Below are 72,089 nucleotides of genomic sequence, written 5' to 3'. Positions count from 1 at the left end.
CCGTGTGGCATGAGAACAATTTATTTCTAATAAATCGAATATGAATTTCTGTGGTATTTGGGCTTGCATGAGGGATTGTTTAGAATGATTATGACATGATGAATGAATTTTTATGTTTGACTCGTGTGTGGGAATGTATTGATATGTTGGATACATGTGTGGTAATGCATTGATGGGTCTATGTGAACTAACTGGTTTGGTTATTCGTATGCATCTTAATATAACGTTGGCATGAGGATGTTGTTATATTACCTAGATGTAAATCATGATATGACGTTGGTAGGTTGAGGAGCTTGTCATTTTGTCATTTATATGGGGTAGGACATTGGCAGGTCGAGGAGCTTATTCTACTTATGTGTGACGGGTAGGTCATGGGGATTGGATACTAGTGAATAGTGGTGCCTGTGTGGGCCACGTGTTACGGAAGCTGGAGTGGTGCCTATGTGGGCCACGTTATATCCTATGTGGATAATGGCGCCTGCGTGGGTCATGTTATGTACCCTGTGTGGGTAGTGGTGCCTATGTGGGCCACGTGTAGATAAGAAGTACGTAGGTGCCTGTATGGGTCATGTATTGACATGTACGTAGTTGCTCTGTGTGGGCCACGTACTGAGGACATTGGATGATGAAGTATAAGTTTCATGATTCCTGTGTGGATGTGTTGTGCGCATGTAAATTTTATTATAGCATAATAATAATAATGATATAGCATATTGTGAATGCATGTGTGTGCATACGGCGAGGTAAACATACTACCGAGGGCTTGCTGAGAAAGGCGAGTGCTCTATTAGGTAGTTTCTTGGTATCAGTGCAAAGGGATGCTATTTGTATGAGCGGATAGGCATCCCGATCCTCGCAAACCTTCGCCTTTAAAACAATAAAGATATGTATACTGACGGCGAGATAATTCTCCACCTGAGGGCTTACTAAGTAAGGTGAGTGCTCTGACAAGTATCTTTTAGGTACGAGAGCAGAGGGAAGCTACTTGTATGGGCGGGTAATCTTCCCTATCCTTAGGGACTTTCGCCTCAATAAAAATTATGTACTTGTGCATATGGGATGGGTGTATAATATTAGATGTCGGGGATGTTATTAATGGTGCATTTTTTTTTAGTTGTTATTGATATTATGTGAGAAGCAGTTTATTTTGATATGTAAATATTAAAACTTATTTGTCACACACTGTTATAATTTATTCCACCCTTACTGAGAAGTGTCTCACCCTAGTGGATTAACAACTTTTCAGGTTCTTCTGTAGATCGAGTTTGATGGCCTAGGCTGGGACTGTTTTTGCTGGGTTTTTTTTGGGGTATTGTGAGATACTGATATATGTATAGGTATATTTTTACGAGATTATGTTTTAAATGCTAGTTGTGGATATGGATATCTGGATTATGTAGTGTTCATTTTTGGGTTGTTATATAGAACTCTGGTATTTATTTGAGGTTATTTGTTTATGTTTCGCTACGTGCATGTTGGTTATGGTATCAGATATAGGTGATTGGAACACGTGGCACTCGGGCCCAACTTGGCGGGTTCAGATCGTCATATAAACACGTTACCTACACCTTTAGTAGTATCTGTCTTAACTGGGGCAAGTGTGTAAACACGTGCTGGCCCGCCGCGTGGCATCAAATTATTTCCTCAATTCTGATCTGGAGCTGGTGCGTTGCTCGATGATCCCTAGTTTTGACCTAGCGGCTTATAACAATCCCGAGCTATATGGCCATACTTGCCACACCAGTAACACATAGGACCCCTACCCCGGCATTCTCCTCAATGCCTCCGATTACACCTCGCACAATATGAGGGTGTTAAACTACCCCGATGACCTTGATCACTCCTAACTGGCCTCTGACCCCCAGTATCTCTATCTCTCTTTTATGGACCCTGTCTAACATTAGCATGGGAGCTAGGAGACATGGGTCTCTTTCTCTGCTCTGACATCCCTACACCTCCTTGTAGGCTCAACTCTACAATAGTGGATTTATTCACCAGTTTTGAAAAGTACTGTATCTATAAACATGCCATATGCTCGAGGATTTTTTTTTCAAGCCCCTCTTAAACCACCTCGCTTTTTGATATTCATCAGGAACCATGAAAGGAGCGAAGCGAGAAAGCTACACAAACCTAGCAGCGTACCATTTTCCCGGTGAGATGCCCCTGTGTCAAGTTGAAGAATTCCTCCCCCTTCGCATTCCTTATGGTGGTGGGAAAATACTAGTCGTAGAAGACCTCCTTGAAATGCTTCCATGTCATAACAGTAGGTACTGCCCACTGCTCTTCCAACAACTTCACTGCCAACCATCACCACTTGGCCTCCCCAATCAGTTTGAAAGTGGTAAAGAGAACCTTCTGTTTCTCGGTGCAATCCAGCACTATCAGTATCTTCTCCATCTCCTGCACCCAATTCTCAGCTATGATTTGGTCAGAACCTCCCGCAAAAGAAGAGGGTTTTAGGTGAGTGAATTGATTGATTGAACATCCTTAGTTCACAGGTGGGCAGCTTGATCCCTCAGGGTCTCACCTTATCTCTTCCCTGACCTGCCGAGCTATACCTCGTAGCAGTCTGGAGGTTTCAATCTCATCTCCGCTAGAAGCCCCTAACTCGTTCTCCCCTCTAGCATCCACGCCTTTACCTCTAGGATCCATCTAGAAGATATGACAGAGGAAAGTTTAAAATCTCCACATATTAAAATAACCGACATAGTTATAAAACAAGAAACCAGATTAATATTCAAATCCTCAATTAAACATCCAACACCCAATTAACCTTAATCATTTTAACCTTTAAGTTCCAATTCCAAGTTTCAGTCTCCCTGCTTGGAAACATCACCATCGATGGATTTACCATGGTTTTCTGAAACAGTCGACTGATTCAAAAAATTACAAAAGTCCGTCAAGGGATTTCTACTTCCAAGCTACGAAACAAAACTTACAACTTCCTATCAGTATCTGCTAGCTTTGGTGTAATCCCAAGAGTGAGGTGAATTGGAGATTTAAAATTTATGCCTAAGTTTATCTAATCCAACAATCAGCATTACACAACCTAGGGGCAGTCTAAGCAATTTCAAATGCAAACAGATATTTAACCAATAAGCATAAACATACAGGTGCAGAAAATAAAGTGCCGAAAATAAACTGACACCAGATATGTTATCGGGGTTCGGCCAATACCACCTATGTCCCCGCCCTGTCTCACCAGCACACGGTTTCCACTATGACTCACTTAATGGGTGGAGCGGCACCGTTTACAACCAGGTCACTTAGCGGGACTAACCTTAACCCATACCTTACTAGGATGGTACACCTAGGTTTCCTAACCGGGTTTAAGCCAATCTGGGACTATTCCATAGGGCTAGTCTCCCTTTTTAGGCCCACGCCTGGAATACAACAGATATGAAATAAAGATTTTGCATACACGAAAATATGCTTCTCAACAAGCGAATATGTGTTACAATACAGTCTAGATAATATGCAAACGCGAATGATAGTAAATATGCTCAGTGCTTAATATTGTGCTAAACACTCAATCTAGTGTAAATTAACAGTTAAGATCTAGAGTGTATATCTAAGCAACCTTTGAAACAAACAATTAATGTAAATCAATCAACACAAGTTTCAAAGTGTTATAATAATAATATTCAAAGTATCTCAAACAAGATTTTCTCAAAGAATAATAGCTCAGGAGATATTTTAAAATATGTACAAGCTTGTGTAAAAAATATTTTGCAAATCAAAAACACAAGCTTGATGAGTCTTGCAATCAAGATGCAAAGACTCACTAGCTAGAAGGGTATTCCGACTCAAAGATTTATTATTAAAATCAGGGGGAAAACCCTAGCTAATAACTCTCAATGAAAGTATTAATCAAAGCACAACAAGGAGAGTTTTAGCAAAATGAATCACTGAATAACACTCTTGGGAACTTGATCTCCCAAGGGAATGGCAAAACAAAGAGTGTATGGGCTTAATATATGAAAAATAGGCACTTAAGTTTTAAGAGAATTTTTGGCTAATCTTATTTCCTAATCTATCTTAATCTTTGCAAATGAGGGCCTATAGATAGACTTGGTCTAAATTATGTTGTTGGGGACTCAATGGGTATTATTAAAAAGATTTTGAAAGAGTTTAATATTTTAATCCAATTTAACCCCTAATTACCAAGGTAAAAATAAAACCAACCGGAGAGTTTCGGGTGCCCGAACAGACACAGCAAGAAAAGGTGTTTTTTAATTTCGGGTGCCTGACTTAAAGTTCGGTTTGCTGAATATGGCAATTCCTAAAAAAGACCGCAACTTGGGTGCCTGGTCTAAAGTTTGTTCTGCCAAACTCATAAGTTCAGTCGCCCGAGGCTACTTTGAACGTGAGGTTCAAGCGCTTGAGATGGTGGGAAAGTACCTAACACAGGTTCGGTCACCCGTGGAAGATATGTTCCTTTTTTGTTCGGTTTGCCGAACTCAGGTCAACACTTTGACCTGTACATGGTTTGGTCAACCGAGGCAGTTTGAACTGCCAGGTTTGGTCGCTTGAAAGCCTTCTAATTTTTACCTAAGCTCATTTTCTTTGCGCTAAAATTTCCCTGATAATATGAGAACAATGTTAGGGCTTTGTGCACTTAACTGTAGGAACGTAAGGTCCATCTAAGGTCATTTTGAGCATATCATCCTACTATGCATGATGCAGATTATTACAAACCATATTTTGGTATAGTCCATAATTAAATTACAACCCAAATAGAAGAATATAATAAAACAATTACAAATACAACACGACATTCTTCAATCTTTCGTGCGATTAATATATGCCATCATGATATAGCACTTTGTTCAATTTCATGCGTAAAGTGAACCTGCATGCAAGCTCATGACAAACATGAATACGAAGTGTATTTGTCATTATCAAAATCAGGATATGACCAACTAGATCAACAATCTCCCCCTTTTTGATGATGACAAATACTTTATGCAAAAGTGGGTACAGCTAAGAAAGGCCCCTTGACTATATGCATAAAGAAAATTAAAGCTCAATTATTTATTAATGTACCTTAATGTACCCAGTTTTACCTCTTCTCCCCCTTTTGGCAACAGTAAAAAGGACTAAGAAATATAGCATGAAGGCAACAATCATTTAGAAACTAAAGATAAGTTGGGAAGATTTTTGAAAAATTCAGCTGCATGTCGTTTGGAAATAGAGTATTTCCCAAAATAAATTTGTACCTAAGTGACCTGTTTTGAGTTTAACAATCAATATATAACAATTTTTATCCAACAACTCAAATAGTTTAGTATAGATAAAGTCAAAGAACTAATATGATCATGCAGCACAAGGACTTAAGAATACCAACTGATACCAATTGTTAAAAAACAATATTACCAATTGTTAGATGTTACCAATTGTTGAAATTTATATATTCCCGCAAGATATAAAGTAAATACATTTGATTTTCTCAGAGCCGTATATTTCAAAGTAAGGTGGCTCCCCCTTAGATTGTGCATTCTTCTTTAAACTTATAACTTGAACAAAATACACAGTTGTTTTAAAACTTGTAAATATACTGCATTACAAAAGATTAACTTTTAGAATTAGGCAAAATATGTGATTTTCTTAAAAGAAACCCCCTTTTATGAATCTGATACCAATTATTAGAATTGGGGATACAATTTGCCAAAAGATAATGAATTTCAGTTCAGCAAAAAAAGTGAAGTGAACTAGAATAAATCATATTCAAGATAATCACGATGCACAAGAATGATGTTCTAGAGACACAACTTAAGTTCAAAAATATTTAGTTTTTTACAAAAGCATAGGGTGTCTGTAGTGATTTTGAGAAAAATTCGACAGCATTTCACCTAAAAATATGACTTTTCCATAAATACCTATCAATTATAAACCATTTAATTATATGCACACACTTCAAATGATTCAAATAAAATTTAGCTAAGTGCAAGAATTCTGAAATCCAAAGACAAGTTTGACATGCACATCCATTAACATCTTTGGAAAAAGATTGAATATTTTTGGGAGAATGTCAACAAAAATTCGGCAACATGCCATTTGTAAACAGGACATTCCCCAAATCAACATGCACAAAAATTTCTCAAGCAGACATTATATCATATAGTTTAGAGCATGTGAGAATCTATCAATTCTACCAGCAGGCAATACACAACATCTGCATCCGCCATGCAGGAGGCATCAATCAAGGAAACATATACTTATATATAAGCATGCAAGCCAACAAACCATCAGAAATATATATATATATATATGTAAAAGTATATGAACAAAAGACAATCACCACATAATAGCAAGTATAGATATCTGTATGTGAGTGTATGGTGAGAGTGTATAGCCGAAAAACAAAATAACAAGCTGTTTAAGTTATTACAGACCCTAAAATGAAAAAAGTATGTATGTAAAGGATAAGATAGATCAAATGAAAACAGCAACTGATCACCGAGGCCCTGTAACAACCCAGGGAAAAAATTTAAAAAAAATTAATAAAGTAAAATTATTAATCAATTAATTAGTTATACATTATTAAATTAATGTATTAAATAAACAAGTAAAAAAAAATAGTATAAAAAAAAGTTAAGAACAATTATTAATTTATTAAATATTATTAAAATAAATAAATAAATAAATAAGAATAGTAAAAAAATGAAATAAAGATATATGTATGTGTATATATATATATATATATATATATATATATATAAGATTTAATAATATAATAATAATATATTATTTATATATAGGAAGAAAAACTAAACCTTCCTCAAGAAGGCGTCCATTTCTCACCCTCTCTCTCTCCTAGCGTCCACCTCCGTTCTTCTCTCTCTCTCCTCTCATTTCTCAACAAATATTTGGCTAATTAGGAAACGAAAGATACCGTTGAATTTCTAGCTCCACCACTAACACTTCTACTGGAGTAGATTTGTCGTGAGAGCGGCATAGGCACCATTCCTGGGGTAAGGTAATTTTTTTCTAATTCCTTAATTTCTCCTTAGATATTCAGTCAAATCGACGATCAAGCACCACCATGTGGTCCTAGTCGCGATTGTCGTCATTTTGACATAAGTAAATTTCCAATTGGGGTTTTCTAGGCCCTACTCCAAATCGAGAGTGGGATTTGAGAAATTTGGCAAATTGGTTATATTTGAGGGTATAAATATTTATTTGGTATTTAAGGGCCTAGAAAATATTAAAATAGTATTTTATTTAGGATTAATTTAATGAAATTAGGATTTTTGATTTAGGGTCTAGGTAAGTGACGCAGGTATTTTTCGTAGTTCAAGAAACCAGGTAAGGGGAAATTATATATTAAATCAGATTTTATGAAATTAAAGGTAATAAATTATGTTATATTATATGTATGTTTTGGTGTGAATTATAAAGTGCCAACCATGTAAAACTATGTTTTCTGAGCCTAAGATTGCTTATGTAGCTATGTATATGTGAAAGTAAATAAATGAAAGTAAAAAGTGATTTTTGAGGAATTGTGTAAGAAATGAAATGTATTTTCAGTATATAAATGTTAAATGTGGGTTGACCTATTTTACAAGAATATGTATGAATTTTTACTATTAAATTGTATGGCATGGGATTCTATGCAATTATATGTTAAATGAATGAGATGCAGGCTAAGTAAGTAAAATATTGAGAATAAAATATGTTACGGACTATGTCGCTTGTGTATGCTAAATGCAAGCATGTAAAAGTAAGACAGCTGAAATACAACCATGTTAGCAGATCTAGCACATTTCTACGTAAACTAACTGATGACAGCTGAAAGGAGTTGTAGACTAACTGATGATGGCTAAAGATCAACTGTAGTACGAGGGAAATGAAATGAAAATGTTATGCAATGACAATGAAATGACAAATGTGAACGATGTAATGTAGAAGATCACGTAAAGTGAAATGCAATGCAATGTTTAAGCTATGAACATTAACATTAATGTATGATTTATTAATGACAAAGAGAATAATGTAATATGATATCAAAAGTACCTATGTACGTAGAACATGTTATGATTGAGCGAGGCGTACTCTTCGCCTGAGGGTTTGCTGAGAAAGGCAAGTGCACTAGTAGTTTCAGATGTGGCAGTAGCTGCATAACATACTAGGGTAGAGGGAACCTACTTATATGGGCGGGTAGATTTCCTTATCCTTAGGGCCTTTTCCAGTAAGCTATTGTTGAATTGTGTGAGTACGAGATAAATCTAATACTTGAGGGCTTATTAAGAAATGTGAGTGCCCTGGTATGCTTTAGTTGTGACCTTAGGGTTGCCAAGTATCAAAGCAGAGGGGTGCTACTTGTACGGGCGGGTAATCACCTCTATCCTTGGGTAATCTCGTGGGTTAAACCTTTGCATGTGATTGGTAGGTTCAGAAAATGATTTCAGTATTATATTAATGGTTTGCAAATGATATTAAAATGATATTTATATACCTCATATTAGTCACACGCTGTTTTAATATATTGTTTCTTCCCTTACTGAGATGTGTCTCACCCGAATATAAATGTATCTTTTTCAGGATTTCCTCGAAATCGAGCTTAGAGAGCTCGAGGTTTTATAGCATTTTTGGGAGATATAATAAAAAGGGCATAAACATTTGAATGATGTTTTTGGGAATGTGAATATTTTTTGTTTTATGTTTTAAGTCTTCTAGATTTTATGAATGGTTGTGAAACATACTGATGTTGTGAATACTGAAAGTATAAGTTATGTTTTTGGAGATATGTATATATTTGAATACAAGTGAATGATTAATTTATTATGGTGTGTAAACAGATTTAGAAAACTCTAGTATTATATTTGTTGGAAGATTATAATTATGTTTTCCGCTGCGTACATGATATTAGAATGTAGATTATCAAGTAAATAAATGGATCAGTAGCACTCCGGGCCCACTTAGGGAGTCGAGGCGTTACAGGCCCACCTCTATGTCTCCCCATCATCTCCGCTCATCTCCATTTGCTCCTGGCCATCGTCCTTGTCATTCATCTCTCTAATACGCTCACCGAGGATATGTAAGTTCGCCTTAACATCAGACTATAACTCAACCAACTCAGCATATAAAGCATCATGTTTGGCCTAGGAGGAGTAAACCTGCTCCCTTATCTCACTCTATATGGAGGTTTTAAACTCCTCTAAAGATGCAGTGAGACCTGTGATGGCCGCCATGATCTCAGCATTCGATGGCATATGAGGCTGCTCCTATGGAACCTCCAGAGGCTTTGCACCTCTCTCAAGAATAGTAGGTACCCACATGTTGCCTATGAGCTCGTACCCCATCAGCTTTAATGTAGTGGAGGAGAAAGTGTCGGAGGGCTTGATCTTCTTAATCATTGTGTACGAAGTCTTGGTGACTCTCTCTCTAACGAACATCCTAGAAAAGATGCCTCCGTATGGCAATATGATCCTCTTCCCTATAGCCTTCATGAACATCCACCTAAGGATCAGTTGAGGCAGGTCTAAATTCTTCCTCCTGAATAGACACCACATCACAAAACAGTCTAGGTATGAGACGTGGTCCCTAGTCCGGACTTTGCCTCCAAAGTCAATGACCTATAACTGGGTGTGTGATTCAGATCAACAGTCGAATGTGACATGACTAAATTTACAAATGTACTCACCGTGAAGTCCTGCTCATTTATCCAAGTCGAGGTGGAGTTAGGACAGATGGATTCTTCTCTCTGGATGTCAAACGTCTCAGCCAGGTATGCATCATCAAAGAGGATGTCTGTCTCAAACACCAGGGAGTAATATCCCTGATTGTCCTAGCCGATGTTGGCATAGAATAGCTGGACTAGAACAGGGTAGATCCCCCTAGGTTGGAAGTTGATAATTTCATACCATCCCTGGTATCTGAACATATCCAAAACATTATTAAACTGTGTCTGCATAAACTCAACGTCCAGAATCTTACCAAGAATGGGCTCCTTAAGCCAGAACACTTTTTCATACTTAATCCTCCTTTCTGGCGAATTGAACCATCGCTTAAGCGCAACGCCAGATTCAACGCATCTCTACTCCATAGAAATGATTCGAAGAAGTTTTTCTAAAAGGCACTAGGCTAGGAATGAAAATGGAGTGGTTGGAAGAGAGGAAAAATCAGAGGAGCTCTCAAGAATGGCGTAAAAATGAGATTGTTCGCACGGGTTAATATATATATACAGTGCGGTTTGGGTGCTTGAATAGGGATTCGATTGCCTGTACTGTAATTATTACCCCAGACGCTGAGTCTATTCGGCTGATCGAACAAAGGTTCGGTTGGCTGAATTTCAAACGTTATTTCAGTTTTCCAATACTCGGTAGCCTAAACTGAATTTGTTCACAACAATTCTACTAGATGAACCACTTGATTTGGTTACTCGAAAATAAGTTTGGTTACCCAAACCATGTTTGGTTGCCCGAACGATTTTGAACTGAAAAGTTCAGCAGCCCGAGTGAGGTCAACACACTGGTCAAACATCAAGTTCAGTTGCCTGAATTGGCAAGGCTAAATTGGGTTCAGCAAACTGAACTTGATCAACAATTTTTATTTTGACCTTTTCTCATATAGTATGACCCCCTATAATTTGGATATAAGACCTATGGTTTATGGAGTCTTCCTATTTTATCCTATTGGCACTTGGACCATCTTCAGGTCAAGAAGAGCTGGGTTTGGATTTTTCTTTTACTCTCCACACTTACTTCATTTTGACCTCTTTCCTTTTAAACGCACATTCAAACTTAGTGTGCCCCTTCTTCTTGCACAATGCACAATTGGTATGGGTATAAGGATCGGAGGAGGTACAAGCATAATTATCGGACTTTCTCACAAAGTACCCCATCTACAGAATTTTCTTCCATTTCTAATTCCATTGTATCCTATACTTCCCTATCTAAGGTCATCTTCTATGATCCTAACAACTTATTAAAGCTGTCTTTTCCTCTAGTGAACATATGTACGATCTTAGCTTGGTTTTCTACTTTCTTTTCTAACTCTTGCATTTTTGAGTTCTTAAGACCTTTGCAAACATCTTGTAATTTAATAAGCTCTTTAGTCATATTGTTTGCTTTGCATTCAAGTTCTGCAATGAGAAGATCTTCATTATTTTCAATTGATGTTTGAGATCTTACTGCATTCAACTCTTTTTCTAACTTTTCATTCTTGTTTACTAACTACTTGATTTTTAAATCATTTTCCCTTTTAATAAGAACTTTTGATTCACATTCTTTCTCACATGCCTCAAACTTGTTTTTCAAAGCAGTATATCTTTTATTAGCTTTAACAAGTGACTTATGAATTCTAACATATTCAATTTGCAATTCTTCATAAGTAGGCATGCTCTCACTATCAGAACTATCACATGAATCATTATCAAGATTATCTAATAGCGTAAGAGGAGACGGGTTTACCTCATCGTCAGTTAGAACTATGAAGCACGGTTTACCTCCTTCAAGATCCGTAGAGCTTGAATCACAAGGAGTGAGAGTCATTTCCTACGTAGTTGCTCCATATCTCTTTTCAAGATCCTCCCATATCTCCTTAGCACTGTTACATGCAATAATCTCACAAAGAATATTAGAATCTAAAGCATGTAGCAAGGTGTTCAGAGCATCAAAATTTAAGTGCATTAAGTTCCTATTGTAACGACCCGACCCTTTACACGAACCAGCACCGTTAACCCAAATACAAAATACCTGTACCTGTTCCAGATACTTAGACATCTCGCCCTAAACAGGGACATACGGGTGTAAACCATGCAATATTTCAATATAAATATTGCGGAAAAACATAAACATTCATTGAGATTTCTACTAGACTTATACCAGAGTTTACTAATACATCCACAATTACATAAATCCAGACATGTAATAAATCCTGTTATTACAACCCTCCAAAAAGGAACTTCATCAAAGTTTAATACAGGATTCAAATGCTTATGTAAGCTAAACCAAAAATAATCTCCCCAGTCTCTTTAGCTACTAGGACCGATGTACTGATAAACCTGAAAACAAAGGTTGTATAATAGGGCGAGACACCTCTCAGTAAGGAAGAAAGTGTTACAACAGTGTGTGATTGCATATATGCACATTTTCATACAAACTCATACGTTTGAAACATTTGTTTACAATACTGTAACATATAACATTTATCTGCACATCAAGTATTTAAATCATGCATATAATTATTAGAACACCCCCATCTTGGTATGACAAATTTGCCTATTTACCTCGTGGCACAGGTTGTGCACTAATTGCCTCTGACAGTGTCCTATTCGTGCAGACAAAGCCGAGCATCTTTTATAGTTCGACCGCCCCCTGGTTTATTTTTACCAGCAGCTTACTAACTCTTCGCAGGTCGACCATCTAACGTACCCATACTAATTTCTCATGTATGGTTGCACTGTATTGCCAGCATCGGTACCTAGCCCTAAGAGTTTATTTCAACCCTCGAACTGGAGTATTTTTCAACCCCTTTTACTGAAGTTTCTTTCAACTTATTTCGGTCACAAGTTGTGGTTCCAGTATCATATATACAATTTATAGCAAAATATAGTAACCTGTGCAATTCCAGTATTTTCACAAATTCAAAAAATCCCATCGGGTTCAAACCGGTGCCTATCCACTCAGTTTACCCCTTTTTGTTTACTGATGCAGCTTAGTGTATCACCGGCCTCTATTTTTTACATACTCAGTATAACAAATTGGAACTCCGTTCCTGTAATCTATATCAATAGTATAAAAAATTCATACGTTTTCCATTTCAACATACTCAGTATAGCAAATTGGAACTCCGTTCCCATAATCTATATCAATAGTACAGAAAATTCATACATTTCCATTTCAACATATATCACACAAGTTTAATCCAAAGATCCGCTAAATGATAAAAATCCAATAAACATCATTTAAATGTAATAGTAAAGGATTCAAGCATCTCCTACTACCATATAAATGTAAATAAGTGATTTTCGTAAGATTTGGAGACAATACGCCAAAATCCTCATTTTTACCAAAAACCGAAAAATCGTAAAACCAGCATTTCTACTCGGTAGAATTTAGCAAATAAGCAGTTAAATTATACATATAAGTATAAACTAACCTTTTAGTGATTTAGTTTTTTAAAAAATGTTGTTGTAATCAAATTCCCCTTACCTTAAACTCGAAGCGAAACTTCGTATGAAAATGATCTAAACTGACAACCCGGGATCTTCAAAACGTAAAAACCACAGAATATAATCATACTATATTTTCTACTACTATCCAAATATTCAATCAAAATTGAAATCAGATCCTTACCCCGATTTTTTGGGAAAACCCGAAAATCCTCAAAATAATGATCTGATCCGCTAAAGTTGTAGAACTTCCTCCTCTGATCCCCGCAAGATCTTTTGTTTTTAAAAACGAGTGTCCGATAGCAAAGAATCTTAGAGAGAGAGAGAGAGAGAGAGTTTCCGCTAGTTTAGAGAGAGAAAGAGCTTTGGGAAGAAACTTAACTTCTAAGCAACCAATTTGGATATTTATAGGGCCTTTGACCAAGTCCAACTCGTCGATGAGGCGGCATCTTCGTTGACGAATTTGCCACACAGCTCGTCGACTAAGCCATCCCTTCGTCTCTGAGCCCAAGTTCCGGATATTTCTCTAAATCGCTCAGTATTTGTTCATCAACGAGGCTCTAAAATTCGTTGACGAGGCTATAAAGGATTTCATCGACAAACATGACTCCTTCGTCGACGAGCCCCACTTATTACGGTTTGGGTCTCTACAATGTCCTCTCTTTATAAGAATTTTGTACTCGAAATTTACTAACCATTGCTCAACATAAACTTTTCTTATATTTCTGCTTTACAAAGAGTCGACTGTCACCTACAAAGTGACTTTGGCCCAATTTCATTATATACCCTCACATATGGTGGAGGAATACCGTGGTTACACAAAAGATACATCAGAAGATTACATCTATAAACAAAACTCTCCCAAAAATCATACCATTTAATCTATATCATCTACCCTACTAAATACCTAAGTAATATCAAATAACTGCGGATACTTCTAGCGTATTTCAGATTCTAATTCCCATGAAGCTTCTTCCACTGCACGGTTACGCCATAATACCTTCACGAGAGGTATTTCCTTAGTCCGTAACTGCTACACTTTTTGATCCAATATCTGCACTGGTACTTCTTCATATGATAAGGCATCGTTGATCTCTAGAGGTTCGTAACTCAGTACGTGTGATGGATCTGGTATATACTTCCTCAGTACAGACACGTGAAATACATCATGGACTCAGGATAATGTTGGAGGTAGAGTCACTCGATAAGCAACCGAACCTATCATTTCAAGGATCTCAAAAGGCCCAATATACCGAGGACTTAGCTTCCCCTTCTTCCCGAACCTCATCACCCTTTTCATCGGAGCGATTCTCAAGAATACCATATCTCTTACCTGGAATTCCAACTTTTGTTGACAAGTATCAGCATAACTTTTCTGTCGACTCTTAGTTGCTTTGATTTTTTCCCTGATCAATCTAACCTTTGCAGAGGTCTGTTGAATTAATTTTGGACTCAGTATCTGCCGCTCACCTACTTGATCCTAGTATGATGGAGATCGACACCGACAACCATACAAGGCCTCGTAAGGTGCCATCTCTATGCTCGCCTGGTAACTGTTATTATATGCAAATTCAACAAGCGGTAGATATCGTATCCAATTATCACCAAAATCTAGTACACAAGCCCGCAACATATCCTTTAACGTCTGAATAGTCCTCTCTGATTGTCCATCTGTCTGCTGGTGAAAAGACGTACTGAATGTCAGTAGTGATCCTAAGACATCCTGCAAACTCTTCCAGAAACGAGATGTAAAACATGGATCCCGATCTGAAACAATAGAAATAGGGACACTGTGGAGTCATACCACCTCATGCACATAAAGTTCTGCCAACCTATTCAGAGAGTAACCGACTCTGATTGGAATGAAATGTGTAGTCTTCGTCAGCTGATCCACTATAACCCATATGACATTCTGCCCATGCACCATTGCAGGTAAACCAGTCATAAAATCCATCGAGACATGTTCCCACTTCCACTTAGGGACGTCGAGTGGCTGAAGTGGTCCTGCCGGCTTCTGGTGTTCTACTTTGATCCGCTGACATGTCAGGCACTGTTCTACAAAACGGGCAATCTCTCTTTTTATGTTGGACCACCAGAAAGATTCCCTCAAATCCTGGTACATTTTCGTACTACCAGGATGCACAGTGTAAAGTGAACGATGTGCCTCCACTAGAATGACCTGTTTAATCACGTCATCATTCGGTACACAAACCTTGCCGTGAAATCTTAATATCCCATCACCGGAGACACTGAAATCCGGCTTCAACCCCTTCTGAATTCCTTCCGTGAAGTTCTGAATTCCTTCCGTGACTTCAACCAACTCGGGATCCTCCTTCTGTGCCATATAGATCCTCTTTTGCAAGGTTGGTTGTACTACCAAGCTAGCAAGAACAACCTGATGGTTTCCTTCTACTACCTCCAAACTTAACCTCTCAAGGTCCATACATATCTGATGTTGAACCTCCATTGCTAAGACTAATGCATTAACAGACTTCCGACTCAGAGCATCGGCTACCATATTAGCCTTTCCTGGATGATAGCTAATAATATAGTCGTAGTCTTTAATCAACTCAAGCCATCTATGCTGTCTCATGTTAAGCTCCTTATGGGTGAAAAAGTATTTAAGACTTTTATGGTTAGTAAAAATCTCACACCTTTCATCGTACAAGTAGTGCCTCCAAATTTTCAGTGCAAACACTACCATTGCTAACTCCATATCATGTGTCGGGTAGTTCTTCTCGTATTCTTTGAGTTGACGAGAAGCGTAAGCAACTACTTTGCCTTACTGCATTAGAACACAACCAAGACCCTTTTTCGAAGCATCACTATAAATAATGAAGCCACCATTATTAGATGGAAGAGTCAGAACTGGAGCAGTGACCAGTCGTCGTTTCAGCTCTTGGAAACTCAGCTCACACTTATCCGTCTAATCATACCTCACGTTCTTCTGCGTGAGTTTCGTCAAAGGGCCTACTAAACTAGAGAACCCTTCTACAAACCGACGGTAGTAACCTGCAAGACCCAGAAAACTTTTGACCTCCTGAACATTCTTTGGTCTCGCCCAGTCCACCACTGCTTCAATCTTACTCGGGTCAACTGATATACCTTCTTTAGACACTACGTCCCTTATAAATGTAATTTGTTCCAGCTATAACTCACACTTCTTCATTTTAGCATACAACCTCTTATCTCTAAGCATTTGCAATACAAGCCTCAAATGAACTTCATGCTCTGCAGCACTCTTAGAATACACTAGGATATCATCGATAAATACCACGACGAACTCGTCTAGATATTCATGGAAGACCCTGTTCATCAAATCCATAAAGGCTATAGGTGCATTAGTCAAACTAAAGGGCATAACCATAAATTCAAAATGGTCATACCGGGTTCGAAATGCAGTTTTCGAGATGTCCTCCACTTTCACCTTTAATTGGTGATACCCAAACCATAGGTTAATCTTAGAGAAGACCTGCGTGTCCTAAAGTTGGTCAAACAAATCATCGATTCTGGGTAGCGGATATTTATTCTTTACCGTTACTTTGTTAAGTTCTCTATAGTTGATACACATTCTCATCGACTCATCCTTCTTCTTCACAAATAACACCAGTGCTCCCCAAGGAGAAACATTAGGTCGAATGTAGCCCTTGTTTAACAACTCCTAAAACTGTTTTTCAACTCTCTCAATTCGGCTGGAGTCATACGATATGGAGCTTTCGTTATAGGCATCGTACTTGGAGTTAACTCAATAGCAAATTCCACTTCACGGTTTGGAGGTAAACTTGGCAAGTCCTCCAGAAATACGTCAAGGAACTCGCGCACTATAGCAATCATCTCCAATTCCCGTTCCTCTACTGGCATGTCATGCACAAATGCTAGATACCCTTGGCACCCTTTAAAGAGTAGCCTTCTAACTTACATAGCAGAAAGGATCTGTGGTGTATAACGCACACACGATCTAAGGAACTGAAATTCCTGCTTTCTTAGTGGTCTGAACAACACCTCCCTCCTGTGGCAATCGATACTAGCATAACTGGCTGACAACCAGTCCATCCCAAAGATTATATCAAAGCCAACCATGTCATACACCACAAGGTCAACTGGTAGCATCCTTCCCTGAATTTCAACGGGAAAGTCACGGACTATACTGCTACACTCGACCGTAGACCCGAATGGTGTAGCTACTACCAATTTATAATCTAACAATTGCACTTATAATCCACACAATTTAATGAATCCACGGGAAATAAAAGAATGCGTTGCCTCGGAATCAAATAATAGTATAGCTTTATGATAAAACATGTAAATGATACTTGTGACAACATCGCCAGCATTCTCAGCGTCACTAGGAGTCAGAGAGTACACCCTGGCCTGGGCCGTACCCCTCTACTAACCTCCACGCTGTGCCTGAGTATTACCTTTATATGGCTGCAGTGAGGTTTCACTATTCCTTTGCATCTGACAATCTCTTATCTGATGTCCTTGACTACAACACTGCATACAGGCTCCCGTAGACAACCAACACTGCCCATGGCGTATCTTACCACATAAAAAGCAACGTTGAACACGTGCAGTATTTTAGGACGTACCACCACTGTTCTTCTTCTTCCACTTACCCTATCCTACCCCAAACGAAGAATTAGGAGATGCTAGCCTCTTCTTCGTGACCTGAACCTCTGTGTCCTCCATTAAACACTCTTCTGCTACCGTGGCTTTATCAACCAACGTAGTAAATTCCTGCAACTGCAAGATCGCTGTCTGCTTATGGATCTCGCTCCTTAGACCCCTCTTAAACTTCCAGGCCTTCTTCGCTTCATCCGGTATCACGAATGGAGCAAATAGAGACAACTCCTGGAATTTGGCAGCGTACAGTTGCACTGTCAGCGACTCCTGCGTCAGATTCATAAATTCCTCCATCTTCGTGTTCCTGACCGTGGCTGGAAAATACCATTCAAAGAATAGCTCTTTAAACCGAGCCCACGTCAACGCTATTGGTATCAGTCGGTGCTCTTCCATCTGTTTTATAGACACCCACCATCTCTCAGCCTCCCTTGCCAACTTGAATGTGGCGAAGGTGACTTTCTGCCTCTTAGTGCAGTTCAACACATCTAGGATCTTCTCGATCTCCTAGATCCAATTCTCTACAAGAACTGGATTTGTACTGCCCACAAAAGCCGAGGGCTTCAACCTAGTGAACTGCTCAATAGAGCAACCCAACTCAGTCGTAGGACGATCCTGCCCCTTATTCGTCCGCACTACCTTAGCCATAAGCTGCTGTGCGAAGTCATGCAACACACTAGTGGAATCATTACCAGCCTCGGGGCTAGCACCCTCACTACTATTGCCTCCCATGTTGGCAGTAATATCCCTGGATTCCATCCTGAAAACAATTACGAGAATACATTAGAAAAGTAATAGCCTAACCATCACTACTACTATCATAATATAAGCTCAATTCTCCAAGTTCATATCCATAATATTGACGTACCCCATAAATTTGAAATCCTAATCCTAACACAAGTTCCACCCTTCCACTCGAAAACGAAACCGTCAATGGATTGCCGTGATTTTCTTTAACCTTATGATTGATCCAAAAAAACACAGAAGCCAATCAATGGATTTACATCTCCGAGCATGCAAAGAAAAACTCAAGGACTTATCCATGTCCTATACTCTGGTATATTATAGACTATCACAACTAGAAACTCCTAAGTTCTACACATATCCCTAACCAGGCAGCTTGAATCAAATCATACTTCCGACTGGCTAAGGCTCTGATACCAACTGTAACGACCCGACCCTTTACACGAACCAGCACCGTTAACCCAAATACAAAATACCTGTACCTGTTCCAGATACATAGACATCCCACCCTAAACAGGGACATACGGGTGTAAACCATGCAATATTTCAATGTAAATGTCGCGGAAAAACATAAACATTCATTGAGATTTCTACTAGACTTATACCAGAGCTTACTAACACATCCACAATTACATAAATCCTATTATTACAACCCTCCAAAAAGGAACTTCATCAAAGTTTAATACAGGATTCAAATGCTGACGTAAGCTAAACCAAAAATAATCTCCCCAGTCTCTTTAGCTACTAAGTCTAACGTACTGATGGACCTAAAAACAAATGTTGTATAATAGGGCAAGACACCTCTCAGTAAGGAAGAAAGTGTTACAACAGTGTCTGACTGCATATATGCACATTTTCATACAAACTCATACATTTGAAATATTTGTTTATAATACTGTAACATATAACATTTATTTGCACATCAAATATGTGTCCGTTCGTCAATTTAGCCACATATTAACAGCAAAATTGAGAAAATGGAAGAAAATTACACTTCCCCAGGAGCAAAGTCTAAGCTGTTCTCATGAAAAATCTGCTCCAGTAGAAATGTCGACAGTGGAACTAGGATTCCAATGGCACCTTCCGTTTTCCGATTCGTCGCAAACTCGCCGAATAATTGAGAGAGAGAGAAAAGGAGATAGAGGTGGCCGCGCTGCACAAGAAAATAAGTTTCGGGGGGGTGGGGGGGCGTCTCCTACTTCTGTTCTTCTTCTTCTTCTTCTTCTTCTTTCTTTCTTCTTCTCCTTATCTCTTTGTCAAATACTTAACTTTACATTAATATATATATATATATATATATATATATATATCTTATTTTAATTATTATTATTTTTAAATCCAATACAATAATATTTAATTTAACAACCAGTTATTTAATTATTTAATTTATCTTAATTTAATTTAATTTCTTTAATTTATATTTTTTTTAATTTTTTTTTATTTTTCCCACGTCATTCCTTTTATTTATTATTTTATTTATATTTTTTTTTCAAATTATTTTAATCCTTTTAAATTTTCAGGTCTTTACATTCTCCCCTCTTTAAAAAAAATTTCGTCCTCGAAATTTGTTACCCAATTTTTCATTCCATAATTCTACGATTCACTTTATCCCACACCATAATCTCAACAACACAATTATATACTTTAAATCCAATACACATCCAAGTTCTCCATATAAGGATCCATCTCATGGCTGAGAAACATCACCGTCGATGGATTTATCGTGGTTTTCTAAAACTTTCGAATGAATCAAAAAATCATTGAAGTTCGCCAAGGGATTTCTGCCTCCAAGCTATAAGACAAAATCCTATACTTCCCTACACCATACCTACTTCTCAACACCTAATCTAACCTATCCATCTAGCATCCTTATCCTAATTGTTTCATATACTCGGGTATAAATCATCTCTAACCTAATACTCTAACATTTCCATATCCAGGCGATGTGAAATTAATCACACTTCTGGCTGGACATTTCTCTTATACCAAAATTGTAATGCCCCGAACCCTTAAACCCAGGTCCGGCGCGTTATACCTGATCATATCCTGATAAATCATATTTCATAACATACGCAGTAGAAAACATAATCATAATCTTCATATAACAATGTACCAGAGTTTACTAATTCTAACTATAATCCATAATAAATCATCCAACACCTGTATTTCCATAAATCTAAATAACTCCCAAAATAATTCAGTATTTTCACAATCATTCCTTATTTAATAACCTTAAAACATAAAGACATAAAACATAAATATTCTACATCCCAAAATTAACATAGAAATATACCATTTTCTTTTTCTATTTCCCCAATAATGTTGTAGAACCTCGAGCTCTCTAAGTTCGATCTCGATGAAATCCTGAAAAAAAAAAAAAAGATACATTCATATTCGGGTGAGACCCATGTCAGTAAGGGAAGAAACCATATATTAAAACAGTGTGTGGCCAACATGAGTTTATATATGACATATTATTTACCATTTGAAAATCCTTAACATAATTTTTGAAATCATTCCCTGATCCTAATCAAACACATGCAAATGTTTAACCCACGAGATTACCCAAGGATAGGGGTGATTACTCGCTCATACAAGTAGCACCCCTCTGCTATGATATATAGGCAACCCAAAGTTCGCAACTAAAGCATACCAGGACACTCACCTTACTCAGTAAGCCCTCAAGTGATAAATTAATCTCGTACTCATACTGTTCAACAATAGCTTACCGGCAAAGGCCCTAAGGATAGGGAAATCTACCCGCCCATACAAGTAGGTTCCCTATGCCCTAGTACGTTATGCGGCTACTGCCACATTTGTAACTACTAGTGCATTCGCCTTACTTAGCAAGCCCTTAGGCGAAGAGTATGCCTCACCCAATCGTAACATGTTCTACGTACATACATACTTCTATTATCATAATACATCATTCTGTTCTGTCATTATACATTCATGCACATTCATTCCTATTCATAACTTAACTTTGCATTTCGTTTCACTTTAAGTGACTCTTTCCCATTTACATCATTTACCTTTATCATTTCATCGTCATTTCATTACTTCGTACTATAGCTCGTCTTTAGCCATCATCAGTTAGTCTACGTAGAAACATGCTAGATCTGCTAATACAGCTCCTTTTAGTTGTCATCAGTTAGTCTACACAGAAGTGTGCTAGATCTGCTAACATGGCTGTCTTTCAGCTATCATACATTTACATGGTTGCATTTAACATATACAGGCAACATTATCCATATCATATTTTATTTTCATTACTTTACTTACTTAGCTTGCATCTTATACATTTAACATATATTTGCATAGAATCTCATGCCACACAATTTAGTAATAAAATTCATACACTGCCTGTAAAATAAGCCAACTAACATTTAATGTTTATATACTGAAAATACCTTTCATTTCTTACTTAATTATCCTGAAATATTTCCCACTTTCATCAGTTCATTTTCTCATACACATATCTAATAAACAACCCTAAACTCGAAGGAAATATAATTTAAACAGTTGGCATTTTACCCATATCGAAACATATACACGTACATATAACAAAATTTATTTTTCCATTAAATTCATAAAAATTATGATTTAATAAATATTTTTCCTCTTACCTGGTTTCTTGAACTACACCAACAGGGACTTCGAAAAATACCTACAGCGCTCACCCAGGCCTTGAAATTAAATTCCTAATTCCAATAAATTATTCCTAAATAAAATATTATTTAAATATTTCCTAGGGCCATAATTCCTAAATAAATCATAATACCCTTAAATTTAGCCAAGTTGCCAAAATTCCCAAATCACACTCTCGCTTTGAAGTAGAGCCTAGGAAACCCCAATTGAAAAATTATCTACGCCAAAATGACGACGATGACAACTAGGACCCCGTGGTGGTGTCCGTTCATCTATTTAACCACATATTAACGGCAAAATTGAGAAAATGAGAAAAAATTACCTTTCTCCAAGAGCAGTGCTTAAGCTGTTCCTATGAAAAATCTGCTCCAGTAGAAATGTTGGCAGCGGAACCAGGATTCCAACAGCACCTTCCGTTTCCGGATCCATCGCAAACTCGCCGAGTAATTGAGAGAGAGAGAGAGAGGGAGACGGAGGTGGCCGCGCTGCGCAAGAAATAAGTTTCAGGGGAGGGCGTCTCCTGCTTCTGTTCTTCTTCTTCTTTCTTTCTTCTTTCTTTCTTCTTATTCTTTCTTCTTTCTTCTTCTCCTTATCTCTTTGTCAGATACTTAACTTTACATTAATATATATATATATTATATTACTTTAACTTATATATATATATATGTTATTTTAATTATTATTATTTTTAAATCCAATACAATAATATTTAATTTAACAACTAGTTATTTAATTATTTAATTTAACTTAATTTAATTTAATTTCTTTAATTTTTATTATTTTTTATTTTTTTTCTTTTTCCCACGTCATTCCTTTTATTTATTTATTTATTATTTTATTTATATTTTTTTCCAAATTATTTAATCCTTTTAAATTTTCGGGTCTTTACAGATGCCCTATACACATACACATACAAACCCATACTCATCAGATACGCAGCAGAATGCGGTCTTTTATACATATACAATATCATATCAGAGTCTATATAAGTTAGGATGTACATTCCCATAATACAAAACATACCCCAGGTGTCTACAAAACCATCCCGACAACCCGGATACCAAAACTCGTACCTAATAGGTAATAGCAGTAGCTAACAACGCCCCTAGTTCCAGACGCTAGGATGCTAATTACGGCTACCCAAAGGACCTGGAAAAATATTATACATACATTCAGGGTGAGACACCTCTTAGTAAGGAAGAAAACAGGTTATTTCAGTGTGTGGCATACCAGTGTTATTTTTCATAATATATAACACTATAGAATACGATACAGTTCCAAAACATTTTCATACATACAGTTCCAGTGTTTTCACAAATGCATTATAGTACATACGATACCCAAAACATACGGTCAGTGTCGTCACACTAATACGCAACTACGCTATGAAACCCGAAGCTTCAAGCGATTACATTGATAATACGATGTAGCTCACACAAGTACGCAACTATGATATGAACTCAAGTTTCACAGTGATTACACTGCCAACACACAACTACTCCATGAACTCAAAACTTCACAACGATTACATTGCCATACAGGGTGGCTCACACCCTTCGGTGACCAGCTGGTTGACATGGTGATATTTCACACCCTCAGATATAAAGTTGGACACTCTCACCCACGATTTTGACATCGGTACATGGCGCATTGTATGGTAATTAGCCGCCACATAGCTGTTTCGACGTATGATAATTAGCCACCACTAGCCGATTTCACAAAACCTAGAATCATTTTGGAGTTCACACTCCTATACATATTAGCGTACAGTAATTAGACGCCACTAGCTGTTTTACAAATACCTATAACATTTATATACAACCATACATACCACACTTATTTGGTTTACGACAAATCATATCATTTTCAAATTCAAGTATACAATTTATGCAAATATGTATAACAATCATCTCAATAATACAATTTCAGCATAACCAATGGTTTCCTAAACAAAGTAGAGATGATATATGAAATCCCCATTTTTCCCAAAAAACTGTAATCCAAAAATCCTGTATTTTTACCCCATAGATCTTCCCAAACAAGTTACCAAAGCATACATATGATTATAGCCTACAAGCTTACCGATCCTAATTTCGAAAATAAACTAATATAAACTGAATCCCCTTACCTTAACCCGAATTCTAACTACGAACTCTACAGTTCCCAAACTATGAACCGAGACTCCAAAACCTACAAACCACAGTACAATACATGCTTATAATTCGTACTACTACACATATTCTAAAACAGAAACGAAAATCGAGCCTTACCTCGATTTTAGCCTGAAACCCAAAAACGCTCAAAATGAGATTCCAATCCTCTAAAAACGTAGAGAATCCTTCCTTGATCCCCGTAGTAATGTTGGCTTTATGAATCAGGCGACGAATGGTGAAGAAAACTAGAGAGAGAGAGAGAGAGAGGATATTTAAGATTACTTAGCTTAGAAGTAATGGAACTGATATTTATAGCCCTTGACTTGGGTGGATTCGTTGATGAATTGGCATCCTCGTCGATGAGTCCACCATTAGCTTCATCGATGAGACAGTGGCCTCATCGACGAGCCGGATATTTCCAATTCCTTCGAGCCTCTCGGCATTCTCTCGTTGACGAGCCTCTGAATTTCATCGATGAGGAGCCGTCAACCTTCGTCGACGAATGATGGACTCGTCGACAAAGTCTACCCAATTACCTTTTTAGCCTTCTTTCAATATTAACCCACATACTACGGTTCTAGTTCTTACAACCTCCCCTCCTTACAAAAAATTTTGTCCTCGAAATTTGCAATCTCTTATTACGAACACATTTATACTACTACATACCTACACACTTTGAGGTGAAACGGAGGCCATTTATGTGCAGCCCCTCATGATACATACACACACTCTAGAGAATACGAAGACCATTTATACACAGCCCCATTACAATACATACATACATACTCTAGAGAATATGACAGCCATTTATACACAACCCCGTTACAATACATACATACATACTCTAGAGAATACAACGACCATTTATATGCAACCCTGTTACAATACATACATACATACATACTCTATAGAATATAGTGACCATTTATACGAAGCCCCATTACAATACATACATACATACTCTAGAGAATATAGCGGCCATTTATATGTAGCCCCGTTACAATACATACATACATACTCTAGAGAATACGACGACCATTTATACGTAGCCCCATCATGATACATACATACATATTTTCCCTCTCTTATGGCAGAGGAATACCATGGTTACATACATACACGGTATCGGGAGCTTACAATACTACAAGACTCTCCCAAAGACTAACCACACAATACAATACGATAACAGATTATTACATACATACGTACATACATATTCATACCACCCTGCTATCCAACTACTACTCAAAACAATTGCGGATACTTCCGGCATATCTTCGTTTCCAGTTCCCAAGAAGCTTCCTCAACCTTGTGGTTTCGCCATAATACCTTCACTAACAGTATATCCTTAGTACAAAGCTTCTGAACTTTACGGTCCAAAACCTGAACAGGTATTTCCTCATACGCTAGGGTATCCTCAATTTTCAACTCATCATAACTGATAACATGAGATGAATCCAACACATACCTTCTCAACATAGATACATGAAACACATTGTGGACCCTCGAGAGTGCTGGGGGTAGTGCAACTCTGTAGGCTACCGGACCCACTTGCTCAATAACCTCGAATGGTTCAGTATACCTCGGGCTTAACTTGCCCTTCATTCCAAATCTCATTACTCCATTCATCGGAGCGATTCTAAGGAATAATTTACCCTCTACCTCGAACTCCAACTCATGGCGGCGGACATCCGCGTAACTCTTCTGCCAACTCTGAGCCGATCTAATCCTCTCCCGGATCAAACCTACCTTCTTAGACGCTTGCTGCATGAGTTCAAGTCCTAAAACCTGACATTCACCGACCTTATCCCAATACAAAGGAGATCGACACCTCCGACCATACAAAGCCTTGAACGGTGCCATCCCTATACTAGCCTGGAAGCTGTTGTTATAGGCAAACTCCACTAGTGGCAGAAACTGAATCCAACTACCACCGAAGTCCAATACACAAGCCCGTAACATATCCTCCAAGATTTGTAACGTCCTCTCCAATTGTCCATCAGTCTGGGGGTGGAACGTTGTACTGAAAGTAAGTTTCATCCCTAGTGCGTCCTGTAAGCTCTTCCAAAAGCGAGAAGTAAACCTCGAATCCTAATCTGAAACAATGGACACCGGCACTCCATGCCTTCGCACTATCTCATGCACATACAGGTCCGCTAGAAGAACCGGGCAAAAAATCTAGAGAGAAGGCAGAAGAACTGAGCTGGAGAGAGAAATTGTAAGGAAAATATGATTTTCCTTGCAGAAAATGGGTTTTTTTGGCTTTATATAGAGTGTTTGTCCACGTAGCCTTGTCGACGAGCCATGTCTCCTTGTTGACAAGTCCAATAAATAGTCTCGTCGACGAACGTCTACTCCTCGTTGATGAAATTTAGACCTTGAAAACGGCCCTTTCGGCAACTCCTCGTCGACGAGACGAATGTCTTTGTTGACGATCCCAAGAAGCCTGTTCGTTGACGAACGCGCTGCGCTCGTTGAAAAGACCCTGCAGGAATCCTTTAGAATTTCTTTTTCTCTTATTATTTAATTACCAAAATTCTTCCGGTCTCTACATCACTGGTGAGGTGTGAATTAGTTGCTGTGGGGGTAGTATAAGGGGTAGGGGTAGACCTAAAATAACTTGGGAGGAGATAATGAGTAAGAATTTAATATTCCTGAATCTGTCAAAAGAAATGGTCAATGATCGCATAAATTGGTAAAAAATGATTCATGTAACTGACCCTACCAATTGAGACTTAAGGTTTAGTTTTGTTGTTGCTGTTGTTGATTACAAATTAGTATTATATTTTAATAAAATTTATTCCTTATAAAACAAATGGACAAAAAGGAAAAATTTCGTAATCATAACAAGATCAACAATTTCCCTTAATGTCCGAAGGTGGTTATAAAGAAAGCATATACTTAGTTGTAATTAGAAAATCATTGTTATTAAAAATGGAACTACAAATAATTTATAAGGATATTATCTATATTATAAAATTTATCACAATAATATTATTAAGAAAACTATTTTGTGCATTTAGAAATAGCATAGCATATAGATATAAAATTTTAATTTAAAATTATAAGAAATGAGGAGGCTTTTAATGCTTTGCATTTAATGACTGATTCACTCTATTTAACCTCCTGTTTGGAAACAAGTAAAAGAAGAGCAGGTTACAAATAAGCTCGTCCCATTCCGATTCCAATCACGTCTTTTTCTCGAACTGTGTGCGCGTCCCCTACTCCTCTGCGCCCGCGGCATTTCTTAGTGGAGGCAGCCGCATCTGTGAAGGATGGCGAACCCGCTTTACGGCTACAACCCTAGCTACGGAGGACCAGGAGCGGCAAATCTCTCTACCTTATACTCTTCTAGGTCTATCACTGATCCCTATTTGCCAGACTCCCTGCTCTCCTCTTCCCGCTACCTCACAGCCTCCGATCGCCTCTCCTCTGATCCCTCCGCCTACTCTTCAGCCGACCGAGCATCTTTGTTTCTCAGCCAGAAGGACTCTCTGAGGTTCTCTTCCGCCGGCGAAATCGCCGGAGCAGGAGTTGGTTCTGCCGGCGGTATTTTGGCTGCCGCGGCCGCCAGAATCTCTGCTGCAGCTGCGGCAGCGCCCGCGGCCGCCAGTTTGGTTTCTCGGGCAGCCTGGTCTACTGCCGACGCTGGGGCTGCTGTCGACCCGGTTGTTGCTAGCTTGAAACGCTCCAACGAAGGTTTGCGTTCTCTATTCTTTACATTTTTTTGTTATAATCTTCTAATTTTTTTTTGATTTATTTAATATTTTCTAGCTTTCTTGTAAATTAGGTCTGCGATATCTGCGGTCTAACATTCTTGTGTGTAATGTTTATTTCCTTTAACATTTTCTTTTTATAGGTCTTGTCGTCTTTCTGACATTTTTCTTTACTGTTAATGTTGCATGAAGTTAAAATATTATGCTATTAATAATCTACTTACAGGTAAAAATATAGTGCCACGCTCAGGAAAAATCTTTGATACCATATTGCTAGTCCTTACTCAAGTATAACACATTATTTCAATATGTTGGAATTTAAGCGTTATCTTCACAGCATTTGAGTTTCTTGTAGCATATCAGAATGGTGTTTTTTGGTAGTTCATTGAAGAATGAGACTTGTCATGTTTCATTGTTAACTATTTAGTTAACAGCCTTAACTTCATCAAAGACACATTTTATTGCGAAAACAAAGTTTCAACCTTAGATGCTTCTGGTGTGTGTGTGTGTGTGTGTGCACGTGTATGTTTTTTTAAAATCTTTCTATGCAATTGATTTGAGTTAAAGATGCTGCCCATTTTCTTTTGCTCTCTATTATTTGGCAGGTTAAGACCCCTTCCAAAGTCCAGGCTCTTAATGGACCATTGCCTTATACAAAGTGTAACCAAGTCTAACTGAATCAACGAATAGTTGGAGCTAGCAATTGATTCTAACAAACAACTTCTGTTCATTTATTCTTGAACTAAAAGAGATTTTCCTTCATTAGAGGCTATTAAGTGCAAACAAAAGGTGCAAAGTCTATAGCCCTTTAGAATTAATATTTATGTCTTGTTATAGTATGGAAGGACTAATAGGGTGACATCTCCAAATTTTTGTGCCCTTTGCAATTGGGATGGATGGACTAATGTTGATATTTTTCTGCATTGGGCTCTTCATATGGTGTATTCGGAGTAAGTTGTTTGTAGTTGACAGGGAGTAGTGTCTTTGCCCTATTTCCTGTAGGGGTTCTTTTTCCAAAAGTTTTGGGGTTTTGGTTGTGGTAGCTAAGGGAAGATTCTTTGGGAGTTGGATGCTTTTGCTATATTATTTTCTATTTGGTTGGACCATAATGCCGACCCCACTTAGTGGGACTTAAGGCTGGATTTTGTTGTTGTTGGTTGTACCATAATGCTAGAATCTTTAAAATCTAGCAACTTTGCAAAATTATATCTTGGAGCACAATTAGGTTCTTCCTTTGTGTTGGTGCTTTGCTAGTTGTATTGTCAAAGGATTGCATTTGTTTGATTTGCAAAAGTGGTGAGCTTTACTGTACTAATGTGTTTTTGCTTTATTTGCATCTTTACAAAATTATATTACTCTTTTCATTTCTATTTTTTTTCCTTAATAAAGTTAATTGTCCATAAAAAAGGAAGTTAAAACACAATGCAGTGTAGACATTGTGGTATGCAAGATTAGACCGCAGTTGCTGCCCGCCCAGGAACAATAATCCAGGTTGCATGGACCAATTCGAGGGTCGATGGCACCTTGGATTGATGGGGGTCAAGATTTAACTCTCTGAAAGTGGGCCTGATTTGTGAACTATTTTCAAATGAAAGTCATACGAAATTAGAAATTTCAAAACAAATAGTGGGAAAAATTGCAAGCATTTGTTGAATTTTGAGTTCGAGCTTTCTGGAAAACTGAATGGTAGAATAGTTAGAGATGATAGACATGAAATTGCTGCTGCAAAACTGCTTTGTGAAGTTTATAACAGTGAGAGAAGAGGGCTTCCTATTGCTGGTGAGACACTAGCTTCTTGTAATGGTCAATTGATTTGAATAGGTAAGAGCTGTTTGAGTGACCAAGGAATTTACCCCCACGTACCTCCTTATTTAAAAACTAACACAGTTCACTATAAAAGAAATAAATTATTTTAATAATTAAATTGTTGTTTATTTATAATTTATATAATTTAGTTGAGCAGGAATTGTATGGATTTTTTCTATATTCCATATTATACCCTAAGTAATTATTCGAAACTTATTGCGATTCAACATAGCTTACTGGCTAATCAACCAAAATAAGTGGGTCAAGTGTACTGCAACTTGAATTTGCGTTAGACTAAGGCTACCTCCTTAGAACAGCGTACCTTTTAGGTAGAGTACTTCATTCTTGTACTTGTACTGCGACTCAAAACGTGCTTTGTTCTGGACAACTTTGGGCTAAACACACATTTGATTGAATAATTATTGGCTAGTGATTATCTTCTATATAACATGGATTTGACTGAAACAATCACCAATCAAAATTTCTCATAAGAATGGGGCCGTTTTTGTATTCACATGGGTAAGTGAGAGGAGAGGATGTTTTGAGAAAAACCACAAACAAGAGTTGAGGCTAAAGAGAAACAAATTTTGTGTATGGTTTGTTAAAAATGGCCAATGGAGGGCCATGTTTGTGTAAGAATAATTTTTAATCATATGAAGAAATGCATGGTGTGAATGGGGGGATGGTGTAACTTGAGGTGCTTAAAGTTGGACTAAATAATGACAGGGTTTGCTATGATGGTTGTTTTCGCACCAGGAGAATTTTGGTCATTGCATATATACATATGCTTTAGAAGTAAACATTTTAAGTAATTAGAGATTTTTTTTCCCATTTAAAGAAACTAGGTTTAAGGGTGTTGTTATTGAAACATGAGCTTTCCTTGGTTTATGCAATGGATGGCCTGCTGTAGTTTTGATCAAGTGAAATGGTGAGCTCTTTGTAGAAAAGTTGGTCATGCTTCCAAAAATCTAGCCTTAAGTAACCTAGGTAATTAGGTGCTGCGAAAAATCTTTGTAGATTTGATTTTGACAATTTAAAATTGTCAGTCAATGCAGTTAAAGACATTCAATACAAAACTTAGTATTTCTAGTTCAGTGGTCATCATTTCGTGAATACCCTAGCTTCCATTGGTTTTATTGGATTTTTTTGCATGTAATCTTTGTTTTCGTTATTGAGTCTTTTCTTCGCTTATCAAAAGGGGGAAAAATTGACGATGATGCTTAAAATATTTTAACTTTATGACAGAGTTCATATATCAATACTCCAAACACTAGTTTCAAATATTAATGAATTTATTATTGGTACATTTGCCATTTCAAAAATGTGAAATGCTTTATTTATTTGTGTGGTAAACAACATCAATGACAAACTAAGCATCAAGTTGCACTAGGTGGGGCTGGCCACATGTTTTTTCTCACCAAATTACACGATCTTAGGCACTCTTTTCCAACAATTTAAGGGCCGTTAAGCCTTTACTCTCTCATTTCAAATTATTTTAGGTCTATCCCTAGCCGATCTACTACCATTAACAATAGTTGTCTCACTCCTGCTCACTCCTCATTGTTGCCCTATTTGGTGTTGCAGGTGCCCAAACTGCCCCTCTTGTATCTCATCTTCTACAATAAATATGTTAATTTCTTAATTTTTTCTTTTAAAGTTGAATCACTCATCCACCTTAGCATTCTTGTTTTGATAACCTTTATTTTTTGGATACATTGTTTCTTAATCATCCAACATTCTGGTCAATATAGCATAGTTGGTAGTCGTCCTATAAATTTTCTATTAATGTTAAGGGTATTCTACAATCACGCAACAGGCCATAGTTGTCAAAGTGAGATTTGAGTCGTGAATTGAAATTCCAATTTTGTGACGAATTGAGAATTGAGTCAAATTTTAAGATTTGGAACAAATTTCCAAAATCAATTTCCAAAAGACATGCATATGTTGATATATGAACAACAAGCAAAATAGTAAAATACATGTAACTTTTGAATGTTAAAAAAAATGATATTTCATTTGTATGCTTTCCCTAATCAAATGAAAAGTAAGGTAATGAACCAAGATACATTAATTAAAAAAAATGAGCCTCGTGTTGTTTAAGGGAAGGAATGAAGAAAAAATAATGAAAAACTAAACTTTATCAACAATTCTAAAAATTTTTTTTCTTGCTTATTCTTTCTTGAGTTAAAAAGGAAAATAAAAATATACTTTTAAAAAATGATAATAATTGAACAAATTACTAAAAAAAAGAAATCTTAACAACATGAAGATACCTGAGTAGCACCTTAGCCAAATGAGTGTTTTGCTCCTCTTCATTGCCAAAACACTAAACTCCTCCTTGAGTGAAGAATGATCTTGTAAAAGCAACATAAGACCTAAAGTTCTATTGTCTCCTTGTTTTTTGCACAAAATTGACATTGACATGGAAGGTAATCATGTAAAAATAGAAGTGGTTTTTGGGGTTTTAACTAGTTAGGATATGATAGGTCTAGGATCATGTGACTCAATGGATTTTGTTAGATTCATGTGGCGAATATTGATAGCTTTGGAAACTATTTAGTTGTTTTTAGATTTGCTAGTAAGATTTGAATTGATTTGGTGTGTAATTGATACGATTTGTATGAATCAAATTGCACATCGTAAGATTCTAACTATGAACATGCGCGAGGCACTTGTCCATTTTACTTACGTGCTTTAATTATCTAGTACATCTTCGATTCCTCCTTCAACTTGCATAATTGATCCAAGATATTGAAAAATCTACTAGTTAAGTTCTTGACCAATTTAATTTTTCTTTAATATTCCAATATTCCGTTTACCATGACTAAAATTACATTTCATCTATTATGTTTTTTTCCTCTCATCCTACAACTTTTAGTTCTATAGCTTCTCTCTATAATTCTAATTTAGATTCTATTCAACCCCTAGTTTCATCAATTAAGACAATATCATCGGACAACATACACCATGGAATCTCATTTTGGATGCTCCTCCTCTGGGTTCAAATTAGATTGTTGTACACCATGTGTTGGAAATTCCTTCGAGTCTCCACTTGTGTTCTTGAACACTTGTCATAACTTAATCATGCATATCCTTAATGACATTGGTATATTTGAGTACATACTCCTTTTTTTCCCCTCTTCTTGTAGAATCCGCCATAGAACTTCCTAAGTATCCTATCATAGGCTTTCTATAAGTTAAGAAAAACCATGTGCAAGTTCCACTTCTTTTCCCTAAATGTTTTTATTAATCTTCTTGAAAGATGTATAGCTTTTGTAGTCGATTTCCTAGGCATAAAACCAAATTGATTTTCAAATATCCTCATTTCTAACCTAAGTCCTTGTCCAATTACTTTTTCTCATTGTTTCATTGTATCTCATAAGTTTAATTCCATAGTAGTTATTAAATTTTTGAATATTTCCTTTATTTTTCTATATAGGTATTAAGGTGCCTTTCCTCCATTTGTCTGACATTTTCTTAGTTCTTTTAGTTTTGTTAAAAAATTTAGTTAACCAAATGATTCCGTATCACCTAGACATTTCCGAACTTCAATTGGATGTCATTGGGTCCTATGCTTTTTTCATTTTTTTCTTCTCCATTCTTTGTAATTTCTCTCTTTTTTTTAATGAACTTTTCCTATCCAAAATTTCCTTGTTTTTCATTTTCTTAATGCAAACTTAACTTTGTTAACTCTAATTTGTGAATAAATCCCAAATTTTTTTAGCCTTTTTTTGATTTGTCTTTGAAGCATAGGCCTTCTACTTGATCTTCTTTAAATAGCTTATTGAAGTAACTTGATCATTTTTTCTTGTCTCCTTTAATCAAGACAGTATCAGCCTCATCTTTTATAATTCCTTACTTTTTCTTTCTTTGACTCTCTAAAGTTTAAATATGTGTCCTTTCTCTCATTTTGTATCTAGGTTGGTGTATAAATTATTATATTTTCTGTTTAGCTTTACTAACGGTTTTTTTTTGGCATTTTTCTGGCTTCTTTGCACTTTTCAAAGCTTTCCATGCTTCTATATTTTTCCATGTTTTAAACCAAATTCCTTATGTCTTCACAGCTTTTTGGACATCTTGATCCACCACCAACGCTCTTTATTAGCTGAGAATCTTTTAATTCACCCAAAAATCCTTTTGCTATCTTTTTAATAATGCTAGCTATCCCACTCCAAAGATTGTTTGCGTCTATGTGATCCCCTATTGTCCAATCATATATTTACCAATCTATCTTTAAATTTTATTATATTTTTCCCTTTAAGTTCCACTGCCTAGTTATCTTGCATCTGTTTATATTACCCTTTTTCTCATTATATTAACAGAACTAGATGCTACAATGAAGGGAGAACACGATGTCCTCCCAAGAATAGTGAGATATACAACCCAAAAATTTCAAATGCAGCTAAAATTTCAAAATGAATTACAAAAGCACTGCCTGCCAATCTCCAACAAGATTGGGCAGTGGCAAACCCCTAAAAAACTCAAAAGAGTGGACCCAAATAGAGCTTGAAAAGACTGCTCTATCCCACAACAAAATTGGGGAGATTATGTGATCATTGAAGGTTCTCGCATTTTTTTTGACCCATAATGTCCATATAATAGGAAGCACCACACTATGCCTTAGCACTTCTCCCTTCTCATTCTTACCAAAACCTCAGTAACTCATGAGCAAAAAATTGCCCATAGTTTAGGGAGGCACCCAGGCTTCACTAGAGCAAGAAAAAGGGGCACTCAAAGGTGGTTAGGAACCTTACAATTTAGGAATGTGAGCATTCATTTCATTGGGTTCACAGCACATCGCACACATATTAGTCTTGATAGTCATGCAATGCTTTCTAATCTGAAGAAAATCGTGTGTTAATCCTGTGTCACTATTGAGATAAAGGTTGGAATCTTAAATGGAACTCTAGCCTTCTAAACAATGTGGCTCTAAGGAAGCAAATTGGATGTGGGAGATTTGAGAAGGTGAAGAAGAAAGGATTTGGTGGAAAAATTTAAGATTTGGCTCCAAGGTCATTGTATAGATTAATGTTTTATGTTACCCTTTCTCTTCCATTTTTTAATACATATAACTAGCACTAGGAGTCTATGTTGTGTTGTTAAACTTTCACTTCAGATAACTTACAATCATTACATGATAAACAATCTACCCTTCTAGTTAAAAAAAATCAATTTGTCTTCTATTTTGTACACTCTTGAAGGTTATTAAGTGTTCTCCCCTCTTTTTAAAGCATGTGTAATAAGATCACATGGTGAAGTCTAGGGTCATGTCACCTCATTTTTGTCTCCTTTTCCATCTTTCTGTATATCTTTAAATACCTTTATTATCCTTTCCAATATGTCCATTCAAATCAGCTCCTTTGAATATTTTCCCAATCCTTTACGTCCCTTGTGTAATATTATTGATATCTTTTTAAAATTGTCTTTTAAGGTTTTTGCTTGGCCTATTTGAGGAGAATAAGCACTAATGACATTTATTACCTCTTGTCCTAAAACCATTTTTATTTTTATGACACTTTTAACATTTTACGACACTATTTTTAATGTTTGTCTACAATGATTCCTACCCATTCTTATGTTATTCTTTTTGTACCAAAGTTGAAATCTCGTTTTTTTTTTTTCAATTTCTCTAGCTTTTCCCTCTACTTAGTTTCTTTAAGGCATATTATGTTAAATTTTCTTCTAATCATTGTGTTAGCTATCTCCAAGCTTACGAGTAAGTGTCCTTATATTCTAAGCTGCTAATCTAACCCTAGTCTCCAAAACTAACTTCTTTACCTTCCCACATCCAGAATAATGCAAGAATTTTTGTATATTTGACACCATGCCTGGGCGCTGACATAGTGCATCACTTTGGGGTGATGACCTAGTCTACCCTTGCCCATTTTTCGCTACATCTGGATGGTATAAGTGCAATGTGTTGCGCCGGATGCCCAAATGGATTCTTATTGTAGATATATGACTAGTTTTATGCTTGTTGTTAGCTACCTTAGGCAATCCTCCTCCTTTATCTTGGCTTGTGATTTGTGTGAAAAGAACTAGGACATTGTGTGCAGCATAGGCTAAGTTATATTTATTTTGTGATGTATATCAAATTTTTTTTTAGTAAATTCTTTAAACTTAATTTGCTCATATTATTACATAACTAATTTATTTTACTTATTTTTGGCATGTGTTTCATTTGCGTATCTATTTTCATTTGCCCACTAGAAGTATTTAAGAGTTGAAAGATTAAAGCTGTAATGTACTTTTGTAAACTTATTAACCATTTTAGTTTCATTTGCCTTCTATTAATTATACTTTTTTAATACAATATTATTATTAAGTCATACTTTTATAGTAACACAAATGTTTGCCTTGGTTTTCTTGTTTATACTTCTGTCTACAATCTACTATAGCGCTCTACCATCAGACTGTTTTGGGTGCTCATAGCATGATTGGGCAAAGTGAAGCTTGGTTTTCTAACAACTCTTTAGCCAAGCGCCCTAGATTCGAGAGTGCAAGCAATTTGCCTATTTATCCACAGAGGCCGGGAGAGAAGGATTGTGCCCATTATATGCTCACAAGAACCTGTAAATTTGGAGATAGCTGCAAGTTTGACCATCCTATTTGGGTTCCTGAGGGTGGGATCCCAGATTGGAAAGAGGTGACCGTTCATTGCTATACTTATTCTTATGATATTGTATGGGGTTATACATAAAAATATTCTTATGTTATGCAGTAGCTTTTAAATTCTATATTAGAATACCTGTATTTCGATTATAAGCAATTCAATCTTGTGATATAAGCACAGCCTCAAGGATTTACAACTGTTAAACGAATGTGTAAATGATTTTTCTATGAAATCAACTGTGCTTATTATTATAATTTTCCCTGTATGTAGAATAAAATCCGGTGAACTGATAATTTCTATACTAATTTTTTCATTTTTAAAAATATAGTTTGGTTTACATACCTTTTGTTTATCTAATTAAAATTTGGTTGTAGGGGATGGGCAGCCTGCTAAATTATTATGTTTTGTTGTTCAAAGTGTCTTTTGGGTGCAGCTACGCGTGGTAAATGTTCAGTGATTTGGCTGTCTTATTTTCTCGTGGCTGCCCTATATCCTAGTATCAAAGTTAGCCATGGTTATTTTAGTATAAATGCTAATATTTTGAATGGAATTTGTTATAGTTGTTAATCTTGAAATTCCTGTTTAAGTACTATAAAATTGTTCTTTTCTATAGGTAGCTTCAAAGTGAGCGTATCCAGCTTTGGTTCATTAGTGCTGGCTCATTCCAATGTGCTTTCTTGAATTATATTTTTGTTGCTGGAAATAAAAAGTGGGGTGTGTTTAGGGCTGCACATTTGGTTAGGGAAGGGGATGATGTTAATTATATATGACATGAAGTTGTCTGTCTCATCAAATATGATCCAGTACGTGCAAAATGATACCTCTTGATGATATGTATTACATCATGTATATGTTTTATGATATATGCGGACAATATATTTGATAGGTTTTATCAAATAAATAATTTATTAACCTTATTATTTTTTTTCTTTTGAAGAATCTGTTGGGAGGTCCATTGGGCATGTTCTGTAGTTTGTACATGGCGTAGTCTATACTTATTTCCATGCCCCTAACCATTTTTGAAGGATTTAATGTGATACCTCCAACACGAAAGTCCCATGTTGAGCTGTTGAGAGGGGGGGGGGGGGAGAGGTCCTTAACAGGATGCCTTATTTTTTCCCCTCCAATTAAGAAACCACCATTGTAAGGTTCGGAAAATAATTGAAGATTAAAATAATATTTGAAATGTTATTTCCATTTTGAAAATGTTTCTTTTTCCATAAAAAAAAGAGATAATCGAAGATTATTTCACTTTATTTTACCTGCTGTAATTGAAAAAACTGGACCTTCCCTTTTAACGGATCTTAAAATTTGACACCTATTTTTGTACTTTGGTGACATCGGCTTGACATTTTTTAATGTTTTGTTACCTATAAAAGGAAAATAGGTTTAATTTTATTGTTAAATAAAAACTCGAACGACCATTTTTGTGTCATTTGCATTAAAGGGAGCATTCCATTTCTAAACCAATATTGATGAACTAGCAATCACTTCGTTGAATATTTAATTATTCATACAGAGTAAACTATTCCATTTCTAAAACAATATTGATGAATTAAGCAATCACTCTGTTGAATATTTAATTATTCATATGGATTAAACCTAAAAATGGTGAAAGGCTTGTTTTTCATTTGGCTTGATTGGTATTGTTGAAAGGTTACAAATTGATTGACAACTTCAATCCCAATATCTTGATTTCGAGTTGCAATGTATTGTGGACCCATATTTGTATTAGATGCTAATGCACTACCCATTAATGTTTGGATAAAAATTATTTCTAGCATCATTCCCTTTTGAGAATTCCCAAAAAGACCTCGTAGAGTCTTAATTAATGAAGTTTCAAAAAATAGTTAAAGCCGATAGGATGATTTTAATTTTCGAGATGGCCAGCAATGGAACTATCATATTATTGAACTTTCTAGGAAGACGTCTTCCTTTATTGCAATGGAGGATCAAGCTTATAGATGGTTTGCTGAAGCTGAACAAGTGAAGGTCCTCTGGGCTAGCAAGGAATATCCATGGGGAAAATGTGTATGACCTCTGGGTATTTACTGCGCATAAGGCTTTTGAAGAATGAGTAGGGATGATTCTTAGTGTTTGAGAATATTTCTTAGTCAAGGGCTATTTGTTCGAGGAGGTTCCCAGATGGTGAGGATCTGATATGGTGGAGGAAGGTGTCTAAAATGATGAAATTACTCATGAATGGTACTTTCTAGGTGAACATGGTTGAGGTGGAGAGCAACATGCTATTAGACTACAATTTGGGTGTGGGAAATTGTGGATTGAAAAATTTGGTGGATGTTGATCAATATCAAAAATCAACATTCGAGTAGCCAACTTGGCAGAACTTGAGATATGCTGACATATTGAAGATAGAGGTTTTCTGGTGAAGGTAGATGGAAATAGAATTCATAGAATGCAAATTCAAATGATTTTGCTCAAGGAAGATTTGAGAGATGTGATTTGCAACCCAAAAATAGAAACTAATCTCATTTGTATTTGAATTAGTTTGAGCTTAATTTGGGAATAAATAGGGGGAGGCCTTAATGCGTCGGAGAATGAGGTTTGGATTGCTACTTCTTTTGGGCCTTCAGGCTTTATTATTCAAATCAATGTTTTAAAAGGCTCAATTGAGGCATACCTTAAGGCAAGGCATGCCTAAAATGCCTTGAGGCTCAATCTAAAATATCAAATTCCAAAAAGGCTAACACTGCATTTGTATAGAAGGAATGCCTTTCGTGCATTTTTAGTTGAGGCTTACACATTTTGGGTGTGTGATTCTCGAGCTAGATTTGGCTAGAAAATTTAAAATCCATGTTTATATATATAAAAATAATGTCATAATATGAGTTGATGTCTAAAACTCATGAACTTCAACCCACCCTTATCAATCGAGAATTGTGTCTTAGATCTTTAAAATAATTTGATCTTTGTAATTTTACAACTATCTCTTGTCGTGATCTATGTAATGAATTCCAGTTAGCAATTTTTGAATGGCAACAAAGTAGCTTGCAAATTAGATATGTATATTTAACATTGTATTTGTGAGTTTATTTATTTTTTTATTTTAAAAAATAAAAAACAAAATTCTCAAAAGGCTTACGTCCCGTCGCCTTGCGTCTTAAGGGTTAAAACACCTCGCCTTATGCCTTTACCTTTTAAAACATTGATCCATATTGCTTACCCTTTCAATAAAAACCAGGTTGGGCTGATGTGATAAACTAAAATATCTTGAGACTCTGCATATTTCAAGGTGTGACTGATGAAGAGAATGCATTGAAAGAGAAGGCAGTTTTGATTTCATTGTCTGTAGGCCACGAAACAACATGATAGGATTTGAAGGATAATCGACAAAGCTTCATTGTGGGAGATTCGATCCTTTGTCAAAGTCTCAATCATTCCTGTGAACTTCTTAGGTCTGCTAGTAGCTAAGGTCTTCGATAAACGTTACGGCAGGTCCTGACAAGAAACTTTTAAGCGTACAGGATGAGAGATCATGGAAGATTATGAGGGTGGTACAAAACAAATTACTGGTTCCTTGTGCTCAAAACATTTGACATCGGTTTGGTTCTGAGTTTGAAGTAGAAAGAAGGGCTTTCAGGGGGCAGAAATTTGTATGGAGGAGATCCTTTGTTCCATGGTGGTGCAGCTCGTAGCAACTCATGTTGGAAGAGATGTGATGAGGAGAAAAAAAAAAGATGGAATAATATCATGATTGATACTGTGCTGAGAGTAGACATTGCATTAGTTTTTTCACTAGCTGGGCACAAGAGTATTGATTTTTCAGGTGTGGCTGCGGATTGCAAAATCTTGATCAGACATCCTCTAATCCCCTTATTGGTAAAGTTGTAGATTTCCTGTGCATAATTTAACCGTGGCTAAATTTTTAGGGGCTCTTAAGGCTTACATAGATCTTCGTAAGCTATAGCTTGGATTTGATGAATTACTTGATGGAGTTGACTTAAATTGGAATGCCTTAGATTGTGGAAACTCTTGGGAGTGAGAGGTACACCCAGGACCCGTAAGAGTTGTTACATAGTTTTAGTTTGAGTTTACTTAACTCCACTAGTAAGGAGGTTCATGTACTGGTGGCTTTTAAGACTTACATTACAAGGAAGAATTTGATGGGCTGCAAAATTGCTACCTTTATTGATTATAGGGGATTTAAGGGTAGACAAGTAGGGGGTTATAAGGTTTCAAGTGGATGCATTGATAAGTTGAACTTATCATTGCTAGTGCACCTCCTATTGATTATGCTTCCGGAATCTAAGACACAGTTGATTCGAAGATTGGGAGTGGTAGCGTTTGCATGGAGTGGCTTGGGGCGTTCTTGTTGTTTGGGAGAGTAGTTTGCTATCAAGGTTGGGTGGCTCGTGGGATCTTTTTCTGTTTTTGTTCTATTTTTTTTTTTTGTTTCTCCTTGAGGTTTGGGGTGAAGGGTAGTGTTGCTTCATGTCAGTTTATAGTCCTAATTGTCTTAGGCTGCCAATGTTTTTTTTTGTTCCTTCTTATTTGGAGTTATATTTTATGTTCTGTGTTCCTTGAATTTTTGTTCACTTGGTGATTTTAGTGGCATCTATTTTTCTTGTGAGAAGTAGGGGCTCCAAGTTTAAATGGATTTGATAATTTCATTAGAGAGTGTAATCTAAAGGATATTCCTTTGTCGAATGCACATTTTCTTGGTTTGCTATTGTTAGGTCTATCGTTACTTGGACTAAAGTATTTCTTTTTAGTTTTGATTGGGAGGATGCTTTCCCTAATTTGTTTCTAGAGATACTTCTGAAGGCGGTGTTTTATCGTCGTCTTGTTATTTGAAGCTAGTGAGGTGAACTTGTGCTCCTTTTAGATTTGTGAACAAGTGGTTGTTTCACGCAACTTTTTTCTAGACTATGAAGGAGTGGTTGGAGTGTAATGTTGAAGGGTGACCAAGTGTGAGGGGTTTTGTTTTGTGAAAATGTTGAAATTTGATGTATATCAAATTATCAATGGTTCGGAAGTTGGGACTTGATATTTGTTTTTGGGATGTGAGGGAGAAAAGGAGTGAGATTTTGCAAGAAATTGGGAAATTATATAGGGTGGAGGCCACTTCGTTCCTACTACCATCAATTAACACAGTATCATTTGCAAACAACATACACCAAGGGATCTCATTTTGGATATACCTAGTAAGTTCATCGATTACTAAAGCAAAAAGATAAGTACTCAAAGTAAACCTTGATGTACACCTATTGTGATTGGAAACTCTCTATATTCCCTTCCTGTAGTCCTAATGCTAATCACTATATCATACATATTCTTAATGACCTTAGTATATCTATTGCTAACCCTCTTCTTTGAACTAAGACATACCAAAGGACTTCCCTAAGTACCGTGTCATATGCTTTCTCTAGGTCAATAAAAACCATATGCAAATCTCTCTTTTTTTCTTAAACTTTTTCATTAAACTTCTTCTCCCCGACATAAAACTAAATTGTTTTTCTGAAATCTTCATTTCTAGTCTTATATTATGTTCAATTACCCGCCCTTATAATTTCATCGTATGGCTCATAATCTTAATTCCACAATAGTTATTACAGTTTTGAATATCACTTTTGTTTTTGTACAAAGGTACTAACGTACTTTTCCTCCATTCTTTTGGCATTTTCTTGGTTTTTATAATAGTGTTGAATATATTGGTCAACCAAATAATTCCTTTATCCCTTGAACATTTTCAAACTTCAATTGGTATTTTATTTGGTCATATAGATTTGCCACTTTTCATCTTTTTTAATGCCATCTTAACTTCAAGGACTCTAATTTTGCGAATAGATCTCGTATTTTTAGTCTTCTCCTCATTTGTCAGTTCCAAGTTCTATCTTTCATTTTGGTTTTCTTTAAACAACTTTTCGAAGTATTTTCGTCACCTCTCTTTTATTTCTTCTTCTCTAATTAAGACATTATCATCATTGTCCTTTATACATTTTACATCACTTAACTCTTTGTATTTTCTTTCTGTAGCTCTAGCAAGTTTATAAATGCCTTTTTCTCATTATTTTGTATTTAATTTAGTATATAAAGTATCATAAGCTCTATGTTTAGCTTCACTAATAGTCTTCTTTTTATTGGTTTTGCATTTTTTTTCTTGCTTCTTTATATCTTTCAAGATTTTTTATATTTTCACAACTTTGCCATATTTTATACTAAATTCTTTTTGTCTTAACGGCTCTTTGGATTTCTTGATCCCACCACCAACTTTCTTTACTACCCGATTATCCTCCTTTGGACTCATCTAAAACCTCTTTTGCTATCCTTACGATAGAATTAGCCATTTTATTTCAGATAGTATTTGCATCTACCTTATTTTCTACTATCCTTTCACTCTCTTTGATCATTTTATCTTTAAATTTTACTATATTATCTCCCTTAAAGTTCCACCATCTAGTCCTCTTTTGTTGATTTAAGTTATTCCTTCTCTTTCATTTTTTTAATAGATATACCTAACACTATGATTCTATGTTGTGTTGCCAAAGTTTCACTAGGGATAACTTAACGATCCTTACAAGATAGACGATCCCCGTTTCTAATTAAGAAGAAATCTGTTTGACTTTTATAATACCCACTCTTGAAAGCTATTAAGTGTTCTTCTCCTTTTATAAAGGAAGTATTCAATATAACCAAATCGTAAATGCATAGCAAAGTCTAAGATTGTATCACCAACCTCACTTTTATCTCCATATCCATGGTCTCCATGTATCCTCTCACATTCTATATTATCCTTCCAATATGACCATTCAGATATGCTACTATGAATGTCTTTTCTGACGTTGGTATCCCTTGTATAGCACTATCATATTTTCCCAAAATTTTCTTTTAAGATTTTTCGCAAAGCCTATTTGGGGAGCATGTGCACTAATAACATTCACTATCTCTAGTCCTAAAGCTATCCTAATCTTAATAATCCTATCCACTATTCTTTTAACATCTACTACATTATCTTTTAGGTCTTTGTTTACAATAATTCCCACCCAATTTTTATGCTTTTTTTTACCAGTGCGCCAAAGTTTAAATCCTGATATTTCAATTCTCTAGCTTTCTATCCTACTCATTTCATCTCTTGAAGGCAGATTAGGTTAATTTTCTTTCTAAACATTATATCCACTATTTCCATACCTTACCTGTAAGAGTCCCTATATTCCAAGTTGAAAATCTAATCTTAGTTTCTTGTGCTAATTTGTTAACCCTCTCCCTTTAATACTGACTGTCTATTCTCTTGACCTAGGTGGATTTGGTAACAATTCATGATAATAAAGATCTGACGAAGTTTTGCGCTAGCTGTCAGCTACATAACACAACCCTGCTCCTTTATTCGGGCTTGGGACTGGCTGTATGTACAAAGAATTTGTGTTACACAGGCGATGTGCACATTTGCATTATTTTTTTGTTTTTTTCATATAGACAATTTTCTAAATCACACCCTACAACTATTAGAAACCATGCACACAATATAATGCTTTAAAAATAATAAATTTAAAGCATTCAATTTTGGGTGTGAATCCAAGGTAGCCTATAATTAAAAAAACCATGCAATAATACTTCTGAAAAATTTGTATATTCTAAAACTTGCAAATGAAACACACAAAAACACGAAAATGCATTTACTATGCCTACAAATCATAAACATGGAGTCTCCACTACTAACCAAACTATTGGAAAAATTAATAATACTGATGAGAAAAGAAATAACTAGAGAGGAGAAGATCTCACTGGTGACTAAAACTAAAAAGGTAATGACAACTGCTTGAAAAATACCACAGTAAGTATCCTTTGGCGCAGGAAATTTGATGCTGCTCACGAAAATTAATCAAAGAATATTTAAGCAATGAGGGATTGCAAGAATTCTTCAATCTAAACTCAAGATTCAAATCCAAGAATATTGAAGAACAAGATTCCTCAATCTGAAAATCTGCTTGTTCGAATAGCAGATTATGATGAAGAGCTAAGGGTTGCAAGAGAGAAGATTCAGGTTTCAGAAGAAGAAATTTCTAGGTTGAAGATTGAGCTTCAGAAATGTCCTCAGAATTCAGTGATAATCTGCAGGCATGAGAGTCATCAAAGAAAGATGAGGCCAAGCAAGAATTGGAGGAAGAGAACAGGTGTTGGGATTTCAAGAAAGAAGTGATCCAGATGTGACGGATCACAAGATTATGATGCTAATGGAAAACCTTATTACCAAAGAAAGGCCTCAAGATTCAGAGGAAGACATCGCTCATCTACAAGGTCTGGTTGATTTGGCTGAAAATGGTATTGCAATGTGGCGACATAAGCTTGATGCAGACGCAATATATAAACGCTGAATCTTTTACTTGCTCAGCCATCCTGCTCTCTTGAGATATATATATAAAGCAGTCCTGATAAGAAAAAGACAGAAATTAGTGATCAGATATGTTGCAGGCGAAATTAACTGTGCACATGAAGTGGTGGAGAGATTGCAGCACTAACAAATCTTGAATTTAGTTAACTTCTGTTTCCGGCAGTATGCGTTGAGAATTCTTGATGCTCCCACCTATTTCTGTGTGAAAAATTTCACAGCTGTTCTAAATCCAGCCATCAAGAAAGAGAAGAAGGCCTCCTGAGGCCTGCGATAAGTGAGAGAAGAGGGCTTCTGGCTGCAGCGAAGCCTGTGATGAGAGAGAAAAGATGGCTTCCTGGTGCTGTGAAGCCTGTGATCATAAAGAAAAGAGGACTTCCTGCTGCTGTGAAGCCTGGGGAAAGAGGGAGAATAGTGCTTCCTGCTGCTGCAATGGTGGATGGATTCAAACACAAAGGGAGGGAGAGAGAGAGAGAGAGAGAGAGAGAGGAGGGGGAGGGTGAGAGAGAGGGGGGAGAAGTGACTTAAAGAAAAAAACCGTTTGCTATCAAAAGATATCTACAAAATTTTCCTTACCATATTTATCCTTGATATTAGCACATTACACTAACAAAAGGTTGTCAAAAATCACCTAAATCTTTGTCAAAGATCGAGTGAGATGCCTTATTTCATTCAGGCAGTTTGTGCATCCGAATTGTGGTTTATGTAAGATCGCTCAAATTATCAGGAGGCATATCAACCATTTGGTTTAATTGAGATGGCCCAAATTAGCAAGGGATGACACATTGTATTCACCAGACATTTATGAGTAAGCACAGGCTTTTGATTCACCGAAAAAGAAAGTGACAACTGACCTGTGAAAATGCTTTAACTTTTAATATTTGACTTGTTCACCCTCATTGAACACATCAGTTCTCAGAAGATAAATTTATTATCATCAAAACCAATTCACAGGGTCAACAATACCTTTTCCCTTTGTTTCTCTTTCTTAAACCCTTCTCTCTCCCCCCCCCCTCCCCACCCAAAAAAAAGAACCAAACCCTACACACAGGCACATATTGTGATGTATATTACCGAATGAAGGTATTTTAACCAGTCTATCTGTATGCGTAAGAATCCTGCGAAATTTTCTATTTATTATACCGTTGTGTCATTTGTTATTCTTTCATGAAGGTTCCACTTGTTGCGATTAGTGAATTCCTTCCTGAGAGGCCTGGGGAGCCAGATTGTCCGGTAAGAAAAAAATTAAGTTATATTATTTTTGAAGATTCTTAAATTCTTCGGTTGCTTACCATACCGACGCTTATTACTCCTTCAATCTGTTCCAGTATTTTCTGAAAACTCAAAAATGCAAATTTGGATTGAGATGCAAGTTTAACCATCCAAAAGATCAGTTGGTGTCCTCGGTAGGTGTCATTGGAAATGACGTTTGCCATCCTGTTATGCTTGAACAGCCCTCTGAGTCCTTTTTTAATTATCATTTTTTAGGATTCTGATGGTGTTCTTTGACTTCAGGGTACTACAGAAGATGCTAGTGGTACTTCTTTGCCTGAGAGGCCATTTGAGCCTCCATGTGCTGTAAGATATCTATTTGCTCTCTTACAGGGAACATCTTCTATTTATTATTCTGATTAATTTGGTCATTATCCTGCTATAATTTTGCGACAGTTCTATATGAAGACCGGAAATTGTAAGTTTGGTGGAACATGCAAATTCCATCACCCAAAAGATATCCAAATACCATCAGCCGGACAAGAAAATGGTACTGGTGAACAGACTCTGTCAATGAACGTTGATGGAATGAGAGGAGATGCAATGCCAGTTAAGCCACTTGTTGTCACCCCTGCATTGATGCATAACTCCAAAGGACTGCCTATACGACCGGTAACCTCTGTTTACTGATTTAGCGCCAGAGAAAATGATTGATAAGCCTTGATCAATCAAATGTTTGACATATCATTGTATTACTTGCCCCCTTCCCTCCTCCTCGGGGTGTAAATGATTTTAAAGAATTATAATTCTTCAAAATGAAAATTATTTTCTTCTCGTCCTCACAAACCACGTACAGATTATAATATCTTGCACCCCCTCATCTCACATTTTGGTTTTTCAGTTAAATTAAAATTGTGGATTTATTATTCAATCATAAATTCTGCTCATTGTAGGGGTACAAGATGTTTCTTCTCAGGAATAGAAAGGTTGGGTTAATTTTTGAGTGATTTTGTTTGATGTGGAATGATGCAATATTATTATTTTTGTGCACTTTTGAAATATTAAATAATAGATCTTGGTGATATCCAAAATATCAAAGACACAGGTTCTGTTATTTTGCTTCCTCTATCTTTGGCTAGTTTAGATTTGAACTGTCAACATGCATGTTCCTTTCTTCTTCCACCCTCTTACAAATCTGAGATGACATAAACTCTCTGTTCGGTGTATTATTGCTCTGATCACTGTTAGTTTGTTTCTATCAGGGAGAAGTGGATTGCCCATTTTATATGAAAACTGGCAGGTGAAATTTTCTGTCTTTGATAGATGAACTCTCAAGCACTAACTTGCTTGCTTTTATTGCTTTTCATATTTTGGAATTTTAGAGGGGCATAAGACTTTTATCCCTTTTTGGTTTTTCTTTTGATATTTTCATGAATCAGTTGCAAATATGGCACCAGTTGCCGCTACAATCACCCAGATAGAAGTGGTATGTCATTTGTGTTTTGCTTCCAAATGTACAATTTGACATCACCAAATTTGTTTTTTTCACAATTGTGTCAAAATTATATTGTTGAGGTACTCAAGCAGCAATCAATCCACCTGCTGCTGCAATTGGCCATGCAATTTTAGCCTCTCCAGCTACTAATCTGAACATTGGAGTTGCTAATCCAGCTGGGTCCATCCTACAGACTATGGACCCCAGAATAGCTCAGATGACGGTGAGATTTATGATTCTTGAAATTTTTGGTTCGGTAAAGGCTTTTAGAGTGTGTATTCTAAAGAAAGTTATGTTCCATTTGTTTCTCTCTCTCTCTCTCTCTCTCTAGTAATGTTTTTTAGAAACTTAATTTTGGTGAATACTTGCTCATACTAATGCTTGTCATTGTTTTGGTCCTCGCAGTTGGGATTGGGCCCAACCATCTACCCTCAACGACCTGGGCAGATTGAATGTGATGTGAGTTTTCATTTTTATTAATGCTTTTCGTGTTATGTGTTCGTACTGAAGAAATGGGGGTTGGGCATGTGAGCCTCCTCTGGGTTTTCATGATTGTTTTTAAAGCACATAATCAGTTTCTAAAGATAACCAGTTGGGTTTGTGTTTTGCATAGACAGCAGGTTGGCATATTTGCTTTGAGATTGCATTCTTTCCTTTTCTTTCAATTTATGTCTGTTTCTTATTATTAATTGGGTCGCTGGGATTGGGCCCAACCATCTACCCTCAACGACCTGGGCAGATTGAATGTGATGTGAGTTTTCATTTTTATTAATGCTTTTCGTGTTATGTGTTCGTAATGAAGAAATGGGGGTTGGGCATGTGAGCCTCCTCTGGGTTTTCATGATTGTTTTTAAAGCACATAATCAGTTTCTAAAGATAACCAGTTGGGTTTGTGTTTTGCATAGACAGCTGGTTGGCATATTTGCTTTGAGAATGCATTCTTTCCTTTTCTTTCAATTTATGTCTGTTTCTTATTATTAATTGGGTCACATGTAAATAAATTGCAGGTATGTTAAAAAATGAAGAAAAAATTTAAGGGTCTGGTATCATTTCTGTTTTTTGTTTCATTTTTGAACATTGAAGAACCAGATTATGAAAATATGTATGTTTATAATTTCTGTTTCAATTGTTGGTTTTCAGCTATTTTCATAAAAAAAATTGAAAACCAAAATTTATGGTTTTCCAGTTGTTTTGGAAACTGTTGCCATAATACTTCAATATCCAAAATTAACTTTTAAGGATTAAATAATTCATTTTATACATAATTTTTAATTAAAATGAAAATAAAACTGATCATATGAATTTAAAATATAATTAAAATATAAATATCTATAAATTTTCATAGAATATTTTTAAAAATAATGAAAGCCATTTAAAAATATTTTTACTATTTTTCAAGTGTAATAAGATTGCCCTTGTAAAGTGATTTCTGAAATATAATAATTAAGTAAAGAAATAAGATTGCCCATTTAAACTGATTTCTGAAATATAATAATTAAGTTAAAAATTTAATAATCTTTATTTTTAATGCAATATTTTTTTTATTTGTATTATTTTGTACTTTTATTAATTTAATCATGCTTCTTCAATTATTATTTGATTCAAGGACAAGCCTGAGCATTTGTTCAATTAAGTTTCTAATTTGTTTTAGTTTTAGAAATATTAACTATGTTGCTTGTTTTCATTTTTTCAGTTTCTATTTCTGGTTTTAGTTTTAGTTTTCGTAATTTAGTATCATTTCTGTTTTTTGTTTTGATTGTTTTATTATTATGACAATGTATTTGTTTTTACATTGTTAGCTTCTTTCTGTTGGTATTTAGTTGGTTACGAAAAAACTGAAAATCTGATTTTAGGGTTGTCAGTTGTTTGAAAACCTATTCCACAGTACATTAATACTCTGAATTAACTTTTTTCAATTAAATCATTCATTTTATATTTTATTTTTAATCAAAAATAAAATAAACTGACGATGTGAATTTTAGATATAATTGAAATAAAAATATCTATAATTTTTCCAAAAAATTTTAAAAAGTAGTAAAAGCCATTAAACAATATTTTTACTATCTTTTAATTCTCACGCACAACAAGATTGTTCTTGTAGGACTAAAAGTGAGTTTTAAAATGTAATGATTAAGTAAATAATTATAATAATTTCTATTTTGGAAAGGTTGAAAGAGTTCTAGTGATAAACACATATTTGGGCATTCCTTTCGTGTAGAAATTTGGTTAAAAAATGCGTAAGTCTAATCTAAAAAATTGCAAAAGGTGTGCCTTTTGTGCAAATGCCTCATTGTGTGACAAGTTGGCCTTTTGGGATTTGGTATTTTGGACTGAGCCTTAAGGTGTTTTGGCATTGCCTCATCTTGAGGTTGCTAGGCAACTCTCAAAGCATGCCTCCATGAAGTATTCTAAAACTGTGTTCTAGATACTTAGTCTAGTAAACAGTACTGGTCCATTGCCTAATAGCTCAAGATTTTGGTGCTAAATGATACCTTAACATCTACTAGTCTTATAGAGGCTTTGGGTTTGAACTTTGTTTGCTTCTCAGTGTGTGATGGAGCTTCACGTGAGGGGTTGTTTGCTTGATATAGTTTCTTGATTTGTTGGAAAAGGCTTGATCTGTATGTTATTGTAACATACCTAAGTATGCAATCAGACACTCATTGAAACATTAGAAATCTAGACAGATAATTGCTATTTCACATATCTTAATTTATTTATTTATTGTTATTGTTTTTTTTTTGTTTTTTGTTTTTTTTTTTAAACTAGTAAGAGGGAATTAGTAATGGTGACAAATCAATTTCATTTCCTTTTTCATATCTCATGTAAAATGTGATATATGGACCTTACCTATTGGGATGTGGGGATTGATTATTGCATATAAAATATGATATACATATATATATATATGTGTGTGTGTGTGTGTGTGTGTATTATAAAGAATGTATATTATAAAGAAGCTTGAAGTTTGCATGAGAGAAGAAAATTAGTTACCTCTGCTTTTAGCATTAAAGAACTTTCTAGTTTAATATTAGTATTCTATGGAAGGGGGAGGGAAATAGAGCTTTACAATGAGTTCTTAATACTTTATGTTGTTTTCTTTGTTGTTCTGTAAGAAAGGGGGAGAGGAAAAATGTATTAAAATGTTAAAAGTGTTTATGGGAGAGCTTGGATACCAGCTTTTTAATGGATGTATAAAAAAAATTGTCAGAAATGTTGAATAAAATTTAGAATTTTGTTAGGGGAGTTGTCACCGAAAGTGGAAAAAAGTTGAGCATATGAGTTTATGTGCAGCACTTATGTATGCTTACTGATACAGGCATGTACCATTGATGGTATTACGAGGAAATCCTGTGAAAGGAATTCCAGTGTTCTTTGGGATTGATTGATTGATTGATTTAATTATAATTAGAATATTTGGAATTTTAATTTTTAAAATGATGTTTAATAATTTTCCTTTATTTTGTGTAAAAATTGGGCCATTTTATCACAATTGTGTTAATTTTATGTATGAATCCAATTTTTTTTTTTTCAAATTAATTATTTATTGACTGTTCTTATGTATTTGTGCTTTTAATTTCTTTTGTTCGTACCAGTTCTATATGAAAACTGGAGAGTGCAAATTTGGTGAACGATGCAAGTTTCATCATCCTATTGATAGGTCAGCACCAACACCATCAATGATGAAGATAGCAGAACAAGAGAATGTTACTCTCACTCTTGCAGGTTTACCCAGGAGAGAGGTATGGACTGTATATCCTCTTGACGTTGTAGGAGGGGAATATTCATGTGAATATTTTCTGTCATTGAGAGCACTCCACTAGTGGTCTGTTATTCTTTTTTTTTTAATAATAAATACCGAAATATATGTGTGTCTCTGCTTCTGTACATGTGTCTAGGAAAATACATTTATACAATAGAATTGTGGGAGTACAATAATACCCTTCTGTAACTGCGTACTTCCCTACATAAACAAGAATTATCTAAAGCCTTAGTAACTACATTCACAAACTGATCCCTAACTTGATGTAAGAGCTATCTGTTTCATGATCTCTAAACCCCTTACAAATGACAATTATCTCCAAATGATCTGTCAGCCACGGTCGGTAATCCATATATATAGCAATATGATGATCACTGACATTTTCATGGGTGTAGTACTGGTGGCCATTGTCCTAGCTTCAGCATTTGAACTCTACATGTCCATATCAATATCATTTTTAACCCTTCCATGTCATTGCTGATAAATGAGGGTTGCTTTGGGGAGTTGACAGCGCTCATAAAACTTGTCAAATCTCTCTGATAAATTCTTAGGGGACTTTTGCTTTGCCACAAAAGAAAAATATTTCATGGAATGTCATTCCTAGTTATTGCATTCTTGGGAATGGGGTGCTTGCCTCATGGGGATATTTTTGTTTGATTTGCATCGTAAGATCCCCAAAGATGTACATGGGGGATGCTGATGTCAATGTTTGGTTCAACATGAGAATCCTGTATGCATTTCAAGAAGATGATCATTATATCCTCTTTTTAATTAGTAAAGAGAAAAAGAGGCATCAAGGGGATGCCACCTAAGTAGTAAGGAAACAACGAGAGAGAAACATCCCTTAATAAAAGGTATCAAGTTAATCAAGGATTTCAAAAGGGTCCCTTCAATCAGCCTAGAATGCCAGCTAGAGATCATAACAGTTCACTGGCCCATGACAGCCTAAATATGAGAAACAATTCCTTCAAAGGATCTTCTGTTCCTTTCTCTCCACACTGCCCAAAACATAGCAAGCGGAATGTGGGTGAGAGATCTTCTCACTTTATTGATTTGATCTCTTTCCAAGCCTACAGTTCACCTCCCACTGTAGCTGCAGTGACCCACTTCTGATTTACAATGGAGATGGCTAAGTTCCCTTTCTGAGATGATCATTATACCCTTGACATGTGTATAATCTATATATGTAGAGTAATTATATTTTCTATACATAAACCTACTAAGAATATGTACCCAATCAAATTTATGTCCTAAAACTTTCAACAATCATAAATTTTTAAAAATTCAACACTTAATAATCCAATTAAATGAAATAATTGGGGGCAAAATGGTGTCCAAATTTTAGCCATTATGTATAATAGTAGTAGTAGCAAGTAACAACTATTATAACGGTAGTAATAAAAATACGTTCATCGACATCCAATTGGCCAAAATAGTGAGGGCAATTTGATTCCAGAAGTAGGATTCTCATGGGAATGGGATCCCATGAAACTTTCCATAAGGAGGGTGGGAATGGGATGCCCATGTTGTGGCAATCCTTCATTCTCAAGAATGTTAAGATTTTTGTGATGGTAGATTTCGATACCCAAACAAACGTGGGAATGAGATTTCATAGGCTTCACATTCTTAGAAATGTTGAAAGATAGTGTGAACCAATCACCCCCTTACTGATTTTGTTGTAGAAGCACACTGATATAGATTTCCTATCCGTGGGCTACCGCAATCTGCATCTGTAAATCCAACAATCTCTAGTCCTCTGGATGCCTTTACTTGGAGTTTCTTTCAGGTGTCTCGAACTATAACATATTCCCTCTAATGAGGTTGTTTTAGACTGTTGCATAAATTAATTTACTATACGGGAAAAGAAAATATCTGCCTCTATTACAGTTTGATTATATCCAAACAGATCTTGTGTGTCTTATTTGTGTGCATGTTGGATCATAAGGGGTTCAATTCTCTTTATTCTGCCTGAGGTTGGGATCAGTAGGTGTTTCAACTGCTTTTTATCATTTCAATTCCTCCCTAAATTTGACTACCTGTTTTCTCTGCGCTATGGAAATTGTCCAAAGAGAAGTTGCAGATCTCTATTCTTAACAAGTATCCTAAAGTTGACAGATTTTTATATGAAAGTGCCTATTCTCAAATGCTTTAAGATCATGTTTGCTCTCTGGGATCACGTGCAATTACGATGCCCCATTCACACAGGATGCTCAATTAATGGAGTTGCCAATCTGTCTATAGACACAGAATGATTTCGCATTATTTTGTTTTATTTTATTTTTAAATAGAAAGTGTAAATTAAAATACAGAACTAAAAAGGTGGCAAACCCCTTGTACAATGAGAGCAGAGATGGCTTTTTTAACTGATAGTTGGCAAGCAGTACAAAACCAGTACACTCGGTGATCCTATAAACCCATTATAAGAACCATCATGACCGGTGAAGTTTAGATCCTCATATTGCTACAGCTTTGGAAATTAGGATTTTATTTTAATTTGGAATAACTCTGGTTATTTTAAAAGTTTAGTTCATTTAGGGTTCTCTCTCTCTGATTCTGTTTATTACTGTACTGCATCAATTTGGTGTCAGAGCAAATTCTGATTTTCCCAGTCTTCCTCTCATATTTGTAATTGATCCACCATCAATGTTCAAACTCCTACAAGGATCTCCGTCAAAGTATCATCCAAAAATTGGAATCACAACCACCAAAAACTTGCGAGTGAATAGAAAGTTGGATCTACATTGGATCTCACCTGAATTGCCCTATCTGTGCAATTCCACAGGATTCATTTGCTGCGACAACAAAGTTCTCACAGAATTTGCAGAAGTAGATTCAACAATTGTAGTACTGCCACTGCCCACAAAATTGCATTCATAGCCCTCGTTCTTGAACTCAATTTTCCGGGCATCAATTCACAACACTTCCATTTCCATCTGTAACAGAATCCCTGAAAGGCCTTTTCCTACAATTTCACCTTCATCCACAAGACATGTAGCCCCATGTGCCACCTGATATTATTCGAACTGACCCCTCTTTAAAATCCTCCCAGTTGCAGGTGCTTTCTTCACACATCACCACCACCAATCGACTGATCACTCCTCAATCTGCCATCAGTCAGAATACCATTGCGGGAAGACCATCACTGGCAGCACACAACCCCATGCACTGACGATGTGTGAGAAACTGTCTGTCTTCTACATCTTCCAAAATTGCTTCAGCCACGATATTTTGAGGCTTCCACAATATTCTGATTTGGATTTGAGATATTTTGACCTACACTATAGGATCTTGGACTTTCACTGCATATTTCTGTATTTTGAAGGTCTTCCCGCATTCAAATTGAGGTCGAGCTGCAATATTTTTAGATTTTCTGCAAAAAATTAGCTTTCCTTTGTGAGATTGTGATGTTGGTTTGAAGAAATCCATCTTCAATTGTTTGATATATATTTTTGGAGGATAAATTCCGTGCAGCAGCACCCTTTTTCAAGTTTATTTGTGAATTTTTCGTGGAGCATCTGTGGGAAGCTGGAGTGAAATATTTGAAGAATCTCTTAAAACTACAATGTCAGTGCAAGGGCCTTTTGGTAATGTTGCATAAACTTACAGTATATGTATTTCACAGAAATTGATTTAATGTTATTTATTGGTAGTTGTTGGTTGCATCGGTCCATATTTGCTTCCTTGTTTAATGAAAAGCCAATTCCACATATTTAGTTCTTGCAATTCATCATTTGATAGAACATAGATGTCCTTGTGATTTTGATGATTCTTACGGTTCTCGGTTTTTCTCAGGCTGGTTGGATGATGTGGAGAATTGTGTAAATTGGTATGGATTGTGTGACCACTAGTGTTTCTTGCTAAATCAAAACTTCTTGGTTTGGTAAAGCAATATTGGCAAAAAGTTGAGGACAAATATTTTCTTGAAGAACCACTTGTTATGTTATGGGCTGAAATGAGATATATTTTAAAAGATAAATCTGCCCCCTTGTTCTTATAGGGAGCAATTAGTTGACCAATATGTAGTCTTAAGCAATTGTCTTCTAGTGTCACCGATTATTACCTTAAATTCAGGCACCTTATGTATCTCTGTTTTCTTAACGAGGAGCATAGAGTGGTGATTATGTTAAAAAAGGGTTGATAGATGAGGTTAGAAAGCATATTATTTTGCAAAACCGAAAACATTGCACCCCTCTATGAGGCTTACTCTTGGCCAATATTTTAAAAGTGAGGCATTTTACCTGGACAAGGTGAGGTGTGGGCCTGCAAATGTTGAGGTGTAAGCCTTTTGGGTGTTTAATTTTTATTTTAAAAATATACAAATAATTTTATATGTTAGAAGTAGTAAAACTTTATTAAATAAATTAGGAAATGATTTATATAAATTTTAAGACTCCAATTTCATGTAACTCTTGCTTTGTTTTTGCTCCTAAATAGCAAAGTCACAGCCATATCCACATGCCTTTCCAAGGGAATAACATCACTAGTGGGTACTCTTCCAGCCAATAAGGATAAAGCACGTTGCTTGAGAGGATCAAAGGGTTCCAAAGAAATTCTGCATGACCCAAATTGCCATATGCACTTCTCACACACATCAACTTATAACGAATCAAACACAAGGGAATTTTCAATTGCTGATACAGTGGAGGGAGGGTCAGCCATCGGACAAACTCATTAGAGGGAGAGGAAGTTCGAGGGAGTTTGTTGAAGAAGCTGCCTGCTTTGCTACCATCAATCAAAAAGTGAAGAAGGTGGGTTCGGACAAATTTAGGTCAAAGGTATAGGTCAGAAAGCCTGGCAACTTGTCTCTTTCTTCCTAGTGTGGAATGATTGAATGAAGGCTTCTATATTTCTTATATGAGAATGTAAAAACATGTGTTCCCATTATGTGTATGCCTTCTGTGGGCAAGGCATCAAATGCACACTTTTTCCTCTTGGGCACGCACCCATCAGAAAAATGCGTTCGCTTTTTTGGACTTGCACCTTTAGAAAATCGCCTTGAAAATACCTTTTAAAACATTGTGCATGGATTTGTAAGCTAAGAGATTTTTCCAACTACGCACCCATAACACTTTAACATTAAAGAGCATCATCATGAGCGTTAAAGAGCATCATCATGAGCATTAAAGAGCATCATCATCAGTGTAGATCAATTTCTAAGTGGTCAAGAGGCTGTCAACAACCCCACCAAAGTTGTTCAAGGAAAAAACTTAAACTTGCATATTATAAGTGCAAGTTTTTTTTTGATTTTTCCTGTGGACATGAGGAATCTTCTTATCAATGTAAGGCCTTAATCGTCTTTAGAGACCTTAAACACTGGTAGTTACTTCTAGCTTAGAGATGGACCTTGACTTTTGTCAATAAACTAGGTTGTTGAGACTTGCAATGAACTTCAAAATAAGTTGCCAACTACTAGGACAGATTTGTTTGACAATGATTTTGCTCTTTTCAACCTCAGTTTTCCATTTCTAACCCAAAGAATGAGCAACAATTAATTGTTCCTGAGTTTATTGAAAGTTATTCAATAATGGATCCTATTATTGAAAATCCCATTTAGATGATTCTCCTCTACTCCCTTTACATCTTCTTTTACAAAATCTAGTAAAACATTTTCCATCCTTTATAATATGGTCCAAATGTATATTTGCTTGTGTTGTCTATATATTTTGTAATTAAATTGATTTCTTGTGACAATTGTTATTTTATTAGAGAATATTGGAGCCTTCTATGCTATTTCCAGTTGGAGGATCTTTTAGATACTCTCTCCCGCGATGATTGATGATGCAATGCAGTTTGTGCCACCTCTTAGATTTGTCTACATGTTCTTTCTTCGTACTCATGGAATTAAATCTGCTATGCCATTTCAAAACTCAAGGTTGAGTTTAATAAGGGGAGTTTGATGGGGGACTGCCGATGGAGAATGATGCTTATATTGCTACAGCTTTAGGAATTTTAAATTTTGTTTTAGTTTGGAAAAATTCTAGTTATTTTAGAAGTTTAGTTCATTTAGGGTTATTTTGTGCTTTTTAAAGTATTTTGGGGTTATTTTGTTATTAGTTATGGCTGTAATGTTGGGTGTATTAAGTACTTTGCTTGTATTGTATTAAACAATCACCAGATCTTGAATCTGAAATTGCTGTTTGTGTACTCTCTCTCTCTCAATTCTTTCTTTGGTTCTGTTTATTATTGTCCTAAATCACTTCATTCCACACCCTAGTCCCTGTGAGCAACACACTGAGGTTTCTTTATTCAAACTTCTTGTAGATCACCATGTCAAAAAGGAATACTTGATGAGATTAAGATAAATCATTCGGGAGGAAAATCTCAAAATAGTTGGGTAATAAAAATTTTTTGAGTGCAATTTTCGCAACTACACAAGCTTTCATCTTGTTTGGTCACTACAGTCATTTAGCACTAGTGCAATGTGCTATTGCAGTGTTAGCAAGTGTGAATATGTATGAGTTAGGGTATTATCAGTTTTATCAAAATTGTGATCTGAATCATGGAATCGTTTCTTTAATCCAAATTGACCACAATGATCCAAATTGCAACAAAAATCAGAATCAAGTAGAATCTTGATAGAATTGTAACAGAATTGGTAGAATTGGGATTGCATGTAGGATTGATTCTACTTTGTCGCCTGGACTGGGTTTCTTCACTTTTTGAGCTTTAATAATAAGGTTTGATACATGCTTTTGTTGGCCCAAAGCGTAGTAGTCAAAAGACGCGAGGCGCAGTGGAGCGATGGGGCTAGTGCCTCAGTAGGACTGAGGCGAGGCGACCTTCAAGAGGTGCAGGCAGGCGCACTGAGGCTTGAGGCGCAGTGAGTTGCGCCTCAGATATCTGACCTTTTAACTTCATTATTTTTAACCTTTTAAGAAAGAAAACGTAGCCAGACTCGAACCAGCCCTAGCCAGAGGCCTCGACTCAAAACAGCAGGTCTATGCTTTGTCTTCGAACTTTTGAACCAACACGAAACCAGTAGTTCAGGCTTCGTATTCACATCTTCTCGTCTTCGAGCCTTCCCAGCAAGAGAGCCATTGTAGGAGCCCCTCGTCTTTGAGGTTTGAGCCTTCAAACTAGCACAATCTTCGTCCTCAAGCCTTCGATCCAGCATGAAACACCTTCATCTTCAAGCCTTTGAGTCTTCAAGCCTTCCCCGAAAGATAGCCATCACAGGAGCCCTTCGTCTTTGAGGTTTGAGCCTTCGAACCAACACAATCTTCATCCTCAAGCCTTCGAACCAGCATGAAACACCTTCATCTTCAAGCCTTCAAGTCTTCGAGCCTTCGCAAGAGCCTTTTTTCTTCGAGGTTCAAGCCTTGAACCAGCACGACCTTCGTCTTCAAGTCTTCGAGCCTTCTGCCAGAGCCTTCAAACAAGCGAAGAGGCTTTGAGCCATTGAGTCGTCATCGCCAGTCTTAGTGATTCGTCATGCTGCTTCAAACTGCTTCTTCTTCATCTTCTTCTTCTTCTTCTTGCTGGTGGCTAGCAGGCTGCCCCTGCTCTTGGTAAGTTATAGATTAATTTGCATTAAGCCACTTTTCTACTTCTACTTCTTCTTCATCTTCTTCTTCTTCTTGCTAGTGGCTAGCAGGCTGCCCCTGCTCTTGGTAAGTTATAGATTAACTTGCATTAAGCCACTATGTTGATGCTTTTCTACTAATTCTTCTTCTTCTTGCTGGTGGCTAGCAGGCTGCCCCTGCTCATGGTAAGTTATAGATTAACTTGCATTAAGCCACTGTGTTGATGCTTTTCTACTTCTTGTTCTTCTTCTTCGTCTTCTTGCTGGTGGCTAGCAGGCTGCCCCTGTTCTTGGTAAGTTATAGATTAACTTGCTTTAAGCCACTATGTTGATGCTTTTGGGCCTTCGGCAATTTCATTTCCTTTCTAATTTGAAGCTTGAACTCTTGCATGTGTAATTACTTATGTTGAACTATGTTTGTTTCACTTGGTACTTGGTACCAGCTGTCTCTATGTGTTTATGTTTTGGTATTGAATATTTGGCATTTTAAATTATAATATTACTATTGATGTGTTTTCATATATCAATTACCCATCAAACATTGCTGCATTGCTGCTTTGCTGCTGTTTTGTAATTTGTTTGGAAATGCAGGGTACAAACTAAACATTTTTCTGAAATATATTAAGATATAACATTTCTTTTTACTGAATTTAGCTGCTGTTTTATTGTACTCTTTTCTTTTGATATTGAAGATGCTTTTGGGCCTTCAGCTGGAAATTTTATTTCATTTCTAATTTGAAGCTTAAAATCTTGCATGCGTAATTACTTATGTTGAACTATGTTTGTTTCACTTGGAACTTGGTACTTTGTTTGTCATAATTACTATTGAATATTTTGGCATTTTAAATTCTAATATAACTATTGATGTGTTTTTTATATCAATTACCCACCAAATAGGCATTGTACACAATTTTAATAATTGTGCGCCTCATCTTCGTGAGGCACATGCCTTTGCCTCGCGCCTCGGCTCCAAGTACTCTCTGCGCCTCGGTGCGCCTTGTGCCTTTGACTACTATGGTCAAAGGCCCAAAACGTTTACATTTGCTACCTATTTGGCCCAAATTTTCAACAACTAGGGAAAAATAGCTCCCAACAATTAACAGATTCAGCACTTGACTTCTCTCTGGTGTTCGACAACTCAATCCTCTTTGAAGTTCAAAACCCAGCACTTGATTTCTTCTCATTTGGAGTTTTGAGTAGCACTTAGCTTTTTTATTTTGAGTTTGACAACCATAGAGCCCTCAATCTGGTGTTCGATCAGCCGCTGGCAACGATGGGTTGGAAATACAGATCCTAGCTTTTTTCTTCAGTGGTTGACTGAGGTTCGTGGTGTTCAATCAACAGCAGCCAAGAACAGAGCCAAGCCAACAGGCCCAGCAGAGGCATGCTTTGAAATAGATAACTTTCGAGTCTAGCGTCTTGATGGGAACAGAGAAAATAGTTTCTAATCTTCTTTTAACTCTTGCTTCTTGAAGAGCTTCAAAAAAGACTTTGATTTATTCATATGCTTATCATTCTATTGAATCTCTCATATTTTTTTTTCCCGTGAATACAATAAAAGAGAGCCAACTTTGACAGAGTCATAGACTCACAGAGAGCTATTTATCATTATTTTTAATAATTTAAGGGAAATTTATATTAGCAAGGCATCTAGGGGATGCCATCCTGTGGTACAAAACGTCAACCACTCTGTAGAGTGTTGCAAACATCAAGGATTACATTATGATCAGTAACAATTTGGCCACTGCTCTTTGCAATCTGAAGCGGAGTAGTTGTATCTTTGAAGGCTGTCTTATTTCTTTCTTTCCAAGCACACCAAAAAATGGTGAGAAGGATGAGGTTCAAAACCTTTTGCTTCTCCTTGGTGGCTCTGATGCCTTTCTATCCCAATCTTCCCTCCAACTGAATTTTCCATAACCCACTATTGTCCAGTCAAGATTGAACCAAATTCCACAAGTTCCTTGTCCAGGTGCAGTGGAGAAGAATGTGGTTGACTAATTCTGTTTCAGCCATACAAAGAAAACTGTTATTTGTGATTCTAAGCCCTCTTTCTGCAGATTGTCAAGGGTTAAAATATTTGCATGCGTGGACTCCTAAAAAAGTGGCAACGTTTGAAGGGGCTTACATCCTCCAAGTGCAAATCCAAGGGGATCGACGAGAGCTTCTTTTAGAAATATTTAACGGTGAAAGTAGCATTTTTTTCCAAAGCTCATTTTGGTTTTTCGAGGATTTTTTGGTAATGGGAATTAGAGATTTCTGTAGAAGTTAGAGAGTGCATGAGCCATGAAGTTCTCAATCTGCATACTCATAATAAAAGGAATTCCAGAAAATTTCCTTCTCAGTGATTTGGAGATGATGACTGATAATGGCATTTTTGTCGTCACAAGCCAAGCTATTAATGGAATGAAAGATGACTCTAAGATTACGTGTTCTCATACCACGCATCATGCTAGAAGTAAACATTGGCCCCATTTCCCTCTTGGAATATTACGAATTGGAAAAAATCCTTTGCTGATGACTTTCCAAACTCCCACTCCATAGAGACTCCTACCATTGTGTGCTGTCCACCCATTATGCACAAGCCCATATTTAGAAACAATAATATCTCACCAGCTTTATTGAAAGTAAGGAAGGATTTGAGTCCCAAACCTCTAGAACAAATGGGTTGTTTAACCACGCCCCAGCTAACAAGGTGATATTTAAAATCCTCCCCTAAGCTTTCCCAAATAAAACTTCTCTGAATTCCTTCCAATCTCCTTGCAGCTAAGGCTAGCAGGGGAAGAAGGGACATGAATACACTGGAAGATTCATCAAAGTGCCCTTGATGAGGGTGAGTCTGCCTCCTTTTGATAAGAGATTTCTTTTCCATCCTGTCAATCTCCTTTCAGACTTTTCAATAAAGGGTCCTAGACTCCTTTGTCTTTGAATTTGATTGCGAGGAGGAGACCAAGCTAATTAATGGGAAAAGATTCCATCTTGCAACCTAGAAAGACCATCAAGGAAGGTCCACCCCCCTGCCCCCCAAATGTTTTCTCCTAGTGGAATTAGCTGACTTCTACCAAGGTTCACTTTAAGCTTGGGACAACCTCAAATCTTAACAAAATGCATTGTAGATTGAGGATATGAAGGGGGATCATCTTCGCAAAAAATGATAGTATTTGTTAAATTAGATGAGAAACTTCTATGAGCCTTCCATTTCTGCCCACCTTGAACCTTCTAAAGATCACGTTCAGTAGCTTTCACTAGCATGAGGCTAAGCACCTCCATAACCAAAATAAACATAAAAGGGGACAAGGGATCTCCTTGTCTCAAGCCTCTCGAGGAGTGAAATAAATCAAAAGGGCAGCTATTTATGAGCACTGAGAAGCTTGGAATTTTGATGCATTGAGCAATCCAACTACACTAGAGCTCCCTAAAGCCCATTTTCCTAAGGAGATAAAGGAGGAAGTTCTAGTTGACATGATCAAATTCTTTGAAGTTCTAGTTGACATGATCAAATTCTTTCTCCATATCTAGTTTGCACGCTATTCCTCTTTTTCCGTCCTTTAGGTAGGCATCCACCACCTCATTATCAATAAGGGCAGCATCCATAATCTCTCTTCCAGCCACAAAAAACATGATTATATTGATCAATGATTTTTGGTATTGCTTTCTTGAACCTCTCGGCTAGGACTTTGGCAAGGATTTTATATATGCTTCCCACCAAGCTAATAGGGCTAAAATCCTTGATGTTAACAACCCCAAGTTTCTTTGGAACAATAGTGACAAAGGTAGCATAGATGCAATGGACGAATTTTCCTGATCAATGAAACTTCTTGAACATGTTTAAAATACCATGCTTGAGAAGGCTATAGTTAGTCGGAAAGAAATTCAAGGAGAAACCATTTGGCCCAGGCGCTTTATCCTCATTGCAATTTTTAATAGCTTGGAGTGCTTTTGCTTCATCAAAGGATCTCTTAAGCCACCCAAAAAGAATGAATTAAGAGATTTGAAATAGATGCCATCTTCTGTGGATCTCTAAGTCTCAGGTTCAGTGTAAAGGTCTTTATAAAAAACGCAAAATACCTTTCCTAAAACCCTATTCCTTGGTTAAGGTGATTTATCTCAGGTGTTACCTCTACAATGAGCATATGCTGTCCAATGAAATAATTTTGTAGATTAATAGCCTTGTTCACTTCCATCTTAAGCCCAACTCTTTTGGTGCTCTATTCATCACCAATACCTTGGATTATCTCCTGCTCATCATGTTCTTTAATGCCATTAAGGATAACAATATTCTTCTTCTCTTGGACATTCCCAAAGGTGTTTCTTTTCCCCATTTCTTTAGCTTTTCTTTTGTTCCTTTCAATTTTGAAACGAGCACAAAACTAGCCTTCCTAGTGACCTAAGTGGAGGACCGCCAAGTTTTCACTAACTCCACGAAACTATCATGCTTTAACCACATATTTTTGAAGTGAAAGGGGGTCAGCCCCCATTTAACTTTTTCGGTGTCAAGTGTGATGGGGAAGTGAAATGAGAAGTGCCTAGGAAGTATACTTCGAATCACGTGAGGAAAGTGAAGTACTAAATCTACCAAATTAGGAACCTATTGATCCTTGAAAAGGGAGTCGACTCCTTGGAGTAAGACCAAGTGAAGTTGCCACCAAAGAGAAGGACATCAATAAGGACGTTCATAATAAAGTCAAGGAATTCTCTCAAGCTACTAGTCTCAAGGCTGCCTCACTTATTTCGTGTTGATAAACAATCTAGTTGAAATGACCTCCAATGATCCAAGGTGCATCCCATCTAGTCCTAATCTCGAAGAGCTCTTTCCAAAAAAAGGCCTAGAGGTTCCTTCACCTAGGCCATAATCCCTTGTGAAAATCCACCGAGAGTTATTATTTATGCTTTTGAACAAACAAGAGACTGAGAAGGAATTGGTGGAGTGGTCCAGCAATTCTAGAAGAATGGGCTTCCACAAGTTAAGAATACCCACTAAGCTCCCTACTGCTCCAAGGGATATCTAATCACAAGCGTCTTGGCACCAAAGGTCTTTGATCAAGAGATGCTCCACTGTCTCACCCTTGGTTTCTTGCAAGCACACCACATTGCCCCTCCAATCCTTAATAAAGAATTGTTGTTAAGAACCTTCACATTCTAAGAAATGATTTTCCTTAACATGAGTTGACGCAAGGGCTCTAGCTACTGCATGCCTTTGCCATTTCTAAGCATCCTCCTGTTTTTCCATAGTTCATTGTGCATTCCAAGTGCTTTTTGCGGCCCAATGGTTTTCTATGATTACTTCCCATCTCCTCTCCTCTTTCTTTCAATATCCTCAAGCAATTGTAAGGTTTTTTGGACACACCTATGGTTTTGCTTACTGATTTATACTTCCGAAGAACCCAAACAGGTTCCTGCTCTAGAACGACCTCCTCTTGAGTTGCAGCTGCTTGTGAGGGGAGATCCTGAAGGGGGACACCCTTCCCAAAGTGGACTCTGTTTTTAGTAGCTTTAGAAGGACTGTCATGTAGCTCAAAGGGAGAAAAAGAGCTATGTTGGGGCTTCGAGTAGTCAAGTGAGATTGCAAGGCCAAAAGAAATCACCGTATTTGTAGCTCCAAGGCCTAAGTTAAGTACTTTGACAACCTCAAAGGAGTCAAGAGCTTTGGGCTTGCCTTTATCCTGCTTCGGGAGATTAAAAAAAAAAAAACTATTTGCAACACTACTGTTCTCCCCCACAACATTCGCGAAGGATCGCATATGATTATTTGTCTTCCCCACCACCTGGGAGTTGGATGTCATGCCACCACTTAACAATAGAGTCGAGAGGCATACCAACAATGAGGGCAAGGGCACAAGGGAGCTAATAATCCACTGGGGAGGCTGCAGGCTTCTTCTCCACTTAAGATGTTAAAACATTCTTGGTGGGAGGAAAAAATGGTAGGCCAGCTTGGCTGTAAAGGAGGAGATCCTCACCCAACCCTTGGATTCATACCCCTTGAGGAATGGGAGGGTTCTCCAACCACCATTGTTAGTCTCCATAAGGGGCAAGGTAGTTCCAAATTTGTTTGAGTTTAGCTGCAAAGTAAGGGTTCTATCCTTGTTCCCTGTTCGATGAAATCAAGGATTTGCCTAGAGTATGGATTTTTTCAAAGTCCATAATGCCTTCTTAGATTCAAGGGACCATTTGAACTCTTCCTACTCTAGGAAGATGGAGATCCTTTTGTCCTTGCAGTATTAAGTGATTCTAAGGAAATCAAAGATTTCCCCTTTAATGACTAGGTTGAAGGACTTTCTTTCGACCACCATAGTACACTTTCCATCCCTGAACAAGGGAGTATAAGGTCCACAAGAGAAAAAGACCTAGCGAACAACTAGAGGCCAGCTTCGAATTGGAGGAGCTTGTGGGCACTAGAAAACAAAAGTTTGTGAACCTGAGCCGAATGCAAGGGCAGCTTCGAAAAGGAGGAAGCTTGCGAGCACCAAAAAAACAAAGAGAAGCTTGCAAACTCCAAAAAGCCAAAGCCAATCACCGAGGGAAACTTCGAATAGGAGGAAAGCTTGTGAGCACCAAAACGCGAAGATAAAGGTCAAGGAAACAGCTAGAGAAGATGGCCTAGTGCGTGACGAACAATAACAAAGGTAGGGCTGAGGAGAAGAGAAGAAGATGTTGGGTCGGCCAGGAGAAAGATGGAAAGAGGATTCGAACTAGGTGTGACAGCGAGAGGACAAGAAGAGGACTGTTGGAGCGAGAGAGAAGGTGAGGTCGAATGGAGTCTCTTGCTTAGAATCGCGAGGAGAGAAGCTCCATTGCTGTCAACAAAAGGAGACGACAAAGGGAAGCAGTGAGGGTTATGCTCTTTGGTTATGTTTATTTTATTTTGTTTTATTTTATTTTATTTTTACAAGGAGCTATTTATGTCACAATCTAGTTTTTGTTTTTAAGCATTATGACATTGTTAGGCTGTTAGCACTTAGCAAACTCAGCAGTGAATGTCTTCTCTTTTCTTGCTCTTCTTCTTTTTCTTCTTTCTATGGCGTGAATTTGAATTTCCTTTTTTTTTTTTTTTTAAATCCTGTCTTATGAATCTGACTTCTAAATTAGCAATTTCTAAATTCTAATTATAGACAATGCAGCGACAGTCTAGCTGTATGAGAGCTCTACCACTTGAGCTACATTTTTAAAATGTATTTTTAACTTACAATTACTAAGTTACTACCAAGTTTGATTTCTTAAGACTTTTCTTAAAGTTCCATTTGCATAATTTTTTAATATTTATTTTACATTGCAGGTCGAATCTTACAATCCTTGATCTGATCCTTCAGATCCCTCAAATAATTCTACTTAAGATCTCAATTATGACAACCTAGGCTATTACAGCCACTGTTATGTACTCGTCATATATTATAAATATAGGGGAGAAACCTATCATTGTGATTAGGGCTACTAACATACCCAATACTTCAACATGGTACGAGCATGATCCAACCTAAACTGTAAGTGCATAGTTGCCACCAAACTGAACCCTAAACCTCATAATCGTATGCAAATCTACCACTATATGATGGTTGCCCACACCACCAAAGACTAGAAACAACTCTTAAGAGTCTTTGGAAAACACACCATTGGAAAAACTCTTGGATGCACTACCATTTCAGAACCTCAGTAATCCTTGTAGATTTTGTAAAACCAACCTAATATATAGTCACAGAAGTTATTGATCTACAACCCCCCCAAAATTTATGGTTTGAGTAGCCATATGCTCCCACATGCCAGCTGGAAGCTAATAGCTCCTTAGAGTTTGTTGAGCACTGTTTTTGATCCAATTTCTTCTAGGGTGTTTTGAATACCTCCATACCCCATAATATCAAGTTCAAAGATCCAACCTTTTTTGGTCGTTTACTCGTGATGCTTTGTTTGAGCATTGTTTTTGCTCCTATTTCTTCCAGAATGCCATGAATACCTTCATACTTCGTAATATCAAGTTGTGGTTCATGTCTTATGTTCAAAGATCTAACCTTTCTTGGTCGACTCGTGGCACTTTGTTGGTGGTTTTTTGGTGCCATTAGAGTTGTATATTAGTTTCTTGGGGCTATAGCAATGTTATGCTAGTTTGTTTGTGATTCAATCATGGTTGTTTCTGTTGTTCACCTTGGTCATGGTTACTTTGTTTGACCTTGTTCTTTGCTGGTCTAGTTTGTGGCTCATGGGATTGAAGTCATGCATCCCAAAATTATGTTCCTTCATCATTCCCGCAGATAACGTCCGATGAGTTGGATGAAAGGAATTATTTGTTGGTCTAAGATTGACAAACTTAGGTAAATCTAAACAGTTGTTTCAATTTGGGTCAGTGACAAAAAAGGAAATAAGTATGGATTTAGGATCTTTCTATTGTGGAACTCGATGGAATCCTATAATGTAGGGATATGCATGCATTTGGATGTATGCAAGTAGGGATGCAAATGAATTGAACCAAGTTGAGCTGAGCTTTACGATGCTCACGAATGGTTTGGTTCTTGTTGAAACTCCCATTTTGAGTGGCGAGAGGTTCTTAAGAGCTTTGTTAAGGAAAAATGTGAGAAGGGGTTGCCACTAATACTGCCTTTTAAGGGTTTTTTTTTTTTTTTTCGCCCCCACCAAGCCAATCTATTGGCCTTGGGAATTGGCCCTACTACTAAATTCATGGAGTTTGAGCTAAACAAGCCCATGTATTAAGGCTCACTATAGTATGTTGAATGTAATTTAGCCTCATTAAACAAACCCATAAATGAGCCTAATCCAATTCCAAGCCTATTAAATGCTCCATGCAGTCATTCATATCTTGAGATACTAGGTGCATTTGGGGGAGGTCTCTTAAATCAAGACCTAGGTCACACTTTTATTCAGGGATATATACGTAGATTTGGGTAGGTCAACTTTTGACAAAAGATCCACAATTGGTTCTGTATTTTTGTTGGTGGTAACTTGCTATCCTAGAAGAGTAAGAGACAAACTGTATGGCATGGTTGAGTGTTGAGTTAGAGTACCTGGCCATGGCCTACGATACATGTGAACTTGTTTGGCTAAAGAACATGTTGGAAGTTGATTTTCCATATTTGTAGCCTATGGAGTTATGTGGCAATCAAGTTGCTATTCATATTGCCCCCAATTGCCCATGAGTGAACAAAGTACAAAACACATCGAAGTTGATTGTCACGTTGTTCACGATGAATTTGCATAGACACTCATTGCAGCCATTCATGTGAAGTAGGAATTCTAACTTGCTGGTTTTTTCACTAAAGCCTTCTGTGTGTGTGTTTTGGGGGCCACCGGGGTGGAGTGGGGTATTGCTCGTGAAGTCCATTTGTAACATGCTAGGAGCATATATCTATGCTCCAGCTTGAGTTGCAGGGGGGATGTTGCTAATCATTTAGCAGTATTACTGTGTTACTGCTGTGTTAGTAGGCGTGCATGAGTGCATGAGGATATTATGGTCATTGTTTTGTACTTGGCTGTTATAAATAGAGGGATCAGATGCTCTGATCAATATGGATCTGAACTTAATACTTGACACACTTTATTTACTCAGGTGTCTGAGCTATTGATAGAGGAACCTTGCTCATAACTGCATTTGCTTGCTTCGTGCAACAATTTGTTTGATTCTAGTTAAATATCACATATAGTGTGGTGGTTGCTAAGGCAGATGCTACCAATGTTGCTCAAGCTGAAGCTGGTTTAACAAGGTATTTATTCACTAGCACCTAAACAAGCACGTCTTATGAGGCAGGAGGCACTGAAGATGAATGTGTTGCTTAAGTTCACTTCAAGTGGACCAAAAGTCCAGGACCATGGACTCCTTTCCAACGGCCCCCCCCCCCTCGATTAACACTCTGATATATGATTTGACAACTTATTTCATACATATTCAGATACTAAAATTTTTTTGTAGGCCTACTTGCAGAATATTCCAACCACTCACTTTATATATTCATTAGAGGCCTCCTATCTGTGGCTTTTCTCTATGATTGCAGGCCTTCATCTCTTTACATATTTCCTAGACCCACATTCTTTTTAGCATTTTCTATTTCCCTTCTAGGCATCTTAGTCTAATATTTATCTTGGTCTTTAAAATTGAAGTCTATGATTCTTGCCTAGAACATTGAATGGGAGAAAACAAAAAGTGAGACTCCTTTTCATTGCTAAATGATTTTTTTTTCTTGGACTTTTTAGGCATTCTTAAAATAGAGAAAATAGAGAGTTCCAGCACCTGAAAGTTGCATCCTACTTCTGATGATCCACTTGTACCTCTTATCTTTGCAGTATTGCGTTGGGGCAAAATATAAAATATAAAATTAAACAGTTTTTAATGTTAGCTGTGATGCAGTGATGCGTGAAGTTAAATATAGTTCTACTGCGTCTAATTATTCCAGATAATGCATATGCGTGTGCTATCATAAGGTGATTAAGCCGGGGTTAAACATGTTTGCAGGGTGTTATAATTTGTCCTTTCTATTTGAAGACTGGCACATGCAAGTTTGGTGCAACATGCAAGTTTGACCACCCTCCTCCTGGAGAGGTCATGGCTAGGGCAACGTCCCAAGAAGCATCGATGTCTTCCGGAGAAGGGGAAGGAAGAAGGGACGCATAAAGCAGTGCAGAAGAGCAGCAGTGAGGTTACTTGCTCAGATGGTGGGGCAGATTGTCAGGGACTTCTTTTGCCTCCTTATCACTGTGAACTGCGTTTTCTAGTTCTAATTTAATGGGATGCATCTGATGAATTATATTGGGGATTGATTCATTGTAATGCACATTATTGTAGATTTGGATTCATTGCTCAACATCCAACTTCTTGCTTTTTGCTTTTGGGTTTCCCAAGAAAGCTGTTTTGCTTCATTTAGGGATTGTATGGAACATCTCTTAGTGATGTGCTACTTCATTTTCCAAAGCCTTCAGGTTGCTGTTTTAATTACGAGATGCATTAATTCTGGCAAATATATTCAAGCTGTCTTTGAGTACTTGGGGGCTGGAACTTTAGGTTTGGATGCGTAGAGTTCCACTAAAGTTCATACAAATTAAAATTTGAAGCCTGAAATTGATGTTGCCAACTCTAGCATCAATTTTATTTTGGGTGTTTCCTTTTAAAATCAGTATTTGGACATTGCCTTTTTGGGTGATGGCACAGAGACGAAGACTCACCAAGGCTTGTGGTTGTTACAATGAACAAGAAAAGGTTAAGCCTCAGCCATTGCAGAAAGCTAGAAACCACAATATATGAACGTTTTTGAAGTTGGATGATTGCCGCACTGTTATTTGTGTATGTGCACGTGGATAAATTTTCATTTTTAGTAGGCTAAACAATAGATGAAGAGATGCCGAGTGGTTCTCGATTCTCACCAGCATCTGAAGTGGCATTAATCTTTGAATGCTAAGGATTGGAAAAAAAAAAAAAATAATGATGTTGCCTTTAGATAATTTAAGATTCCCATGCACAGTCAAATTATTATAATATTAGAAAGGATAAAATTCAGCAACACTTAGACTTCTTAAAATATGACACTTTGTCTTCTGATTTTTTGGAAATTGCTACAAAATCCTCCATAGTACAAAGTAAACCTTTTATTAGTTGATCATGAGTCAACCTTTAAGTTTAGTTAATTTAATAAATTGCTAGGCATGGCCATGCACTATGTGTGTGTTCCACAATTTTTCTATTTTTTCTAACTTTTAAAAAATTATAGAGAAATAAAAAAAATTAAATAGTATGATAGCATTTTGGAATTATTGCAGATTAACTATAAGGGTGTTCTGGGATGATTGTGAGTAGTTATAAGGATAAATTTAAGATAATTATAAGAGTTTTAGGATAGTTATGGGTAGTTAAAGGACTATTTTGAAATAATTTTCGATAGTTATAGGGATAAAATTGACATTTTTGAAAAATTACATCAAAGAGAAATCCTCTTTATAGTATTAGAGAAGCTAGACAAATTGGTTAATTGATCGCAACATATTTTGAAAATTAAACTAATAAGTGAATCGAATACCAAATGACTAGGTCGGGTCAATCAGTTGACATAAGTATGATAATTAAATTATTATTTAAAAATTAAATTATGAAAAATAAATGAATAATACAAATTATTTAGAAAAAAAAATACTTAAATAATTATATTATTACAAAAATATTTGCCATAGTAAAAATTGGCAAAAAGAGGTAAAAAATGCCTGGAATGACTTAGGTTTTGTCTCAATTTTGTGCACAAGGTCAAAATTTTTATCAAACCCCACCTTATCATTTCGGACCATCCCAAATCATTCAACGCGGTAAAAAAAATAGAAAAGATAAAAAAAATTTAAAAGGTAGGAAAATGCAAAATGGCTTGAAAATCTCGATTTTGGGCATTTAATCAAAATAGCGGTCTATACTGAAGGATTCCAAAAATAGTAGCATGGTATCGTTGGTGAATTGTTGAAGATTTTTGTTATATGGTGAAAGATTTATAACATTAGATGGATGTGCTTATCACCAAACTAAACCTCATGGCTTGTGCCCTAGGTATTGCCAGCTCTATGTTGTAGAGTATCGTTGGGCAAGGGTTCTAGAACCAAGAGCATTTGGCGGTCCTTGAGATGCTAAGGAGATGGAAAACTTCTTGTTTTACATTGGAACCAAAATCATTTTATGGTGCTCGGGTTGCTAAGGAATTTGAGAACTTATTGTTTAATGTAGAACATTACTTTTATGCAATTAGTGTTGACTCTAAGGAGGCGAAGGTATCCGTGGCTATGATGTATAGTTAGGATGCTAGGTTGTGGAGCTACCAAGCATAATGAAATTTAAAATCGTAAGTGTAAAATTGATAATTGGGAAGATTTGAGGAGAGAGACAATGGCCTAATTATTTCCTAAGAAAGTTAAGTACAATACTTGGTGCATACTACGAGATCTTATGCACACAACACAAGTGGGAGAATCTGTGCAATAGTTGTTTGTTTTGATATTGGATATTTGAGACATGTCAAAGAAACGTATAATATTATATTTCCCTAAAGGTTTGAAATCATGGACAAGGGTGAACTTCATTGATAATGAGTTCAGGACATGAAAATGAATTAAGCTGTTATAGAGCACTTGACTAACTATGATGGATCAAGTTTCTCTATGCCATAGAAAAAGGGTTGTTGGGTCGAAACAATGGAAAGTATTTTTAAGTATGACAAAACCAAAGAGTGGGGTAGCTGTGATCGACACATCATCTTCAAAGGAATCATCCTGCTCTTGAGCCTCCAATGTATCTAGGATATAAGCAAGATTGCATGCTTCTTATGTTGAGGCTCTAATCGAGTTGTTGATTTCCTTAGCAAGTCATTGTTTA

The 72,089-nt window shown here is 36.6% G+C and overlaps 1 protein-coding gene across 6 annotated transcripts; it reads left to right on the top strand.

The window, feature by feature from the left end:
- Positions 1-27,408: 27,408 nt before the first annotated feature.
- LOC131144222 (zinc finger CCCH domain-containing protein 37) lies at positions 27,409-69,706 on the top strand. 6 transcript variants are annotated; one of them, XM_058092727.1, is made up of 13 exons: positions 27,409-27,981; positions 36,203-36,450; positions 45,938-45,997; positions 46,093-46,170; positions 46,280-46,342; positions 46,433-46,648; positions 46,930-46,962; positions 47,239-47,276; positions 47,416-47,462; positions 47,552-47,694; positions 47,877-47,930; positions 51,068-51,214; positions 69,204-69,706. In XM_058092727.1, the coding sequence occupies exons 1-13, from the start codon at positions 27,558-27,560 to the stop codon at positions 69,360-69,362; spliced, it is 1,710 nt and encodes a 569-aa protein (XP_057948710.1). In that variant the 5' UTR covers positions 27,409-27,557; the 3' UTR covers positions 69,363-69,706. The 6 variants fall into 6 exon arrangements, with proteins under 6 accessions (XP_057948710.1, XP_057948712.1, XP_057948711.1 ...); XM_058092729.1 differs by having other exon boundaries at positions 27,436-27,981; positions 47,564-47,694; XM_058092728.1 differs by having other exon boundaries at positions 27,436-27,981; positions 47,561-47,694.
- The last annotated feature ends 2,383 nt before the right edge of the window (positions 69,707-72,089 follow it).

The sequence above is a fragment of the Malania oleifera genome, chromosome 12 (genome assembly GCF_029873635.1).
Source record: "Malania oleifera isolate guangnan ecotype guangnan chromosome 12, ASM2987363v1, whole genome shotgun sequence".
Lineage (NCBI taxonomy): Eukaryota > Viridiplantae > Streptophyta > Magnoliopsida > Santalales > Ximeniaceae > Malania > Malania oleifera.
Note: the sequence above shows the minus strand (reverse complement) of the source record. Positions and strands in the feature narration are given on the sequence as shown.

Excerpts from the sequence above, each read along its gene's own strand:
- LOC131144222 (XM_058092727.1), top strand. The coding sequence starts at position 27,558 with ATGGCGAACCCGCTTTACGGCTACAACCCTAGCTACGGAGGACCAGGA. Across the intron at positions 46,171-46,279 it reads AAGATCAGTTGGTGTCCTCG|GGTACTACAGAAGATGCTAG; the intron begins GTAGGTGTCATT and ends CTTTGACTTCAG. Across the intron at positions 51,215-69,203 it reads CAGGTTTACCCAGGAGAGAG|GGTGTTATAATTTGTCCTTT; the intron begins GTATGGACTGTA and ends ACATGTTTGCAG.